General features: G+C 33.1%; 1 protein-coding gene across 1 annotated transcript; it reads right to left on the minus strand.

The window, feature by feature from the left end:
• Nucleotides 1-24,692: 24,692 nt before the first annotated feature.
• On the minus strand, nucleotides 24,693-26,377 carry LOC140694210 (heat shock transcription factor, Y-linked-like). The gene is made up of 2 exons (XM_072957585.1): nucleotides 25,975-26,377; nucleotides 24,693-25,501 (listed from the first exon to the last, which is right to left on the minus strand). The coding sequence occupies exons 1-2, from the start codon at nucleotides 26,095-26,097 to the stop codon at nucleotides 24,809-24,811; spliced, it is 816 nt and encodes a 271-aa protein (XP_072813686.1). The 5' UTR covers nucleotides 26,098-26,377; the 3' UTR covers nucleotides 24,693-24,808.
• Nucleotides 26,378-72,089: the final 45,712 nt, after the last annotated feature.

Consider the following 72,089-nt stretch of genomic DNA (forward strand, 5'->3'; position numbering starts at 1 on the left):
TAATGCAACATCTTTTTAAGGTACTCCCAACAAATTAAATTAACCCTGTCAGTGGCACGATATCATAAACACACAAACACTGTGTGGAGAGAAGCGAAGCAGTTCACAGTTTCTTGATTCTTACAAAAAAGATATATATATGATATTCTCAATACCTCACATATCATCTAAGTTATAACAATGTTAATAATCTTAAACTATTTATGTCCCCATGCTCCTACAGTAAGCACAGGATGTTAAATGATCAAGGATTGTTTTAAAGTTCATCACGGAACTTCATTAAGTAGCCCATCTCTTATCCAGCAGGCTATGCCTGTCTTAGTTTGCCCTCCTCTGAGGATCTTACCCAGCATATGATATCCAGCCATCCATACTGGATATATTGAGTAGACAATTTGTTATCCAGCCTTTATATGTGACATTCCTCACAGCTTGTTTATCAGTTCAGTCCATGGGCTTATTCTCTAGAGCCTTCAGACAGGGGCCAACAAACCCAACATCCCTTAACAGAAAAATGGATGAAGAAAATTTGATGTATATATGCAATGTAATCAATACTTTGCTTTCCTATCAACAGTGTCCAAGGTGATCCTTTTTCTCCACAAACTCACCAACATCTATTTCTTTTCTTTTTGATGAGAGCCTTCTGACGACTGTGAGGTCTTGTCTCATTTTTGGTTTATGAGTTTCCTAATAAATTATAACTCTGAACATATTTTCATGTGTCATTTATTCAACTGTATGTTTGCTACAAAAAATTGATTCAGATATATATATTCAGGTCCTATGGACTTTTTTAAATTGGATTGTTTGGTCATTTTTGTTGTGGTGCTGGTGTATGAGTTTGCCATATAGTTGCATGTTAACACTTGATTGGAAAATATCACTTGCAAATATATTCTCCCATTGTGTTGGTTGACTTTTCATTTTATTGATCATTTCCTCTGCAGCGTAAATCTGTTTAGAGTGATACCATCATATTTTGTTAGTTTTGCTTCTGCTTCCCTTGCCAGAGGAGACATATGTAGAATCAAATTAAGTCCAATGTCAGAGTATGCTTCTTATATTTTACCCTAGGATTCTTTGTTTTCAGGTTTTATGTTTTCTATGCCCAGGAGTGGGATTGCTGTGTCATTTGATAGGTCTATTTTTAGTAATTAAAGGAACTTCCATACTATTTCCAAAGTGGTTGCACCAATTTTCATTGCCACCAACAGCGTTGGAGAGTCCCTTTTTCTCCACAACCTCCCGAGTATTTATTATTTGTAGATATTTGGATGACAGCCCTTCTCAGTAGTGTGAGGTAAAACATTATATTTTTGTCTTGCCTTTGTATAATGATTTGTTACGTGAGCATGTTTTTATGTTCCTGTTTGTCACCTGTGTGTCTTCTTGAGAGAATTCTCTTCTGCTCATTTTCTGTCTGTGTTGTTGTAGATTTTTGAAATGGAGTTGTATGAACGATGTGTGTATTTTAGAAATTAGCCCTTTTTTGATTGCATTGTTTCCAAATGTTTTCCCCCATTCGGAAGTTCATCTTTTCATTCTGGGTTATTTTGCTGTATAGAAGTTTGAAGTTTAATTTGGATCTATTTGATTATTTTGCTTTTGTTGTTTTCAGCTTGGGAGTGTGACATAAGAAAATTTCGCTAAAATTTGTCTTGTTTTGCCTATGTTAGATTCCAGGAATTTTATTGTGTCATGTAATAGATTCAGATATTTAAAGCATTTTGAATTTATATTTGTACAGTGTGAGGGAGTGTTCTAATTTCATTGAGTTACATGTAGCTATCTAGCTTTCTCAACATCACTTGCTGAAGACTGTCTTTAGGCATTGTATATTTTTGTTTCCTTTGTAGTAGTTCAGTTGACCATAGGTGTAATGTTTTATTTCTACCTCTGTGTTCTGTTCCAGTGATATAGATGTTTGTTCATTTTCCAGCATTGTGCTGTTTTGATTACTGTTTGGCAATATAGTCTGAGATCTGAGAGGGATATGGCTTATGCCTCCAACTTTGTTCTTTTTCCTCATTGTTTCTTATGCAGTTCTGGTTCTTTTGCTCTTCCATACAAATCTTAGGACTGTTTTAAGTTCTGTGGAAAATATCATGTAGTTCGATCTGAATCACTTTATATGTGTAGACATATTTTGTAGTATGTATATTTTTGTAATATTAATTCCTCTAAACTAAGACCTTGAGATTTCTTTCCATTTCTTTGCATAATCATCAAATTTATTTATCAGTGTTCTATTGATTTTATTATCTTTGATTTTTCATAGATTCTTCATTTTTGATGTGATTTCATATGGATTTTCTAAAATTATGTAATATTTCATTGTTAGTGTAAAGAAATGTGACAGTTTTTGTATATTAATCATGAATCATCCTACTTTGCTAAATGTCTTTATTAGTTTTTGTTGTTTTGGTGTGGAGAATATTTATGGTTCTCTCTATAGTTTATCATGTCATATAAAATAATGACAGTTTTACTTCATTCAATCTAACTTGAATAACTTTTTTCTTGTCCAATTGCTGTTGCTAGATCTTCCCATACTGTGTTTAAGAGAAATGACGAGAGTGGGCATCCTTGTTTTATTCCTTAATTTGGCTTTCAATTATTTACTTTTGCATATTATGCTGTCTGTGGGTCTGTAATTAATGAATTTAGTGAGGTTGAGATATATTTCCTTAATCCTAACTTGGAAAGAGTTTTCTGTTTTTGTTGATTCTGTTTTTCTTGTTGTTGTTGTTGCTGCTGTTTTAATGAATAAAAGTTGAAGTTTGTGAAATGCTTTTTATCAATTTATTGGGATGACCACTTCATTTTCCCTTTTTCTTTTGTTTATGTGGTGTATCAAACTGATTGATTTCATGTAATTTCAACCTCTCTTATGACTGTGAAATGAATTAAAGTTGATCATGTTGTTTCATTCACTTTAGGTATTGCTGGATTTAGTTTGCTAATAATTTTTTTGAATTTTTCATCTATATCAATCAAAGTTATTGGCTTGAAATTCTCTTTGATTGTACTTTGTTTGTTGGCTTTGCTATCAGGGTAATGATAGCTTCATAGAATTATTTTGGGAGTTTCTCACGTGTTCACTATTTTTGAATAGTTTGAAGAGTATAAGTTCTGCTTAATATTTTTGTACATTTCTCCATGGGAGCTGTTTAACTCTGTCCTAATATTTCACGATGTTTTTAAATGCTGATTCTATCTTCTAGTAATCAGTTTGTTCAAATTATTTGTTTCTCCTTATAACTGTCTATTTCTAGACATTTGTCTACTTCTTCTAAGTTGTCCAGTTTGTTTGCATGTAAGAGTTGACAAAATGTTTCCTTTTTTGTATATCTGAGGGAACAATTGTTATTTCTACAATTTTATTTCTGAATTTATTTCTTTGGAGCACCTCTCTTTTCTTCATGATGCACCTGGATAGAGGTTTTTGGATTTTGCTTTTCTAAAAAAGAAAACAAAAAACAAAATCTTTGGTTTTACTACTCTTTTGCATGGTTGTTTTTACTCTCTAATTTATATTTACACCTGTAATATTTAGGATCATGTATTTTTTTATTACCTTTTTTTAATTGATTTTTAATCATTTTACATAGTTGTCTCAAATTCCATTGTAGAGCACAATTTTTTAGTTACAAAGAACATTTGTACATTTGTTGTCCCATTTTTTCCATTGTGGTCTGCCGTATATTTCCCTGTGCTATACGGTACAATCCTGTTTATCTATTCTACAATTTTGACCTCCTAGTCTGTCTCTACCCAACCCCACACTTGGCAACCAAAACTTTGTATTCTCTGCCTGCGAGTATATTTCTGTTTTGTATTTATGCATTTCTTGTTTGGTTTAGTTTTGTTTTTAGATTCCACTCATGAGCCATCTCATATGGTATTTTTCCTTCTCTTTCTGGCTTACTTCACTTAGACTGATTTCCTCATGGATCATCCATGTTGCTGAAAATGGCATTATGTTGTCAGTTTATAAGAATGACTCCTGTTCCATTATATAAATATAACACCACTTCTTTATCCAGTCAAATTTTGATGGGCATTTAGGCTGTTTCCATGTCTTGGCTATTGTAAATATTGCTGGCTATGAATATTGAGGTGCAGGTGTCTTCCTGAAGTAGGGTTCCTTCTGGATTAATGCCCAGGAGTGGGATTCTTGGGTTACATGGTAAGTCTATTCCTAGGCTTTTGAGGAATCTCCATCCTGTTTTCCACTCTGGCTGCACCAATCTTCATTGCCACCAGCAGTGAGGGACCGTTCCCTTTATTCCACAGCCCCTCCAGCATTTGTCCTTTGTGGATTTTTGAATGATGGTCATTCTGACTGTTGTGAGGTGAAACCTCATTGCAGTTTTGATTTGCATTTCTCTGATAATCAGTGATTGAGCCTTTTCTGATGTGCCTTTTTATCATTTGTATGTCTTCCTTAGAGAATTGTTTGTTTAGGTATTCTGACCGATTTTGGATTAGGCTGTTTATTTTTTCTTATTCAGTTAGATAAGCTGCTTATATAGTCTGGAGATCAAGCCTTTGACGGTTTCATATGCAAATTTTTTCCCATTCCGTAGGTTTTCTTTATGTTTTACTTCCGGTTTCTTTACTATGCAGAAGCTTGTAAGTTTCATTAGGTCTCATTTGTTTATTCTTGCTTTTATTTCTTCTATGAGAAAACTTTCCAGACGTATGTCAGATAAAGTTTTGCCTATGTTTTCCTCTTGTAGGTTTATTGTATCTTGTCTTATTTTTAAGTGTTTTATCTCTTTTAGTTTATTTTTATTGTATCTTGTTCTAGCTTCATTGGGAGTGTTCTAACTTCATTGAATTACATGCTGCTCTCCAGTTTTCCCAACACCAGTTGCTGAAGTTTCTATCTCGATACCATTGTAATTTCTTTTCTCCTTTGTCTAAGATTAATTGACCAAACGTTTGTGGGTTAATTGCTGGGCTCTCTATTGTGTTCCATTGACCTATATGTATGTTTTTCTACCAATACAGTGCTGTCATGTTGACTATAGCTCTATAGTATTATCTGAATCATAAGCGTAAAGAAATGCCACTGATATTTGGATCTTAATTTGTAACCAGCTTCCTTGCTGAATTATTTGATCAGCTGTAGTAAATTTTGTCTGGATCTTGTAGGGTTTCCTATATATAGTAAGATATTTTCTGCATATACTGAGACTTTTACCTCTTCCTTTCCAATTTGCATCCCTTTTACTTCTCTCTCTTGTTTGATTGCCGTGGCTAGGACTTCCAAGATTATATTGAGCTGGAGTGGTGATTGTGTGAATCCTTGTCTTGTCCCAGATTTTAGTGGGAAGAATTTGACTTTCTCACCGTTGAGTACTATCCTTGCTGTAGGTTTTTTATCTATTACTTTCATGATGTTGAGGTTTATTCCCTCTATGGCCACTTTGTGAGAGTTTTTATCATACGTGGGTGTTGAATTTTAACAAATGCTTTTCCTGTACCTATTGAGAAGATCATGCGGTTTTGGTTCTTTCTCTTGTTGATGTGCTGTATTACATTGATTTATTTGCATATGTTGAACCACCCCTGTGTCACTGGCATGATCCCCACTTGGTCATGTTATATAATCCTTTTTCTGTGTTGTTGGACTCTATTTGGTACTATTTTGGTGAGGATTTTGGCGTCTGGGTTCACAGTGATATTGGCCTATAATCCTCTTTTTGGTAGTGTCTTTGCCTGGTTATTGTATCAGGGTGATTGTGGATTCATAGAATGACTTTGGGAGTATTCCTTCCTTTTCAATCATCTGGGGGATTTTGAGAAGTAGTGGTATGAGTTCTTTATGTTTGGTTGAATTCCTCAGTGAATCTGTCTGGTCCTGGACTGCTACTTGTAGGGAGGTTTTATATTGCTACTTTAATTTCATTTCTAGTGCTCTGCTTTTTCCAGGTGTCAGTTATGTCTTGATTCAGTCTTGGTGAACAGTACGTTTCCGGAAACTTGTCCATCTCTTCTAGGGTATACAGTTTGATTCAATATACTTTTCATCATATTCTTGTAAGATATTTTTTATTTCTTAATTTTTGTGATAATTTCTACATTCTCCATTCTAATTTTGGTAATTTGTGCTCTCTCTCTTTTCTTCTTTTTGATTTTGGCCAGAGGTTTGTCGATTTTACTTACTTTTTGGAAAAACCAGCTTTTGAATTGGTTAATTTTTTCCTATGGTTTTTTTAATCTCTATTTTATTTATTTCCTCCCCAATATTGATGATTTGTTTCCTTCCCCTGCCTTTTGGGACTTTTTGGTTCTTCTTTTTCTAGTTCACTCTGCTGGTGGGTTAAATTGTTTATTTTTGGTTGTTCTTCTTTTTTGAGGTAGGCCTGTATGACTATAAACTCCCCTCTCAGCACTGCTTTTGTTGTGTCCCATAAATTTTGTGGGGTTTTCCTTTCATTTTCTTTTGTCTCAAGGTACTTTTTTATTTCAGATTTGATTTCTTCATTGATCCATTTGTATTTTAATAACATATTTTTTAATCCCCATGTTTTCCTTTTGTTGTCCTTTGTTTTCCTGTTGTTGATTTCTAGCTTCATGGCATTGTGTTCAGTAAACATGCTTGAGTTAATTTCTGTCTTTTTAAAATTGCTGAGGTTTCTTTTATGCTGAAGTACATCATGAATCCTGGAAAATGTTCCACGTGCACTTGAAAAGAATTTATATCCTATTCTGTGGGGGGTGCATTGCTCTGAAAATATCCACCAAGTCTAATATTTCTATTGTTTTATTTAACTTCTCTGTTGCCTAATTTATTTTCTGTCTCGATGATCTCTCTAGTGATGTTAATGCAGTGTTGAAATCTCCAAATATGTATCCTCCTTTATATCTGTTAGTAATTAATTTATGCACTTATGTGCTTCTGTGTATGGTGCATATGTATTAACGAGTGTGCTATCCTCATATTGTATCACTCCTTAAATCATTATAAAATGTCCTTCTATATCTTTCTTTATGGCCTTTGTTTTAAAGACTATTTTGTCCGAAATCAGTTCTGGAACACCTGCTTTTTGGCTTTCAAATTATTTGGAATACCCTTTTCCATCCTCTCACTCTCAATCTATATGTGTCCTTCTCTCTGAAGTGGGTCTCTTGTATGCAGCATATTGAAGGTTCTTGCTTTATTATCCAGCCTGCCACTCTATGATTTTCGACTGGAGCATTTAGTCCATTAACATTTACAATAATTGATGATAGTCTTGTGTTTATTGCCAATTTGACCTATTTTTGCAATTGATTTGGTAATTCCTCTTTGTTTTTTTCATCTTCCTTTTATGGTTTGGTAATTTTCCTTTGTATTATCATGAATTTTATTTAGTTAAGTGACCTCCTGATAAGTTTTTTCTTCTTGTTACCCTTTTTTATAAGTCCATTAGACCATTATTATAACTGCTTTTATTAAATGGATAGTAACATGATCTCCAACCCATTCTACTGAGAACAAAAATTTTAAATAGAAAGACCAAAAATATAAATTCTCTATTTTCCTGTCTCCCTCTCCCACTCTCAAAGATTTGTATGTCTTGTTTTAAAATTTTGTGTTTATTTTTTTTGTAATTCATGAGTTATCACCTTTAAAGATGTGAGTTTCTCATTTCTATAGCATCCTGCTGCTTTCTTTTTAGAGAAGACATTTCAATAATTCTTTTAGCATGGGTCTAGTTTTGCTGAACTTTTGAAGATTTTTCTTGTCTGTAAAATACTTATGTCTCCTTCTACCAAACATGATAGCCTTGATGTTTAAAGTATCCTAGGTTATAACATTTTTATCATTCAGCACTTTGAATATATCTTGTCACTCCCTTCTGGCCTGTTGTATTTGTGTAGTGAAATCAGCTGGGAGCCTTATGGGGATTCCCTTGTAACTCATTCTTTGCTATTCTCTTGCTGTCTTTAGGATCATTTCTTTATCCTTTCCTATGGCCTTCTTAATTCTATGTCTTGGTATGGGTGTATTTGTGTTCTTTCTTTATGGGACACTCTGAGCTTCCTGTATTGGATATCTGATTCCTTCTTTAATTTTCAGAAGTTCTCAGCCATGCTATCTACAAAAACCTTTGCAATCCCCTTTGATCTTTCTTCCCCTTCTGGGACTTTTATCATGCCAAGTTTGGCATGCTTTCTATTATACCATAGGTCCCTTAGGCTTTTTTCATTTTTTTCTCATTGTTTCTCTTGTCACTCTACTGATTGGATGTTTTCTATTGTCCTGTCTTCTAAGTCACAAATTCGTTTCTCTGCATTATCTAGTCAGCATTGAGACCCCTTAAGATTATTCCTCATCTCAGTCAACGGGTTTACCTATTCTACTCAGCTCTTCTTTATAGCTTCCATTTCACTTTTGACATATTTTATATCTCTAAACACTATCTCTTTTATTTCCTTCAGTATTTAAATCACTCCATTTTTGAAATCTTCATCTAGTAGGATATCGATGTCTATGTCACTGATAATCCTTGCAGGATATTTCTCTTGTTCTTTTAATTGTGAATGTTTTCTCTGCTTCTTCATATTTCTACTACATCACTGGCACTGTGTTTTATGGAGTATCAGTTATCTACCCTGGTCCCAAATGAGTATATCTACCTAATGCCTATGTAGTAATACAACTTAGAAAATAGGAGAAAGGAGAGAGAGGTAAAAAATTTTAAAAAAGGGAGAGATAAAGCTTTGAAAACATTTTATAATGAATAATATTAATGCAAGTTGAAGCAGAGATTTGAAAAATAATAATAATAATATTTTAAAAAATTTCAAAAAGATTGAAATGGGAGTATATATAATTGCATAAGAAGTAAAAATTAAGAGGATAATAGAAAATGGAACAGATAAAACAGATTAAAACTAGGGGGTGTTTGTGTCCTGCTGGAGACAGTGTACTTTTAATGTGAATTCTTTCTGTATTCATTCTGTTTTGGAAGCTCAGCTTGCTGTTTCCAGAGGCCCTCCATTGGAGCACTCATCTGTGCTGCTCCCAGGGCATATCATCAAGCAGATCGCTCCTACACCCAACACTGGTTTAGGTGCAGCTCACTTTATTCTGGGCTGGCTTGTCATTGCCCTGCTAGATGCTGCAGTCAGTTGTTGCAGACTGACCAGGCAGGATTGTGCATCATGCCCTCTCCCAGCACCATGGTCAGGGGCTGATTTACAGCTCAAAAGCTGAGGGGCCACCCGCCCCCTCAGGTTGCAAATCACTCTGCTGCTCTGTGCCACTCTACGCTCTGCCTCGGGTTTGCAAACCGGGAGTGGGCTCAGGAGAGACTGAGGAACAGCCCTGTCCCTGGTCTGGGCTATAATCCAGCTCCTTGTTCATCTTGGCAGACAAGTTCTTTGAGGAACCAGGACAGTAGGATCATATTTGCCTCATGCTTCCGACAAGTCTCAGTCTGGCCGTTGATGCTGCTAAGTCCTAAGCTGTAGATGCAGGTTTTACCCCCACTGCCGCCTGGGTACAAAGCACCAGAGGCTATGGTGGCTGTTTCTGAGCCCCAGCTCTCATCACCTGGAAACATTTGTGGAAATTCAGAGATGGAGATTGCACCCTTCCCCCCACAGGGTACATCTGCCCTGTTGTTTAATGGAGGGCCCAGGTTGTTCTGCCCTGTGCACCCACAGCCATGGTTCAAAGCCCACTCCATTCCCCTGGGCCACCACAGTGCTGCCATCCTCATCTACCACCCAACTCAGGCAGCATGGCCCTGCCCCCAGCTTTGGGGATGCATTTTTGGCTGGGTGTCAAAGGGATTCTCTGTGCCTGTTTGACTTAGTTCTGTCAGGCAACTTATACTTTGTACAGGTCCAAGACTTGGAGGCTCCCCCTCCGTCCTGCTGACCACTCAGTTGGAGAGGGGAGACACAGTGAATGAGCACCAGTCCTTCTTTGATGCTCCCTCCCCATGAGAACTGTCCCACTGTTTTGCCTTTTCTTCTTTCTTTCTTCCATTTCTCCTACCAGATTTTTTGCATCTTTATCTATTGAAGAAGACAATGTTATGTCAGAGTTCTGCAGGTTTTCTGTTTAGCTGAGTGGGTCTGTGGATGTGAGTCTTGGTGCATTTTTGGGAAAGGGAGAGCTACAAACATCTTTCTACTCCACCATTTTTGCCTCCACCCCAGAAAGTCTCACTTTATGGTGGAAGATAAAAATAGTTTGGAAAAAATGGAAAATGTATTCCATGGAAATGACAAGAAAGTGCAGATTTCAATGCTCAACTCATACAAAATATGTTTTAAATTAAGAGCCAGAATGAAAAAATATATGAGATTATATAAGCAAAAATAGATCAATAAAAATAGGGTATTACACTCATTAAATTATATATGGACCCAACACCTTAGATCCAAAGTATAAAAAGAAATTTTAGTAGACATGAAAGAATTAATTCATTATGAAACAATAATAGTAGGTGAGTTTAACACCTCACTTTTCTGATAGCCAGATCATCCAGAAAGAATATCTGTAAGGAAACAGAGGTCTTAATAGCATATTAGATCATTTGAAAGTAAGTGAGCAATTGGATAATGCATCACAAAATCAGAACATATAAACTTTTCAAATGTGCACAGGTTATCTAAGGAATTAACCACATATTATTTCATAAAATGAGCCTCAGGGACTTTAAGCCAATATAGATTACAGCAAGTATTTTTCCATACACAAAAGAATGATACTGTGCTTCAACTGTAGAAAGAAGAATAGTAAAAGCACAAACATGAATTCAAACAACATCCTTTAAAAACATAAAAAAATCAATGATGAAATCAAGATGTGATGAAATTTAAGAGGTAATAAAATCATACCTGGAGACAAATTACAATGAAAACACAGCTTCATAAAATGTATGCGATGCAGCAAAGACAAATCTAGATGGAAGATGAGAACAAATAAAGACTTCTACAAAGAAAAAGAAAAACCTCATAGAAAGGACCAAGCATACCACACAAAATAACAAGAAATAAGAACAAACAAAACCCAAAGGCAGTAGAATGAGAAATCTTTAATGATTATGTTGAAAATAAACAAAATAAAAGTTGAAAAATAAATTACATATCATAAAATGAACAGCTTTAATTTTTCTTAAAAATATTAACAAACCGGAAAGCATTTAGCCAGGCTTATCAAGAAATACAGAGACTGGACCCAAACAAAATGAGAAATGAAACAGTAGAAATAATATCTGATATTACAGAAATACAAAAAATGATTATGGAAGCACTATGAGCTGTTACATGACAACCAACTGGACAACTTAATAGAAATGGACAAATTTCTAGAAACGTACAGCCTGCCAACACTGAATAAAAAGAAAACTGAGAACTTGAAAAGAGCAATCAGTATAAGTTAAATAAAATCAATAATTTTCAAAACACCCCTTGAACAAAATGCCTGGATGCCTTAAATAAAACCTCTTTCCCCCCAACTGTTTAAAAAAATGAAGAAGGAAGGAAAATTCCCAAAGTTATTCTATGAGGCCTCCATTACCCTGATAACAAAACCGGTCAAAAACACTTAAAAAAATGAAAATGAAAATCCAATATCCTTGATGAATATACATTCAAAAATCCTTGAAAAACTTCAATAGATGAATCCAGCAATACATAGAAAGGATTTTACACGATGATCAGTTGGATTCCTTTCCAGAGTCACAAGGATAGTTCAACATACACAAGTCAAACAACGTGACACATATCTAATAAAGGAAGGACAAAATTCACAAGACAATTTCAATACACAAAGAAAAAGCATTTGACAAAATTCAACATACATTCATCATCATAACTCTCATGAAAGTGAGTACAGTGGGAACATCTCTCAACATACTAAAGGCCATTTATAACAATTTATAATACACAGAAGAAAGGCTGAAAGCCTTCTGGTTAAATTCGGGAACAAGACATGGATTCCTACTCTCAGGACTTGTGTTTAATAGTAATAGAAGAAAGGAAAAGGAAAAAAAAAGAAATAAAAGAAATGCAAAATGGAAAGAAAGAGTCAAAATTCACACCAGTACTGATGGCATAACAATCTACATAAAGAGTCCTAAGGGCTCCACACTGACTATTATGAACAACAAATAATTTCATCAAGGGAGCAGGGTACAAGATTAATGTAAAGAAGTCTCTTGCACTTCTACACGTTAATCATGAGATACCATAAAATGGATGTTGAAAGCAATAATATTTAAAACCCCATAGCCCTGAATATCTTGGGATAAATGTAACCACATATATGAAAGATCTAAACACTGAAAATAATAAAACATTGACAAAGAAATTAAAAATGATTCAAAGAAATGGAAAGATGTCTTGTGCTCTTGGATTGAAAGAGTTAATATTGTCAACATGGCCATAATACACAAAGAAACCTACAGATTTATTGCAATTCCTGTTACAAAGCGGTAGTATTCTCCACAGAACAAGAAAATAAATAACTCTAAGTTTATATGAAACCATAAAAATTGTCAAAATGATCTTGAGGAAAAACAACAAATCTAGAGGTATAACCCTCCCAGATAACTTACTATACTACAAATCTAAAGTAATAAAAACAGCATGGCATTGGCCGAGATATAATCAATAAAAACAGATAGAGAGCCTAGAAAAATTCCACACACCTATGAGAAATGAATCTATGATAAAAGAGGCAAGAGTACACAATGGATAAAAGACAGTCTCGTCAATGGATGGTGTTTTGGAAGCTGAATATCTACATGTAAAACAGTGAAATGATAGCATTCTTTGACATCATATACATAAATAAACTCCAAGTATATTAAGGACTTAAATGTAAGACCTGATACTATAAAACAGCTAGAAGGAAATATTGGTGATACTCTATTGGATATTTATCAAAGGAATATTTTCTTATTTCAGTTTCCTAAGGCAAAAGAAACAAAAGCATAAATCAGCAAGTGGGACCTAAACAAACTTGAAAATTTCTGCACAGCTTAGGACACTATAAGTGAAATAAAAACACTGCCTGTGTAATTGGAGAACATATTTGCAAACAATGCAATTGACCAGGGGTTAATAGATGTAGGTTAATAGATGTAACATGGATTTAGTTTACACAACGTAAGGTAAAAAACAAAAACCCAATAAAAAACAAGAGAAGAGTACCTGAGTTAATATTTTTCCAATGGAAACTTACAGATGAGTAACAGGCAAGGGATAAAATTGCCCAACATTACTAATTATTAGATAATTGCAAATCAAAACCACAATGAGATATCACTTAAAACTGGTCAAATGGCTATTATCAAAAAGTCTACAAATAGAAAATGTTGGAAAAGATGTGGAGGTAACAAATCTCTTGTATTCTCTTGGTAGGAATGTAAATTTTTGGAACTTGTATGGAAAACAGTATTCAGATTTGTTTAAAAACTAAAAAGTTAAATATCATAAGACCCAGTAATATCTCTCCTTGAAGAAATCTGGGGAAAAAACCTAAATTGAGAAGAAACAATGTTTACAACAGCACTGTTTATAATATGCAAATAAGGGAAGCAATCCAAGAGTCCAGAGCAGACTATGGACTTAAGAATATATGATGTTTCTATAAATATGCAATGGAATAATACTCAGCCATGAAAAAGTATAACACATTGCTATTTCAGCATCATGAATGGACCTACTAAATATTGTGCTTAGTAAAGTAACTTAGACAAAGACAAAAGTATATAATATAATTTATATGTGGAATCTAAATTATAACAAATATCTGTGTACATCTATCTATAGCTATCTATTGATAGGTGACAGGTAAATAGATAGATAGGAGGATAATACTTGATAGATTGCTAGATAGATAGATAGATAGATAGATAGATAGATAGATAGATAGAGACATGATGGAGATGTAAAGAGTTTAGATAGACAAGACTTAACAGACTCAAAGATATGGGAAAAAATTTATGTTTACCAAAGAGAAGGGAAAGAGATTTTAATGGTAGAATATTGGCAGATAGAAAATAGTATACAGAAAGGAGTTTGGCAACATTGATAATCTGTATAGATCATGGAATTATACACAATAGCTTAAAATAATTGTGTGTTACAATCATTGTAATAATTCATAATGCATTATACTATACAAAGTGGTTATAATAACTATGCTATACATCTGAAACTACACAATATAGTACATCTACTCTACTTCAAATAAAAATAAACATCTCAGGTATAATTTAGTCCTTTTTCCGCTGATAGCAGCTTCCTTTAATAATGTTTTATTTTACTCTTTACCTTTGATGGTTACTGACTGAAATTATTTCTTTTACTGTTGTAAACACGTTACCAGTTTGAGGTATCTATATTTATTGTCCCTGATTTCCTATTTTTCCCCTTTTAAACCAAATAGTTTAGTAGCATTAAAAAACACACCCAAAGAAACTGTTGAAAGTTTCTCGGGGTATCTCCTTAAATTTTGGGGCAATGTTTTGCATATATTTGCCATTTTATATTTCTTTGAAGATTTCCTTTCTACACCTCTTATTAGGTGTATCGGTTTTGTTTTTTTATCATATTCAGGTTATGTTTGTCTGGTAAATTTTTTATTTTCACTTTATAAATAAGTGATAACTGTTTAAGTACTATTGAGTGAGTTAGTTCTTATTTCAGTTGTTTGAAAATGTAATTTTATTTACCCTTGGCCTATGATTTCTGCTCAGAAATCTTCTCATAGCTTAATGGGGGATACTTTGTAGATTTTCAAAACTTTTTTTGGCTGCCTTTACAATATTTTCTCTGTCATTGACTTGCCATTTTGCATATGATGTATCTTGAAGGAGGTCCCTTTGTCTTAATGTTATTCGTGTTTTGTTGTCTCACGGACTTGAATATCAGTTCCTTACACAGGTTCAGGAAGTTATCAACTATTACTTCTTTATATACACCATCAGCTGCCTTCTAATTTTCTTCTCCCTCCAGGATTCCATTCTAATGTGCACTTCCTGAGGAAGTCTGATGGCTACTTTTGAATACCCTCACTTTTTAATATCTTGTATCTCTGCACTCTCATATCATTTCTAGTTTTGTATTGGTGGGATTGCTAATCTCTCTTCCACAAAGACAGTCTACTTCCAATGCTTTCTGTTGCATTCTTCACCTCATTTATTAAGATCTCCTGGCCCTCAAACAATGTTTGGCTATTTTATAGTTTCATTCTCTTTGGTAATGTATTCCTTATCAACATTTCATTTATTCCTGAGCTCACTAAACTACATTTTTAGTATTGTTCTTTGTATTGAGTTTCTGAATGACACCTATTTGGATTCTCTATTAGCTATATGGCAATATACCATGACTTAAGTTTGCTGCATGGTTCACATTGTGTGTGTGTGTCTGTGCGCAGGTGCATGTGCATGTGTGTCTGTGTCTGTGTGGGTGTATGTGTCTGTGTATCTGTGTGTGTGTGTGCCCTATAATGTAACTGTGATTGGTAATGATCTTGTAAATGATTTCTCTGATGACACTTAATAACAGATTGGGAGTTAGAGTCCTTGCTTTTGTTTTCTGGTAGTTTGCAATATTGCACAATTTTTGGTTTTACTTACCTGAGCTACCTCTGATAATATTTTAAAATGGCACTTTCCAGTCGCTACTGTCTGGATAAAAGATGTGCTTTCACTGTCACTTCTTAGACTTCTTTGGTAGTTAATGCCACTGTTGTCACTGGGACAGCAAACCCTTCCTATTACATGATATCCCTTGAGACTCAATGTACACATTGGGGAAAGGTATAAAGACAGGTGGGTATTTGGAATCACGCAAGTGCCTTTGCTATGTCCAGTGTTGCAAGGTATCTTGTCTCCACCACTGTGAAAGGGGAGTAGGGACATTGTCATGAATGTCTGAGTGTCTGAAGGATGGAATTTCTGTCTCCATTGTTGCTCCCTCCTAGTTACATGTGACCATGAGTATTAGTGCATTGGGGGCTGAAGCTGTGTCAACCACTGAGACCCTGTTTCTACTGGGTTCTCTGAACTTGTGGACTCAGATATCCTATTCAGGGGGCCTTGGTTGCAGACACCAAATCTGCTCTTCCCTCACTTCTGCCACCTTTGTGTGTTTTATTCCACCAAACTTCACCTGTTCACTTGAGTTCTGAAGTATTGTTTTGTGTTGTAGTTATTTTTGTTGAGATGTGAACGTCTTACTGACTGTAGATATAAGGGGAGAGACAAAAACAGTTTAAACTTATGTCACTTTTAAAAGTATATACTTTTTCAATTAAAAGCTTAAATTCTACATATGACATTATGAAAACTGTAAAGAAAGTGAACAAATCATCTCCCCTAAAATCATAGTACTACAAAATATTTTGATTTTGCTGGGTTCTTTTCTTCAATGTTTTTCCCACATACATGCATATTTTACTATAATATATCCTTATAATCTCTTTAAAATTAATTAAATTATTAAAATATTTCTCTGTGCTGTAAATATAGCCCTGTTGGTTCTCTAATTTATTACTAGTAGCTTTCACATTTTTGCCTTCTCCATCCTTCTTCCCTGTCCGCACAGGAAAACACTACTTGGTACAGTACACATATATATGTGATTTTGTTCCTTTTTTTATGATTATTTCTCTTATATCTTTATTTTCCTCATTTAAGTGACAACATAGAGTGTTTTTCTCTGTATGATTTATTTTATTGTGTGCAGCACTCTCTGGGTCCAGTCACATTGTTCCAAATAGCAGAAATTTATTTTTTATTATGACAATGACTAAGTACTTATTCTTTTATCTATATCTCACATCTACTTCAGCCATACTTCTGCTGATGAGCAGTTGAATTGTGCATCTATCCTTGGCTATTATAAATGTTAATGTTTAAAACTTTGGGGGTAATATATCCTTTAATCTGAATGTTTTCATTTTTTTGAGATTTATAACAATAACTGGAATTGCTGTAACATATACTGCTTGTATTTCTAGTTTTCTGAGCACTGACAACACTCTTATAATAGTGGATGCATCAATTTATATTTCCACAAACAGTGAACCTGGGTTCCCTTTTATCGACATTCTTATTAATGTTTGTCATTTGTAGACTTTTTTAATAGCCATTTTGGTTGCTGTGAGATTATATTTCAATCTGGTTTTGATTTATGATTTCCTAATGAATAGCAAAGTTATCTTTCTTTTTACGTGCAAGAAAATCATTCACTTTTTTTTTTGAAAAGTTTCAATGAAGATCTTCCAACTCTTTTTAAGTTGGGGTCTTTGTTTTTTAACTATTGAGTCTAATATGCTATATATATATATATTATGTAGATTAATACCTTGTTGGTTTCATTGTCTGAAACTCTTCCTTCTATTCTGTGTGTTGTCATAATTCTTGCTGAAGGTTTCCTTTGCTATGCAAAAGGTTTTACACTTCACACTTATACAAGAAGTGGAAACCCTGTATCACATAATACATCTATTATTTCCTCAGTAAAATTAAAAACTGTTATTGTTTGTTTTCCTTATTTTTTTCACTAAGGAGATAGATCAAAAGTAAATATTGATATGATTTTTCTCAAAGGCAGTTCTGCTCCTGTTGGTCAGAAATTGTATAGTTTCAGGTTTTACATGTAGGAAATTAATCCATTTTTATCTTATTTTGTATAATATGGAAGGAAGTGCTCTTACATCTTCCTTTTACTTGTACTGTCCAGTGTTCCCAGAACTGCTTGTTGAAGAGACTGCCTTTTTCCATTGTATACTCTTGCCCCCTTTGTTGTAGACTAACTGACCATAAGAGTGTGGGTTTATTTTTGGACTCTTTATTTTGTTCCATTAATCTATGTGACTCTTTTAGTGATATATTTTGATGTTTTGGTTACTGTAACTTTGAAGTATATTCTTAAGTCAGGGAGGATAATACCCACAGCTTTGTTCATTTATTGAAGATAATTTTAGAAAATTTGGTTCTTTCACAATTTTGTATAAATTTTATTATATTTCTCCTGTTTTGTGAAGAAACACATGGATTCTGTGAGAATACAAATTTTCTAAAAGGAAAAACCTGAGAAAAATTTTAAAGTGTGGTGGATAAATCATACAATATTAAACAACCAATGGATGGATGCATAAATCAAAGTAAAAATACATAAAGAATTATGACAACAAAAATAAAGTCCATGGGGTATAGCAAAAGCAGTATTAATAGGGATGCTTATAGCAAAATAATCCCACTTATACAAATAAGAAACATCTCTCTCTTATAACTTAATCTTACATACAAAAGAAGTAGAAAAATAATAAACAAACTTGATAGTAGGTGGAAAGACAGCTGAAAGATCAGAACATAAATAAATAAAATAAAGATTAATAATAGAAACATCTAGTCAAACTACATAATGGCTTTTGAAAGATAAATATAACTGATAAACTTTAATGAGACTCATGAGCAAAAAAGTGAGTACAGATAAAAAAGCTCCAAAATAATTGAGAAGTTACAGCTTATAAAATATAACACAAAGCATCATAAAATGATACAACAAATTATATGCCATTAAAAATGATATCCCTAGAAGAAATGGACAATTTCTTAGAAAGACCTAATCTCCAGGATGGAATGAGTAATAGAAAATATTAACAGATTATCACTAATGAAATTGAATAAGTAATTAAACAAAATCTCTCAAGAAACAAAATTCCAGGCCTAGACAGCATCACAGGTGATTTCTGCCAAACATTTAGAGAAGAGCTATCACCTATACTTCTCAGAGAATTCCAAAAATTTGCAGAGGAAGGAAGGCTTCCTACCCCACATTTCTATATCACACTACTATTAAAACTGGAACAAATATCTCATAAAATTACAGGTTAAATACTACTGATAAGCATAGATGCAAAAATCATCAATAAATTGTTAAAAAAGAAAACAAAATATTAAAAGGATTATACAGTATGATTAAGTCCCTTTTATGCAAGGGATGCAAAATTGATTCATTACCCAGAAATTAATCAATATGATACACCAAACTAACAAATTGAAAAATAAAAATTGTATGGTCACCTCAAAAGAGTCATAAAATGTTTTGACAAATTCATTATCTATTTATGATTAAATTTCTCCTCAAATTGGGCATAAGGAAACATACCTCAACACAGTTAAGGTCATATATGACAAGAACTCAGCTAACATGACACTCACTGATTAATAGCTGAAAGCATCTCCTGTAAGAGAAGGAAGAAGAAAAGAATGCTCACTCTTACCACTGTTATTCAGTATAGTATTGGAAATTCTAGCCATAGCTATCCATAATAAAAGTAAATAAAATATAGCTATTTCAAAAAAAGGAGTAAAAGTATCTGTTTGCAGATGAAATATGTTAAACAGAAATAGTAAAAAAGACACCACAAGACTACTAGGGATTATGAATGCATCTGGAACAATTTCAGAATGTAAAATTAACATACAGAAATCTTGCATTTCTACACACTAACAACAAAATAACAGATAGAGGAACTGAGGTAACTGTCTCACTTACAGTTGCATTAAAAAAAAATCAAGAAATGTATCCATCCAAGAAGTTAAATATCCTGTAATAAGAAAACTATCAATATTTGTAACAGAAATTGAAGATAATGCAAACAGATGAATGGATATAGTGTGTTCATATATTAGGAAAAATTATTGTTTAAATGACAGTACTAGCCAAGAAAATACACAAATTAAATTCAGTGCCTATCAAAATACAAAGTGCATTTTCAGACACTTACAAAAATTAATTCTTAAATTTTCATGTAAACACAAAAGAGTTGAAATCACTAAAAAAGAAAAGAAAAGAAAAGAAAACAAACAAACTAAAAACACAAACAACTTTGACAAAAACAAATAGTATCACTGTGCCTGATTTTAATCTATAATACAAAACTACAGTAATGAATATAGTAGTGGCACAGAACAAACAGAATAATGGAACACAACATAATGAATAAAAATGAAATCAGACAGTTATGCTCATTTAGCCCATTACAAATAAATTAATATACAGTGGTGGAAAGATAATCAACAGGCACATGAAATTAGTCAACATCACTAACCATCAGAAAAATGCAAGTCCAAAACTCAATAAGATTTTATGTCAGTCCTACCAGAATGAATACTGTCAAAAAGATTACAAATATAAATGTAGGTGAGGATGTAAGAAAAAGAACCCTGATGCACTGATTGAATGAATGTAAATTTGTGCTACCACTTTGGAAAACAGTATGGAGTTTTATCTAAAAATTTAAAATGAAATATGAACCAACATTTCTATATCTGGATACTTATTCCAAGAAAATAAAAACTCTAAGCAGAAAAGATAAATTCAACCCTATACTCACTGCGGCATTATTTACAATAGCCAGGATATAGAAGCAAATTAATTGCTCATCAATATATGATGGACAAAGAAAATGTCTGTTTATAGTATATATATCTAACCATCTATTAACTGAAGATTTATCTATATTTGAATATATATATGCATACACACTATATATATATTATGCACACTATATATATATGTATGCACACACACACATAAAATTTCAATGGGTTATTACTCAGCTCTAAAAAGTATAAGTTCTTGTCATTTGCAAAAAATGGGTAGACCAAGATGGTAATATGCTAAGTGGAATTACTCACACAGATAATGCAAATGCTAAATTATTTTACTCATATTTTGATTTTAAAACAAATCAACATAACAAAACAGGAAAGGAGTTATTGATATAGAAAGATACAGGTTGTTTACAAGAAGGAGGGAAATGTGGTGAAGAAAAAGAAATAGTTCAGGAAAATTAAGAGAGAATATTTTCCAGTTGCAAATTAAATGAGTCAGGAACAAGAAATGTACTGTATGGGGAATAGTCAATAACAATGAAATATCTTTAAATAGCAACATATCATAAATAAATTTATTCTTGTGATCAGTTTGAAATGTATTAAAATTTGCAAACATTATGTTATGTAAGAGAATCTAACAGTGTTATACATTAAAGTACACTTCAAAAACAAACAAATATACTTATAGAAAAAAACAGATTTGTAGTTAACAGAGGCAGGGGTTGGGAAAGGAGAATTAGATTAATACACCCGAAAGATTCCAGCCATTAAAAAAACGTCTTCTAGGGATTTTACATATTAACATGATAAATAAAATTAATACTGCTTTATGTTACATATGAATGTTGTTAAGAGAGTAGACGCTAAGATTTCTCAGCACAACTAAAAACAAATTGCATTTCTTTAATATTATATCTAAATGAGATAATGAATTCTCCATAAAATTGCTATAATATTTACTTCATGATACATGTGACTCAAATATCTACCCTTTGCACCTAAACTTACACCATGTCTTATGTCAATTATATCTCAATAAAAGCAGAAGGAAAAATGGAAAGACAATGATCATTGTTTCCCATGTCATTTCTCATTACTGTTTTTGAAGGAAGTAATCGTGAGTCATAATAGAGTTATCCTAGATAAAGATGCAAATATATAAGTGATTCTAATAAATTATACATAAAGATACTAATATAATTTGTGTTTTACCATGCCTTAAACTTTCTTCATGGTAACAGACAACTGATTTTGTAGGCATTAAAATTTCACTCTGTGAATTCATCTGAGATTAGGGAATGGATAAAAAATATAACCATGGCTGCTTTTCTTTGAGTGATAATATTCACTGTCTCATACCAAAGGTCTCATCTCCCCAACAGCATCAGTAAGTAAGGAACATGTTAGGTTGCTAAAAATCTCAGCATGATAAAACCTCAGAACTCCTACATTTCTTAACTGTTTTGCAATTGGAATGCAAAAATGACAAAGATGTAATTTTGGAAAACAATATGGTGTTTTCCCATGGTTGCATTTGGGGATGTGAGGATAATCCCTGAGATCCACAGGAATTATCCTCGCTCAAGTGCTGGCAAAGAACTATAAAGTTTCTGCATTATTAGGACTGAGGACTGCTTTCAAAATAATGACTATGTTCACTGTATTCCAGGTAGTCCAACGAAATAAAGGTTATTGCTATTTGTAGTTGAACGGGAATACATCAGCTGTTCAGTCTCTATAAATTAGTCAATGGGTGTTCAAAGCCAAAATATGTTGTGTCAACAATGAGAATTAAAAGAGAAATAAACTTGGACATAAGCTTAAATTAAAAAGGAGACACAATCCTGTGCTGGGCTCTGGGGATTGGAGACTGTATATGTCTCAGTCCAATTCAAGGGTTCAGTGGCTTGGCCCTAGCATCAGCTCGGGATTCAATGAAAAGGTAACAATTAGCATACTGGGAGAAATATAATCTACCTCTCACTGATCAGAAGAAAATCTGGTGGCTCAATGAAACTCTTAATTCACAGAGATTCTGCCAGATGCAGAAGAAAAATTCACTGATGACTCAACTAAGACAAACTTTGTTACTGCTTAAAAATGCATCTTCACACACACACACACACACACACAGTGGAAGACAGATTTGTTGTATTTAGTGGGAAGAATTCAGTAGGCAGAGCTCAGAGAATAGTTTTCAAAGCACCAGGCAACTTTTGTTCATTTGCCAATATTCTAGTTTTCCCAGGTAGAAAACTAGAGATGGAAAAACAAACAATAGAATATTTAGGATTTCTAATTTTGAAATTAAAGTGTAGCTTTTGCCTTATCACTATAGAATCTTGTTATGATGATTATGGTAAGACCCACTGTCTGATAAGGGAGCTGGAAACTAGCTGCTGAACCAGCCCTTCTGAACCCCAGACTGATAATGTAAGCTACAACATAGCCACCATCAGAGTTGAGCTGACAAACTTGAAAACTTGATGTTTCTGTTATAGGAACACTCACTGCTGTCCAGACATAGATCTCCTGCTGCAAGTGGGCTCTTTCCTTCTCTTGGTAAAAGTCATATTGGTGGGAAGTTGCTAGAGCTTACCCTGGCCCATTTGCCCATTCTCCAGATTATCAAAGGCTTTCTTCACAACTGGTGACACATTTTCTGGACTCAATTTTGCCTTTCCTGTCTTATCAGATGACACTGGCTGCATCATTGTGAGCAGAAGCCTTAGGCTCCCTGAACTTGCCTACAATTTTTCCAGAATTTCAGCTCATTTCACATTTTGAAATTGCTTCACCATTTATTTTAAATTAATCGGAAATAGTCAAAGTCTTCCATGAATATTATATATTTCCTAATATCTGCAGAAATTTGGTATTCTTGCAGTTGGACAAATATTAAATTCTACCACCCTCACCTCTTTTTAGTCTACACAGTTCAGATTGCAATTTAGTTACTGAATACGACCACCCCAACCAAGGTTCTAGTACCTCTTAGATACTTCCTGTGTGAAGGTTAGCAAGGGCACAATTTATGTGGGGTGTATAAACCTACACTAAATGTTTGCAATGGCACTGTCAATTCTGGATAAAGCTCTGATTCTAAGAAGTCAATTAATTAGAAATAAGTATAGTTATTGGTATGGGGAAGAGAATCAGCTATTTTGGGGTGGGTGGGTGATGAAGAGACATGAAAAAATCCAGCAAATGAGAATGGAATGCTTTAGGTCTCTGGAGGCGTGAATTAAGAAGAAAATAATACTTTGTCTCCTGTACCTACCTCCAATTACAGTCCTGAGTGACTAGCCTTGGGCTACGAAAAGAGCTAGTTTGTGGTGAAGATTAAAGACCATAATGAAACTGTTTGTAAACCATGAAAGTTTTGTTGTTTCAGGAAAGTAGATTTTGTGTAAAGTCAACATGTAGTTTTCATTCACTAAATACTAAAATGCATCCTGTGGCGTGAGCTGTGCTTACTGTGCTGGTATCCAAGTTAGACAAGGAAAGGGGGATAGACAGAAAATATCTGGAGGAGGTGATTTCTGTGCTGAAACTGGGGAAATCTAAATAGGTAAAAGGAGGACATTCTAAGTCCAAGGATAAGCTGGAGCAATAGTTGTGAGTTTGGATTTAATATGGTTGATAAGCATTTGCCTGGATGTATCTCCAGAAACAGTGAAACATAAAGATATGCCAAATTAGTCAGATGTCAGCTCTATAATGGAATGGCTAAACTATGTTGAGTTTGTGGGCTTAGATTTGGAAAAGCATTAAGTACTACCCTGAAGGTGTAAGCTTGTGTTTGGCTGGAACATGATAGTAACTTAAAATATTCACTCTAAAAATATATTGCATACTCTTGAGTGGAGGAAAATAAAGCAACAATTGGAATGCTTAGAAAACAGCACAAGGAAGACCAGAGATAAAATTCCTTTTTAAATTTTACCACATGCTGAATATACCATCTGAGGCTACATCATGTGACTTTTATGATACCAGAGATGACATAATAAAGACCATGATCCCTGGGCCGGTTCCTGCATTTTCATCCTGTTCCAACATATCCTAACTTAACACATTTAATACTTTACACTGTGAACCAGAAACCACTTAGTAATTTTCCCTCTCTCCATGTTTTAGACTTTTTCCAAATTCTTCCATTTTCTCTTCTTCCTCACAGAAATTATTTAAACTTACACCCATATTGTTCCATCAAATGATCATATCAAACAAATATCTCTTTTTTTCTTTAAATGGTTACTTAGTCTCCCTTTTAACTCTTATCTCTATTTAAAAAAATAAGGATAATAAAGTACACTTCTATGTTTATTGTTCAAATAAGAAAGTTGCAGATATTTGTCAATATTTGCAAACATCAATTTTAATCTTTGTTATCATGCATAACCTGGTAGTCCTCTGGTAGTTCAGTTGTAATTAGGATGACGTTCATAAACTGAAGATGTCTGATGAGTTGGCCTTGAAAGAGAAGTAGCTGATGTATCAGCTATCACTGGCACTGGAAACCGTTGGTTGCTCACAGGTTGAAGTTTACAAAAACGACCTTCATTGGCAGATATGTTGTGATATCTAATTAGAAAATTAGAAGGCTCCACCATCAGTCCAAAATAATTGCTCTGTAAGGGGGACAAGTTGCTGTATTGAGAAGTAGAAGTTGTAGTTGTAATGAAGTTCACAACACGGCCATTTGCTTCAGTGTAGCTGCTTTGAGAGTGCCCGTGGACAGTGGTCAACTGATTTAAAATAGCTAGTTGTTCCAATGCAATATTTTCTGGTGGTCTAACTGACGTTGATGATGGAGGAGAAAAATCACCTCTGATCGGGGTAATTTTATCACAAATTATGTGGCCAATAGAGGGCTTTCTTATTAGAGGCATGTTTAAATTTGCAGAAGGTAAAAATGCACTTTCTCCACTGGTGTCAGCCACAAAATCAGAATTATTTTTAGCAACATTACCCCCTCCTTTAAAGTGCTTCTTGTTGAAGTCTCGAGCCAATGAAGACACCAGAGAGGCATTTTTAATCCCAAATCTTCTTTTTATTCTCACTAAAAGCTTGGGAAAGCCTCGTTTAAAATTTGGATTATGGTAGAACTGCAGCTACAACCAAAGGAGAAAGATTTTAGTAATAATTTAAACCAAAATACATAACTGCAATAAGCCTTAACTTAAAAACCTCAGATTTCATGTTTAGTATGCAAAGTTAAAATCATCAAAATATGAACATTGCTGACGATATTTTGAAGTTCCTTATTTGGAAAATACACATTTAAATAGTATAGTCATCAAATTAAAGAATTTAGTGTTTGCAGTAACGGTGAATGCCACTTTTGAAAAGCAGCTTTCATACCTTTATTTAGATTTCTGATAAGATTCATACTTGCTAGCAAACTTTCTCATAATCTTGAAGAGTTAAGTCACTGTCCTCATTTTTAGAACAAATAAAGAATTTTAGCACTTGTAGTTTTATACTATTTTCAAAATCAAGCTTTACATTTATATTACCATAGATTGATGTACAGAATAAAATTTTATACATAAGTTATCAAGTCGTAACTAAAATTTGTGTATACCTTGCTTAAAACAGAGGCTTCATTTTCTTCTGCCAGAAAGTCAACTAGACAAGCAGATCTTTGAAATTTCTGCCGCACTTTACTAAACCCATAAAGGTTAAGCTGTCTAACTAAACTTTTCATACTTCCAGTTTCAAATATTCTGAAAGGGGCCTTTCTTTCCAAAACTTCCTTCTTAAAGACATCTTCATCAATCACTATGGAAGTTCCATTATCATCCCACCAGATGGATTTAAATTAGTCACTCCCAGCCATTTTCCAGAGATTTCTTGGAAATGTCAGAGAACGAAAATCATTATCTTCATCTGGTTCCAAGATACAATGTGTGTAACATGGTCTTTTTATCAAGGATTCTTCAGACAAAGTCTGGAAAGCATTTTCTTCAATCATACACCTCAAATCCAAGTCCCCAGAGAATGTTTGATCACACGATAGAGATCTACCAGGGTTTCCTGAATCAGTTGGTCCATCTTTAGGAGACACATCTTGAATTTCTGAAGAAATATGTGCCATCTCAAATAACTTTTCCTACAGCTACTTTTCTAATCTGCATGATTTTGAGCACTGCAGCTTCAAATGCTGCTTAAGCAGGCCTGCACATTTAAACTGATAGGCCATCCACATGGTTCTCAACCTGAGTGGCTGTGACATCACAAAAAGACTGGTCTCTTAGCAACCCAAGTGTAAAAATCAGCCTGTGTTTCCTTCTCATTAATCCAGTTAAAATGAAATATATAGGATATTTATTTTTATACTGTGATGTGCAAATATTTTCCAGAGAATATCTTTTTAAACAATTTAACTTTGTGGTGTATGAGATAAAAACAATCTCATTCCTTTTGTACCCAAATTTATACAACATTGGTGAACAGAGTATAAATATGCACAAAATAAGTAAAATAATTTTAAAGTATTGGAATTTAAAGTGAAATTCGTGTAAAATTTTTACAGAAAAATTATAACAATTTCATTATCATTTGTAATTAAAGTGAAACCAAATTTGATTTTTAAACGGAAGTAGTTATTTCTCTGTGTACTTTACAATAAGTAGCTCTGTATACAAAACATCAGCAGAATAAATATTAGTTTATTTGTTATGTTTATAAATAAATGTTAAATATTTATGAATTAAAATTAAATTAAAATAATCAATCAAATATAAGAAATTCCAAAGGGGGGAATTTTTGTATTAAAATTTATTTCAGTGCTATAAATAAAAAAATGTAATTTAATATTCTACTTTACAATTACACAAGAGAAAAATCTGATTGTACACTTACAAATGTTTATTTTTGCCATTCTTTCACTCAGAAGTTTTTAAGTCCCTAGAAGGAATAATTTTTCTTGTCATCATTTAATCCATACTCTTGTGGCTTCTGTTAAGTGTTCCAAAATAATGTTGATAAATACAGTTATGCACAAGGTCCTGGGTTCTATAAGCAGTGACTCCATTAAGGGGCAAACAAACAATCAAAAAAACAAAAAAATAACATTATATGTGGGTTAGTGTGGAAAAGACAAGGTAATGCATTTTAGGAAGCCATATGTTTTCCAGTCCTGAAACAGTTGGCATTGTTAGTATAATACGGCATTTTAAGGCAAGTGATTTTTCACTAATTGCAAATAGTAGCTATGCTCTGTATCAGTAAACTGTAGTAAATCCAGTTCTACCAAAACTTATATTATTTATTTAGAAATAAATTCCATTAAACATAAGCCAAATTCAAAATGAGTGATAAAATTTTTAAATAAATAAATGTACACTCAAGCTACAATGTAAATTTTTCCTTCAGTATGTGTATATTCCATTCTAAATAAATATTATCAACCTGAATTCATTGCATATTATAAGAATTATAAACTATAGTTAAGTATGATTTAGCCCTGATCCATAAATATTATTTAACATACACAAATCAATAAATGTGATACCATCCCTTAAAAAACAGAGAATTCAAATGTAACAATCTCAAAAAATGTAGGAAAATTATTGACAGAAGTGATCTTAACTTTTGTATACATAAAATTCTTAACAAATTCTCTCTAGATAGAATATAACTAAATATAAAATTAGCCATATATGAAAAACCCATGACTTTCATCAAGTTCAATATTAACATAAAGGAAAGTTTTCCTTTGGTACAGTAATACGAAAAAGTAGCTCATCCTCACAAGTCCTAAATTACACTACAAGAAGCCCTAGCCAGAAAAACTAGTCAAGAAACATTAAAAAAAGACATCCAACTTGTAAACAAGCAGTACAATTTTTACAGATGACATAATTACACATAGATGGAAAACTCCATAGACTCCTCCAGTGACTGTTAGAAATTGTCAACAAACTTAATAAACTTGCATAATACAAAATCAATATACAAATATCTGTTGCATTTTTATATACTAACAACAAATTATCAGAAATAGTAATTAGGAAAACTATTGTGTGTAAACTTATACCAAAAATAATAAAATAGGAATAAAATAGATAAGTGAAATAAAAGATCTAAACATAGGTCTATAAATTAAAGATGCAAGAAATATAAGTAAATCAAATAAATAAAAGATATTCTGTGCTCATAGATTGTATACAATGTGAGGAAATACTCTAATCTATCTTTCACATGTTCAATCTCCGCAGCACTACTTATTGAGGAGAATGTCTTTTCTTCATTTTATACTCTTGCTTCCTTTTTCATGGGTTAATTGATCATAGGTGTGAGGGATTATATCTGGTTGCACTATTCTCTTCTATTGATTGGTGTCAGTTTTTGATCCAGTATCATGTTTTTTAAATTACTAAATCTTTAAAGACTCTTTAACATCTGATTATTTAACACTATTAGATTTAATACTACTTTTCAAGATTATTTTGGCAAGTCGTGATATTTATGGTTACATATAAATTTTGAAATTATTTGTTCTATTTAATGGAAAAATCTCATGGGTATTTTGACATGAATCACACTAAATGTAGATTGCCTTATGTAGTATGTTTGTTTCAACCATAGTTTCACATCATTAACATAAGAGATCTTCTCATTTCTTGGGAACAGATTTAATTACATTCATCAATGTTTTCTATTTTTTAATGTATAGGTATTCATCTTATTTGTTACCTTGATTTAGGTATTCTTTACATATGTAAATAATTATATATATTACATTTGTAAACTGGTTCCCTACACAAATATAACAGGTAGAAGGCAGTGGCAAGATATATTCAAAGTCTTGAATGAAAGAAAGCTGTAATCTAAGATAATTTATCAGGCAAGTCTATTTTTTAGAATAGAAGGAGAGATAAATAACATCCATAAAAGCGAATACTTAAAGAATTAAGCAACAGAAATGAAATAATGAAGATCTAGTCTAAAGAAATAAAACAGAAATCTATAGAAAGTAGAAAGACATAATTAGAAATGCAATAGCTGCCATGACATAAAATAGAATATACATGATGTTGTAAAACAGGACATCATAATTTTTAAGGGTCAGTGAGTGAAACAGGACAATACAGAGTATTTTCTTCTTGTTTCTCTTCTCTGTAGGAGGGGTTAGAGTTTGTATTCCTATCAGTCAAAATAAACAGATATATTAACGGGTCAATACACATACAAAAGAGGGTAACCAGAAGTCAAAAGCTTACAATGAATTAACAAAGCCAAAAAGAAACCAAGATAATAAAGAAAACTTATAAAATCACAAAAAGAAAAAGAAATGAACAAAAAGGAAATAGAAAATCAACTGGGAAATGAAGTTCAATATGGAAATAAACAACAATCTATCAATAATTATCAAAACAGTTAATAGACTAAGTGCTTCAATCAAAAATATTTATTGTCAGATGGGATATTATAACAAGACCCTACATTATGAAGCATACAAGGGACCCACTTTAGTAAGAGGAAAACACATCAATTGAAAGTCAGAAGATGGAAAAATGTATTCCATGCAAATGGACATGACAAGAAAGCAGGACTATGAGTACTGACTTCACACAAAATAGACTTTACATGAAAGGCCATAGAGAAAGATAAACAAAGACATGATATAATGACTAAAGGAGCAATACCAAATGAGGGTATTATACTCATTAAGATATATGCACTCAATATATGATCACCTAAATATGTAAAGCAAATACTAATAGATAAAAAGGGAGAAATCGGAGGTAACACAATCACAGTAGGAGACTCTAACTCCCCATTACCATGACTAGACAAGCTTTCAGACAGAATATAAATAATAGAACAAAGATACTAAAATATACGATGAAATAACTGGAGTTGGTTGATATTTTCAAAACACTACTTCTCCACAAATCAGAATATACATTCTTTTCTAGTGCACATGGAACATTTTCGAGGAGAGATTATGTACTCAGGTACAGAAGAGGCCTCAACAAACTTAAGAAGATAAAAATTTTTTCAAGCAACTTTTCTCAGTATACCATGAAAGTAGAAATCAATCACAGAAAAACAGGGAGAAAAAATTACAGCATGTAGATTAAACAACATGGTACTAAAACAAGTAGGGGAGGTGAAGAAGTAAAATAGGAAATAAAAAATATATCGAGAAATATGACAAAACCCTATGCAAAGTTTATGTAATACAAATAAAGCAGGCTTTAGAGGGAAGTTCATAGTGACAAGGCCCTCCTCAAAGAAGAGCAATTTCAAATAAATAATCTAACGTTCTATAAACACTAATCATGAATGAAAAGCAAACAAAACCAAAAGTCAGCATAAAGAGGGAAATATTTAAGGTCATGTAAGAAAGAATTGAATTAGAGTTTAAAAAATAGAAAAAATCAAACTATTTTTTGAAATAGTAAACAAAATTGACAAAACTCTGGACAGATCATCAACAAGAATAGAGAGAGTACACAAATATCATAAGAAATGACAATGGAGAAAATACAAAGAGTACAACAAATTTGCAAAATATCATAAGGGACTATCATGAGCAACTATATGGAAACAAACTGGAAAAAAAGGAAGAAATTCAGAAGTTTCTGGAAACATTCAGCCCACCATTTTTTCATTAAGAAAATATTAACCATTTGAACAGAGAGATCACCAGAAATGGAATACAATTATCAATAAAATAAAAAATCGCTGCAAACAAAATTCAGACCCTAATATCTTCACTGGGGAATTTGACCAATCATTCAAAGAAAATTCCATGCCACTCCTCCTCAAACTTTTCCAAAAACTTGATATAGAGAGAGTAGTCCCAATCTCACACCATAGGGCCAACATCAAACTGATACCAAAACCAGAAAAAGACACTACACCAAAGACAATAGGCCAATAACATTGATAAACTTAGATGTAAAATTCTTTAAGAATTTATTAACAGAAAGAATCCAACAGCATGTAAAAAAGATTACACACCATGGTCAAGTTAGGTTCATACCAGGAACACAAGGATGGTTGAACATATGCAAATCAATCAATCAATTGTGATACACCATATTAACAAAGGCAGGAAAAAAACCACATGATCATCTCAGTAGATACAAAAAAGCATTTCATAATATTTAAAACCTATTTGCAATAAAAGTTCTTATCACAGTGGGCATAGAGGGACCATATCTCAACATTATGAAAGCTATTTATGACCAACATATAGCCAGCAAAAATCTCAAAGGTGAAAAACTGAAACACTTCCCAAAAATCCTGAGACAAGTCAAGGCTGCCCATTCTCACTATTTCAATTCAATATAGTCTCAGAAGTCCTAGCAACAAAGATCAGGCAAGAAAAAGAGAGAAAAGAATTCAGACTGGAAAAGAAGAGGTAAAATTGCCATGATACGCAGACATGACACTATATAGAGGAAACTGTAAAAGCTTCACTAATAAGTACTTAGGCTAAAAAAGGAACAGGGCAAGGTACCCAGAGTAATGTACAGAAACCAATAGCATTTCTTTACACTACCATTCAATCAACAGGAAAACAAAGTATAGAAACAACTGCTTTTATAACTGCACCCAAAACTACTAAATGCTTAAGAATAAATCTGACCAAGGAGGTGAATATCTTATGGAGGGACAACTAGAAAACATTGATTTAGGAAATCAAAAAAATTTGAAAAATTGAAAAAATACCCAATGAACATGTAACGGAAGAAACAAAATTGTTAAAATGGCCATACTGCCCAAGGCAATCAACAGACTTAATGTGATTTCCTATCGAATTATGAAAACATTTCTTTTTAGGACTGAACCAAATGATCCTAAGATTTACACAGAGTCCTAAAAAATCCATAATTTCCAATGAATATTCAAAATAAAGTAAGAGGATGGAGGAATAAACCACCAGGTCTCCATACACTTTTGCAGAGATACAATAATCAAAATGACAAGGTACTGGTACAGAAAGAGGCATATGGAAAAATGGAACAGAATACAGGGCCTAGGAATAAATCTACAGGCCTATGTTGTATGAATCATTGACAGAGTAGCCAAGAATATTACAGACAAAAGACCATCTCTTCACCAAATGCTGTTGGGAAAACTGGATAGCAGCATACAGAGCAATGGAGTTAGAACACTCCTTCATTGCATACACAAGAATAAACTCAAAATGGCTTGAAGACTGAAATTTAAGGGAAGACACAGTAAATCTCCTAGAAGAAAACAAAGGCAAAACACTCTGAGATAAATCTCAGCAATGATCTCCTAGAACAGCATACTCAGGTAATGGATGTAAGAGCAAAATTAATAAATGGAACCTAATTAAACATAAGTTTTTGGACAGCAAAGGAGATCATAAACAAAGCAAAATGACAACCTACAGGATTAAAGAAGACATTTAGAATTGATGCAACTGACAAAGTCTTAATTTCCAAAATATAAATACTTCATACAACCAAATAATAATAATAAAAAACAAGAAACCCAATCTGAAAATGGGCAGAAGCCCTAAACAAGCAATTCTCAAATAGAGACATACAAATGCCACACAGATATATGAAAAAAAAATTCTCATTATCATTATTATAGAAGGGCAATTTAAAAATATGATGAAGTATCACCTCACAATAGTCACAATGGCCATCATTCAAAAATCCACAAACAATAAATGCTGGGGTAGCTGTGAAGAAAGTGAACCGTCCTACACTGATAAAAGGATTGTAGTTTGGTGCAGTCATTGAGGAATACAGGATGGGGATTCCTCAAAAGAATAAAAATAGACTTAACATATGATTCAGCAATCCCACTTCTGGGTATATATCAAAGAGAACTCTAATTCAAAAGACACCTGCACCTCAATGTTCTTAGCAGTGCTATATACAACAGCCATGACATGGAAGCAACCTAATGGTCCAACAACTGATGACAGTATTCAGAAATTATGCCGTATTTACACAATGGAGTAATATTCTGCAATAGAAAATGATAAAACAATGACATTTGCAGCAAAATGGATGTCCCCATAAAGTGACATTCTAATTGAAGTAAACCAGAAGGAGAAAGAAAAATAATACATGACATGACATATGTGTAATATTAAAAAAAATTTGGATGAGGACACAATGATTTCATCTACAAAATTTAAGCACACTTGCAGACCTAATAAAATATTTTATGATTAATGCGGAAAGGGGCTGTGAGAGGATATATATGGGAACTTTCATTTATAAAAAGTTATCTGCTATATATAAAAATAGATTTTTTCAAAATTTCTTTCGTATGACACAGGGCAGTAAGTTAAATATCATGAAGTAAACTTTAATAGTTACACAAATGTATGCATGTACGGGAACACTGTGATCTAAACAACAGATTTACACATTGTAAATGTCAGTACTTCAATGATAAATAAATGAATAAATATGTAAATAAGTAAATAAATAAATATATATAAATTAATAAGTAAATAAATAAATAAATAATATCTAAATAAAAAATTTAGTAATAAATGAAATACAAAGATTCACACTACTTAACTTTTCACCTCAAATTCTAGGGGAAAACTGAAAGAAAAAAGAAGATAATTGAATGAATGATAGTAAGGCAAATAAGAGAAACAATTGAAAATATAAAAAAAAAAACCTTAGTCTTTTTCTTTCAAACATAAAGTGGACAAAAGTTTAGGTTGGTAAAGAAAATAAAGACTCAATTAAAATTAGAAATAAAAGAATATATCACCACTGATATTGTAGAGATGCAAAGCATCATAAAAAATTACCACTAGACAACGATTTGAATGACTTACAACAAAAGACAAATTCCCAGTAACATATGTCTTCCAATACTGAATCAAGAAGAAATAAGAATGTTAAATAGAGCAAAAGTGTGTAGGAGTAAATCAATAATCCAAACTTCCCAAACAAGAAAAAATTTGCAAGACGACTTTACTGGTGAATTCTGTCATTCATTCGAAGAAAATTTTTCACCAATTCTTCCCCAAATCTTCCAAGAATTTGAAGGGTGTGAAAGATTCCAAACAAGTTTTATGATGCCAGCTTTATATGCATAACAATGATAGAAAGGACATTATATGCAAAATATAGAATATTATCCCTGATGAACATATGTGGCAAAATTCTCAACAAAACACAAGCAAAATGAATTCAACAACACATTTAAAATATAATACACATACATGAGTAAAGGGATTTATCCCTGGGTTTAAGGATACTTCAAAATATTGAAATCAATAAAGGTGACATCCCACACTAATAGAATGAGAAATAAAACTCACATACTCATCTCAATACGTGCGGAAAGTGCATTGTATATGATGCAACATACTTTTAAGATACTCCCATCAAATTAAATTAACCCTGTCAGTGGCATGATATCATTTACACACAAACACAGTGTGGAGAGAAACGAAGCAGTTCTCTGTTTTTGATTCTAAGAAGAAGGCTTTATATAGGACATGCACAATGCCTCACATATCATCTAAGTTATAACAATAATAATAATCTTAAGCTATTTATGTCCCCATTCTACTGCAGTAAGCACAGGATGTTAAATGATCAAGGACTGTTTTAAAGTTCATCACGGAACTTCATTAAGTAGGCCATCTCTTATCCAGCTGGCTGTGCCTTTCTTAGGTTGTCCTCCTCTGAGTATCTTACCCAGAATAAGATATCCATCCATTCATACTGGATACATTGAGTAGGCCATTTCTTATCCAGCCTGGATATGTGACATTCTTCACAGCTTGTTTATCAGTTCAGCACATGGGCTTAATCCCTAGAGCCTTCAGACAGGGGCCTAAAAACCCAACATCCCTTGACCGAAAAATGGATGAAGAAAATTTGATGTATATATGCAATTAAATCAATATTTTGCATACCTATCAACAGTTTGCTTGGTGTTCCTTTTTCTCCAGAATCTCACCAATATCTATTTGTTTTCTTTTTGATGAGAGCATTCTGACAAGTGTGAAGTCTTGTCTCATTTTTGGTTTATGACTTTCCTAATAATTTATAACTCTGAACATATTTTAATGTGTCATTTAGCCAACTGTATGTTTTCTACAGAAATTTGATTCATGTATATCTATTCAGTTCCTATGGACATTTTTTTAATTGGATTGTTTGCTCTCTTTTGTTGCTGTTGTGGGGAAAGAGTTTGCCATATATTTTGGATATTAACACCACATTGGAAAATATAACTTGCAAATATAGTCTCCCATTCTGTTTGTTCAGTTTTCATTTTATTGATCATTTCTTCTGCAGTGTAAATCTCTTTAGAGTGATACAATCGTATTTTGTTAGGTTTGCTTCTGCTTCCCATGCCAGAGGAGACATATGTAGAATCATATTAAGTCCAATGTCAGAGTGTACTTCTTATGTTTTACTCTAGGATTCTTTGTTTTCAGGATTTATGTTTTATATACCCAGGAGTGGGATTGCTGGGTCATATGAAATGTCTAATTTTACTATGTAAAGGAAATTCCATACTGTTTCCAAAGTGGTTGCATCAATTTTCATTCCCACCAACAGTGTTGGAGAGTCCCATTTTCTCCACAACCACCCAATTCTTTACAGTTTGTAGACATTTGAATGACAGCCCTTCTCAATAGTGTGAGGTAAAACATTATTTTAAATTTGTCTTACATTTTTATAATGATTAGCAATGTGAGCATGTTTTTTTTCCTCTTTGTCATCTGTGTGTATTCTTTAGAGAATTGTCTTCTGCTCATTTTCTGGCTGAGTTGTTTGTAGACTTCTGAAATGGAGTTGTATGAACAATGTGTGTATTTTAGAAATTAGCCTTTTTTGATTGCATTGTTTCCTAATATTTTCCCTCATTCGGAAATTCATCTTTTCATTTTGTTTATTTTGCTGTGTAGAAGCATTTAAATTTAATTAGGACTTTTTGTTTATTTTGTTTTTATTATTTTCAGCTTGGGAGAATGACATAAGAAAATTTTGCTACAATTTATGTCTTGTTTTGTTTATGTTAGTTTCCAGGATTTTTATTGTGTCATGTATTATATTCACATATTTAAAGCATTTTGAGTTTATTTTTGTACAGTGTGAGGGAGTGTTCTAATTTCATAGATTTACATGTAGCTATCTAGCTTTCTCAACATCACTTGCTGAAGACTGTATTTTAGACATTGTATATTTTTGTTTCCTTTATCATAGTTTAGTTAACCATAGGTGTGATGTTTTATTTCTGCCTCTGTGTTACATTCCAGTGATATAGAGGTTTGGTTGTTTTCCAGCATTGTGCGGTTTTGATTTCGGTATTTTTGTACTATAGTCTGAAATCTGGGATGGTTATAGGCTTTGCCTCCAACTTTGTTCTTTTTCCTCAGTGTTTCTTTTGCAGTTCTGGTTCTTTTGCAATTCCATACAAACCATAGGAGTGTTTTTAGTTCTGTGGAAAATATCATGTAGTTTGATCTGAATCAATTTATATCTGTAGACATCCTTTGTAGTATGTATATTTTAAAATTATTATTTCCTCTAAACTTAGACCTTGAGATTTTTTTCCATTTCTGGGCATTATATTCAAATTTCTTTATCAGTGTCCTGTTCATTTTATTATGTTGGTTTTTTCATAGGTTTTTCATTTTTTGATCTGATTTCTTATGGATCTTTTAAAATTATGGATTATTTCATTGTTTGTGTAAAAAATGTGACAGTTTTTGTATATTATTCATGAATCATGCTGCTTTGCTAAATGTCTTTATTAGATTTAATTGTTTTGGCTTGAAGAATCTTTAGAGATCACTATATAGATTATCATGTCATCTAAAATAATAACAGTTTTACTTCATTCAATCCAACTTGAATAACATTTTTTCTTGTCCGATTACTGTTGCTAAAACTTCCCATACTGTGTTTAATAAAACTGCTGAAAGTGGGCATCCTTGTCTTATTCCTTAATTTGGCTTTCAGTTATTCACTTTTGCATATTATGTTGTCTGTGGTCCTGTAATTAATGACTTTAAATATGTTGAAGTATATTTCCTGAATCCTACTTTGCTAAGAGGTTTCTGCCGTTGTTGCTTTTGTTGTTGTGGTTGTTGTTGTTGCTGTTGTTGCAGTCTTAATGAATAAATGTTGAATTTTATGAAATGCTTTTAATGGATTTATTGGGATGACTATGTCATTTTCTCTTTTCCTTTTGTTAATGTGGTGTATCAAACTGATTGATTTGTGTATGTTGAACCTCTGTTGTGACTCTGCAATTAATCCAAGTTGATCATGGTGTATGATATATTTTAGGTATTGCTGGATTTAGTTTGCTAATAATATTTTGTAGAATTTTTGCTTGTAAATCTATCAAATATAATGGCTTGAAATTCCCTTTGCCCGTACTTTTTTTTGTTGGTTTTGCTATCAGGGTGATGAAAGCCTCATAAAATTAATTTGGGAGTTTCCCATATCTTCACTATATTTGAATAGTTTGAAGAGTATAAGTTCTGCTTTGTGTAATTTTACAGTTCGCCACGGGAGCTGTTAATATCTGCAGTTTTATTCAACAGTTTTTTTAAATGCAGATTCTATCTTTCTTCTTGTAAACAGTTTGTTCAAATAATTTGTTTCTCCTTACCTCTGTCTCTTTCAAGACATTTGTCTATTTCTTCTAATCTGTCCAGTTTATTGGCATGTAAGTGTTGACAAAATGATGCTTTTGTATATCTGAGGTAACAATAGCAATTTCTCTTCTTTTCTTTCTTAATTTATTTCTTTGGAGCATCTACCTTTTCTTCATGATGCACCTGGCTAGAGGTTTATTGAATTACTTATCTCAAAAAGAAAACATAAAACAAAATCTTTGGTTTTATTACTCTTTAGCATAGATTTTTTTCTCTATAATTTATATTTAAACCTCTAATATTTAGGATAATGTTTTTTCTGTTTTTCAATTTTTTTAATTGATTTACAGTCATTTTAAAAATTTGTCTCCAATTCCAGTGTAGAGCACAATTTTTCAGTTACAATGAACATATATACATTTTTTGTCCCATTTTTTCGCCTTTGAGCTGCCATAAGATCTTTTATAAAATTCCCTATGCTATACAGTAGAATCCTGTTTATCTATTCTACAATTATGGCCTCCCAGTCTATCTCTTCCAACCCCCCACCCCATGGCAACCAAAACTTTGTATTCTACGACTGCGGGTCTATTTCTCTTTTGTATTTGTGCTCTTTTTGTTTTGTTTTATTTTGTTTTTAGATTCTACTGATGAGCCATCTCTTATGGTATTTTTCTTTCTCTTTCTGGCTTACTTAACTTAGACTGATTTTCTCCAGGAGCATCCATGTTGCTGAAAATCACTTTATGTTGTCAGTTTATATGGCTGACTAGTATTCCATTGTATAAATATACCACCTTTTCTTTATCCAGTCAACTGTTGAAGGACATTTAGGCTGTTTCCATGTCTTGGCTATTGTAATAGTGCTGGCTATGAACATTGTTTTGCAGGTGTCATCCTGAATTAGGGTTCGTTCTGGATATATGCCCAGGAATGGGATTCCTGGGTCATGTGTTAAGTCTATTCCTAGGCTTTTGAGGAATCTCCATCTTGTCTTCAACAGTGGCTACAACAAATTGCATTGCCACCACCAGTGAAGGACAGTTCCCTTTTCTTCACAGCCACTCCAACATTTTTCATTTGTGGATTTTTGAATGATGGCCATTCTGACTGGTGTAAGGTGATACCTCACTGTAGTTTTGATTTGCATTTCTCTGATTATAAGTGATATTGAGCATTTTGTGATGTGCCTTTTGATCATTTGTATGTCTTCCTAGGAGAATCGCTTGTTTAGATTTTCTCCCCATTTTTGGATTGCGTTGTTCATTTTCTCTTATTCAGTTGGATGAGCTGCTTATATACTCTGAAGATCAAGCCTTTGTCGGTTTCATATGCAAATTATTTTCCCATTCCGTATGTTGACTTTTTGTTTTACTTCCGGTTTCTTTACTGTGCAGAAGCTTGTACGTTTCATTAGATCTCATTTGTTTTTTCTTGCTTTTATTTCTTCTGTGAGAAAATTTTCGAGAATTGTCAGATAATATTTTGCCTATATTTTCCTCAAGGAGTTTTATTGTATCTTGTCTTATGTTTAAGTCTTTGATCCATTCTGATTATATTTTTGTGTGTGGTGTTCTAGCTTTATTGGGAGTGCTCTAGCTTCATTGATTTACATGCTGCTTTCCAGTTTTCACAACACCAGTTGCTGAAGTGTCTGTCTCAAATCCATCGTATTTTCTTGCCACCTTTGTCGAAGATTAATTGACCAAAAGTTTGTGGGTTTATTTCTGGGCTCTCTATTCTGTTCCACTGGCCTATATGTATCTTTTTCTACCGATTCAGTGCTGTCATGTTGACTGTAGCTCTATATTATTATCTGAACCATTAGCATAAAGAAATGTCACTGATTTTTGAATCTTAATCTTGTAACCTGCTACCTTGCTGAATACTTTGATCAGCTTTAGTAGTTTTTGTCCAGATCTTGCAAGGTTTTCTATATATGGTAACATATTACCTGCATATAGTAAGACTTTTACCTCTTCCTTTCCAATTTGCATCCCTTTTACTTCTCTCTCTTGTTTGATGGCTGTTGCTAGGTATTCCAAGTCTATCTTGAGTTGGAGTGGAGATAGTGTGCATCCTTGTCTTGTCCCAGATTTTAGTGTGAAGATTTAAATTTCCTCACCATTGATTACTATGCTAGCTGTAGGTTAGTTTTCTATAGCTTTCATGATGCTTAGTTATGTTCCCTCTCTGCCCACTTTGATGACGATTTTATCATAAGTGGGTGTTGAATTTTATCAAATGCTTTTCCTGCATCTATTGAGATGATCATGTTGTTTTGGTCCTTTCTCTTGTTGATATGCTGTATTACATTGTTTGACTTGTATATGTTGAACCACCCCTATGTCCCAGGCATGATCTCTACTTAGTCATGAAGTATAATCTTTTTTCTGTGTTTGGATTCTATTTGCTACTATTTTGGTGAGGATTTTGACTTCTGTGTTCATCAGTGCTATTAGCCTATGATTATCTTGTTTGGTAGTGTCTTTACCTGGTTGTGGTTTCAGGGTGATTGTGGCTTCATAGAATGACTTTGGGAGTATTCCTTCCTTTCCAATCTTCTGGAAGAGTTTGAGAAGCACTAGTATCAGTTCTTCTTTGTATGTTTTGTAGAATTCCTCATTGCATCCGTCCGGTTCTGGACTGTTATTTGTAGGGAGGTTTTATATTGCTTTTTTTATTTAATTTCTGGTGCTCTGCTTGTTCAAGGGGTAAGTTTCTTCTTGATTCATCCTTGGTGGACAGTATGTGTCCAGAAATTTGTCCGTTTCCTCTAGGTTATCGAGTTTGTTTCCATAAACTTTTCATAATATTCTCATATGATATTCTTTATTTTTATTTTATTTGTTGTAATTTCTCCTATCTTATTTTGCTAATTTTTGCTCTCTCTCTTTTCTTCTTTTTGAGTTTGGACAGAGGATGTTCGATTTTCCTTACTTTTATAAAAAAACAGCTTTTGGATTGGTGATATTTTTCCTATGGTTTCGTCAATCTCTATTATGTTTATTTCCTCTCCAATATTTATGATTTCCTTCCTTCTGCTGTCTTTTGTTGTTTTTTGTTCTTCTTTTTCTAGTTCATTCTGCTGGTGGGTTCAATTGTTTATTTGTGATTGTTCTTCTTTTATGAGGAAAGCTTTTATCACTATAAACTCCCCTCTCAGCACTTCTCTGCATGTGTCCCATAAATTTTCTTTGGTTTTGCTTTCATGTTCTTTTGTCTCAAGGAACTTTTCCATTTCAGCTTTGATTTCTTCCTTGATGCATTTGTTTTTCAATAACATATTGTTTAATCTCCATGTTTTACTTTTGTTTCTCTGTTGTTGATTTCTAGCTTCATGGTAATGTGGTCAGTAAAGATGCTTGAGGTAATTTCTATCTTCTTAAAATTGCTGAGGTTTCTTTTGTTCCCACCTATAACATGAAACCTGGTAAATGTCCCATGTGCACTTGGAAAGAATGTATATCCTATATTTTTGGGGGTGCAATGCTCTGAAAATATCCACCAAGTGTAATATTTCTATTGTATTATTTAACTTCTCTTTTGCCTCATTTATTTTCTGTCTGGATGATCTGTCTAGTTATGTTAATGCTGCGATGAAATCTCCAACTATATTTAGATTCCCATCACTATCCCCATTCATATCTGTTAGTAATTACTTTATGTACTTAGGTGCTCCTCTATTTGCTGCATATGTACTAACAAGTGTTCTATCCTCATCTTGTATCACTCCTTCAATCATTAAAAATGTTCTTTATCTTTCTTTATGGTCTTTGTTTTAAAGAATGTTTTGTCAGAAATCAGTACTGTGACACCTGCCTTTTTGGCTTTTCCATTTGTATGGAATACCTTTTCCATGCTTTCTCTCTGAATGTATATGTGTCCTTCTCCCTGAAGTGGATCTCTTGTATGCAGCATATTGAACGTTCTTGTTTTATTATCCAGCCTGCCACTCTATGACTTTGACTGGAGCATTTAGTCCATTAACATTTATAATAATCGATGATATGTTTATGTTTATTGCCAATTTGACCTTATCTTTGTGGTTGACTTGGTATTTCCTCTATGTTCATTTCATCTTCATTTTATGGTTTGGTCATTTTCCTTTGAAATATCATGGAATTTATTTAGTTTTAGTGACACCCTGATAAGTTTTTGTCTTGTTGTTACCCTTTTATGTAAGTCTTTTAGACCATTATTATAACTGCTTTTATTAAACTGATAGTAACATGATCGCAAATCCATCCTACCGATAACAAAAAATTTTAAAAAGAAAGACCAAAAAAAAAAATTCTATATTTTCCTGCCTCCTTCTCCCTCTCTCAATGATTTGTATGTCTTTTTTTAAAATTTTGTGTTTTCTTTATTTATAATTCATGAGTTATCACCTTTCCAGCTGTGAGATTCTCATTTCTGTATCATCCTGCTACTTTTCTTTTTAGAGTAGACATTTAAATATTTCTTTTAGCATGGGTACAGTGTTACTAAACCCTTGTATCATTTTATTGTCTGTGAAATCCTTTATGTCTCTTTCTACCATAAAGTATAGCCTTTCTGGTTAAATTATCCTAGGGTATATCATTTTTTTTCATTCAATACTCTGAATATATCTTACCACTTCCTTATGTCCTGTAGTATTTGTGTAGTGAAATCAGCTGGGAGCCTTATGGGGATTCCCTTGTAACTCACTCTTTGCTTTTCCCTTTCTTCCTTCAGGATCGTTTCTTTATCCTTGACTCTGGCCATTTAATTATATGTCTCGGTGTGGATGTACTTGAGTTCTCCCTGTTTGGGACACTTTGAGCTTCCTGTACATCAATATTTGATTCCTTATATATGTTTGGGAAGTTCTCAGTCATGATTTCTTCAAACACCTTTGTAATCCCCTTTGAACATTCCTCCCCTTCGGGAACTTCTATCATGCCAAGTTTGGCATGCTTTATATTATCACATAGGTCCCTTATGCTTTTTTCACTTGTTTCTCGTTATTTCTCTTGTAGCTCTTCTCAATGGGTGCTTTCTTTTGTACTGTCTTCTAAGTCACTAATTCATTCCTCTGCATTTTCTAGTCAACTTTGCGACGCATTTAGATTTTTCCTTATCTCAGTCAACGAGTTTACCTATTCTACTCGGCTCTTCTTTATAGATTTCATTTCATTTTTGACATATTTTATATCTCTAAACACTATCTTTTATTTCCTTCAGTAATTTGATCACTCCTTTTTTAAAATCTTGATCAAGTAGGCTATCAATGTCTATTTCACTGATCATTTTTTCAGGGGATTTCTCTTGTTCTTTTAATTGTGAATGGTTTCTCTGCTTCTTCATCTTGCTCCTACCTCTCTGGCACTGTGGTTTATGGAGTAAGAGATATCTAATGTGGTCCTAAGGGAGTTCCTCTACCTAGTGTCTATGTAGTAATACAACTTAGAAAAGAGAAAAAAGAGAGAGAGAGACAAGGAATTTTAAAGAAGGGGAAATAAATTTTTGAAGACACTGTATAATGCATAATAGAAGAGCAAGTTGAAGCAGGGTGTTGAAAAATAATAGTAATAAAAATATTTTTTAAATATTTCAAAGGGTGAATATAGGAGCATGTATAATTGCCAAAGAAGTGAAAATTTTAGGGTAACAGAAAATGGAACAGGTAAAAACAGATTAAAACAACGAGGTGGTCTGTGTCCTCCTGGAGACTGTGTTCATTTAATGTGAAGTCTTTCTGTATTCATCCTGTTTTGGAAGTTCATCTTCCTGTTTTCAGAGGCCCTCCACTGGAGCCCTCAACTGTGCCACTCCCAGTGCCTGTCGGCAAGCAGATCGCTCCTACCCCAAACACTGCGTCTGGAGCAGATCTCTTTATTTTGGGCTGGCTTGTCACTGCCCTGCCTGATACTGCAGTGAGATGTTGCAGGCTGACCAGGCAGGAGTGGGCATCATGCCCTCTCCTAGCACCATGTTCAGGGGCTACATTGCAGCAGAAAAGCTTGGGGGCCACACGCCCCGTCACGTTACCAGTCACTCTGCTACTCTGTGTGAGTCTATGGTCCGCCTCGTGTTTGCACACCAGAAGTGGGATCAGGGAAGACTGAGGAACATCCCTGTCCCTGGCCTGGCCCAAAATCCAGCTCCTTGTTTGCCTTGGTGAAGCAAGTTCTCTGAGGAACCAGGACAGAAGGATCCTAACTGTCTCAGGCTGTAGAGAAGTCTCCGTCAGGACGTTAAGGCTGCTAAGTACTTAATAATGAATGCAGACATTGCCCCTGCTGCTGCCTGGGTGCAAAGCACCAGAGGGTATGGTGGCTGTGTCTGAGCCCCAGCTCTCTTCACCTAGAAACTTTTGTGCATATTCAGACATGGTTATGCACCCTTCCACCCACAGGGCACATCTGACCTGTTGTTTTATAGAGGGCCCAGGTTGTTCTGCCCTATACACCTACAGCAATGACACACAGTCCCCTCCATTCTCCTGGACTGTCTCAGTGCAGCCATTCCCAACTTCCACCCAGCTCGTGCAGCATGGACCTGCCCCCAGCTTCCAGGCTGGATCTTGGCCTGGGTGTCTGTGCCTGTTTAACTTAGTTGTGTCAATCAACTAATAATCTGTACAGATCCAAGCCTTGGAGGCTCCCCCTCCATCCTGCCGAAAACTCAGTTGGAGAGGGGTGACCCAGTGAATGAGCGCCAGTCATCTTTGCATCTCCCTACCTGTGGGACCTGTTCCACTCTGTTTCACCTTTTCTTCTTTCTTTCTTCCTTTTCTCCTACCAGATTTTATGCATCTTTACCTATTCAAGGGGACAATTTTCTGCAAGATTTCTACAGGTTCTCTGGTTAGCTGAGTGGGTCTATGGATGTGAGTCTTGGCGCATTTGTGGGAAAGGGTGAATATCGAGCATCCTTCTCCTCCACCATCTTGGCCAACACCCCCAGAATGTCTCACTTTATGGTGGAAGATAAACACAGCCTTGAAATAGATGGAAGAAGTATTTCATGGAAATGATAAGATAGTGCAAATTACAATGCTCCACTCATACAAAATATGTTGCAAATTAAAGGCCACAATGAAAGATATATATGAGATTATATAATGAAAAAGGGATCAATACTAAAATAGAGTATTACACTCATTAATTTATATATAGACCCAACACCATAGATATTAAGTATATAAAGAAATATTAGTAGACATGAAGGAATCATTTGATTATAAAACAATAATAGTAGATGAATTTAACACCTCACTATTCTGATAGCCAGATTATCCAGAAAGAATATCTGTAAGGAAATAGAGTCTTAATATTATATTAGATCATTTGAACCTAACTGGGTTATTGGACACTGTATCAGAAAAGCAGAACACATAAACTTTTCAAGTGTGCACAGGATGTTATCTAAGGAATTAACCACAAATTATGTCATGAAAAGTGCCTCAGTTACTTTAAGCAAATATATATTACAGCAAGTAATTTTCCATACACATAATCATGAAACAATGCATTAACTCTAGAAAGAAGAACAGGAAATGCACAAACATTTGATTAAACCACATGCTTTAAAATAATAAAATAAAACAAGGTCAATGAAGAAATTAAAGAGGTAATAATATCATACCTATAGACAAATTACAATGAAAACACAGCTTCATAAAATGTATGGGATAGAGCAGAGACAAAACTATGAGGGAAGCTTAGAACAATTAAGGCCTCTACAAAGAAGAAAAATCTCACACAATGGGCCAAACATACCACCCAAAACAGCTAGAAATAAGAGCAAACAAATCCCAAAGTCATTAGAATGAGAAATCTTTAATTAGTAGGTTGAAAATAAATGAAATATAAATCAAAAAATTAGTTGAAATTCCTATAAACATGAGCTATTTTTTTCTTAAAAATATTAACACACTGGTAAGCATTTAGCCAGGCTTTTCAAGAAATAAACAGAGTGGACCGAAACAAAATAAGAAATGAAACAGTAGAAATAATTTTATTTCTTTTATATATTTTATTACAGAAATGAAAAAAAAAGATTATGAAACACTATGAGCAGTTATGTGTCAACCAATTAGATGACCTAAAATTAATGGACACATTTCTAGATACGTGCAGCCTACCAACACTGAATAAAGAGAAAACAGAAAACTTGAAAAGAGCAATCAGTATTAGTTAAATAAAATGTATAATTTTAAAAACACCCCAGGGACAAAATGCCTGGATGCCTTCACTAAAACCTCTTTCCCCCCAACTAGTTTAAAAAATGAAGGTGAAAGGACAATTTCCAATGTTATTCTATGAGGCCACCATTACCCTGATAACAAATCCAAAGACACAACAAAGAAAAAATGAAAATGAAAAGCCAATATCTTTGATGAATATACATTGAAAAATCCTCAAAAAACATCAGCAAATTAATCCAGCAATACATAGAAAGGATTATACACGATGATCAGTTGGATTCCCTTCAGAGTCACAAGGATGGTTCAACATACACAACTCCATCAGCGTGACACTTATCTAATAAAGGAAGAAAAAAATCCACAGGACCTTGTCAATACACAGAGAAAAAGTATTTGACACAATTCAACATACATTCATGACCAGAACTCTCATGAAAGTGAGTATAATGGGAACATCTCTCAGCATAGTAAAGGCCATTTATAGCAAATTATAGTACTCAGGGGTATAAGCTGAAAACCTCCTGGGTAAATTCGGGAACAAGACAAGGACTCCTACTCTCACCACTTCTGTTCCATAGTAATACAATAAAGGAAAAGGAAAAGAAAAAGAAGTAATGGAAACACAAAATGGAAAGAAAGAAGCAAAATTATCACCAGTAATGATGGCATAACAATCTACACAGAGAGTCCTAAGGGCTCCACACTGACTGTTATGAATAATAAATAATTTCAGCAAGGGAGCAGGGTACAAGATTAATATAAAGAAGTCTCTTGCATTTCTACACATTATACTTGAGATACCCTAAAAAGGACGTTGAAAGAAATACTGTATAAAATCCCATTCCCTGGAATATCTTAGAATAAATGTAACCACATATGTGAAAAATCTACACACTAAAAATTATAAAAAATTAACAAAGTATTTAAAAATGATTCAAAGAAATGGAAAGATGTCTTCTCCTCTTGGATTGAAAGAGTTCATATTGTTAGCATGACCGTAATACACAAAGAAACCTACAGATTAAGTGCAAAAAATGTTATGAAGTTGTAGAATTTTCCAAAGAAGCAGAAAAAATAACTCTAAGTTTTACATGAAATCATTAAAAATTGCCAAAATGCTCTTAAAAAAACAACAAATCTGGAGATAAAACCCTCCCAGGTACCTTACTGTACTACAAACCTACAGTAATAAAAACAGCATGGCATTGGCACAAAGATATAATCAATAAAAACAGAGAGCCTAGAAACAATTCCACACACCTATGAGCAATGAATCTATGATAAAAAAGGCAAAAGTATACAATGGAGGAAAGACAGTCTCATCAATGGGTGGTGTTGGGAAAGCTGGACATTTACATGCAAAGCAGTGAAATGAGAGCATTCCCTGACATCATATACAAAAATAAACTGCAAGTGTATTAACTACTTAAATGTAAGACCTGATAGTATAAAACTGCTAGAAGTGAATATAGGTGATACCCTTTTGGATATATATCATAGGATTATTTTCTTTTATCAGTCTCCTAGGCAAAAGAAACAAAAGCAAGAATAAGCAAGTGAGACCTAAACAAACTTGAAAACTTCTGCACAGCTAAGGACACAATGAATTAAATGAAAACACTGCTTGTGTAATTGGAGAACATTTTGGCAAACAATGCAAGTGACCAGGGTTTAATAGATGTAGGTTAATAGATGTAACATGGATTTAGGTTACACAACTCAATTTGAAAAGCAAAATCCCAATCAAAAATAAGAGCATAATAACTGAGTTAATAATTTTCCAAAGAAAACTTACAGATGAGTAATGGTCAGGTGATAAAAATGCTCAACATTGCTAATTATTAGGTAATTGCAAATCAAAACCACAATGAGGTATCACTTCACACTGGTCAAACGGCTATTATCAAAAAGTCTACAAATGGAAAGTGTTGGAGACAATGTGGAGGTAAGAAATCTCTTGTATACACTTTGTAGGAATGTAAATTGATAAAGCTTCTATGGAAAACAGTATTCAGATTTCTTTAAAACCTAAAACAGAACTACCATATGAAACACTAATTCCTCTCCTAGAAAAAATCTGGGGAAAGATCCCTAAATTGAGAAGAACCAATGTTCACAACAGCACTGTTTTTATCATGCAAGACTGGGAAGGAATCCAAGGGTCCACAGTGCAGTATGGACTTAAGAAGATATGATGATTCTATAAATATGCAATGGAATATTAGTCAGCCATGAGAAAGTATAACACATTGCTATTTCAGCATCCTGAATGGACTTAGTAAATATTGTGCTTAGTGAAGAAACTTAGACAAAGACAAAAGTATATAATATAATTTATATGTGGAATTTTAAGAATAACAAATATCTATGTACATCTATCTATAGATATCTATTGATAGATGACAGATAAATAGAAGGATAGATACACAGACACATGGTAGATAGATAGATAGATAAATAGATAGATAGATTGATTGATTGATAGAGACATGGTAGATAAATAGACAGATTAGATAGGAAAAACTGAAACAGAATGAAAGATATGGGAAAAAATTTATGTTTACCAAAGTGGAAGGGAAGGACAATTTTAAGGTACAATATTGAGAGATATAATGTAGTATACATAAAGGAGAGAAGCAACAAGTATAATCTGTATAGATCAGGGAATTATTCAAAATAACTTATAATAATTGAATGTTAAAACTATTGTAATAATTTATAATGCAATATAATCCACAAAGTGGTTGGAATCTCTATGCTGTCCATCTGAAACTACACAATATAGCACATCTAATCTACTTCAAATAAAAATAAAACATCTCATGTATAGTTTAGTCCTTTTTCCACTGATAGCAGTTTCCTTTCATATTGATTTATTTTTACCCATTATCTTTTATGATTACTCTCTCAAATAATTTCTTTTACTCTTGTGAACATGTTACCAGTTTGATGTATATATATTTATTGCCCCTGATTTCCAATTTTTCTCTCTTTAATCCATAAAGTATAGTAGCATTTAAGAATATACCCAAAGAAACAGTTGTAAATTTCTCGTGGTGTCTGCTTAGCATTTTGTCCAATGTTTTGCATATTTTGGCCATTTTAAATTTATTAGAAGAGCTCTTTTTTGAACCCCGTGTAAGTTGTCTCAGTTTTATTTTTTTCATCTCATTCAGGATTTGTTTGTCTGGTAAAGTCTTTATTTTCACTTTGTATCTAAGTGATAACTGTGCAAGGTAGAGTATTCTTGGGTGAGAGATTTCTTCTATCAGTAGTTTGAAAATGCCATTTAATTTACCATTGGCCGATGTTTTCTTCTGAGAAATCTGCTGAAAGTCTAATGGGGTTCCTTTGTAGCTTATCATAACATTTTTGGCTGCCTTTAAAATTTTACTCTGTCATTGACTAGCCAATTTGCATATGACGTATCTTGAAGGAGTTCTCTTTACCTTAAAGTTATTGGTGTTTTGTTGGCTCACGGACTTGTATATCAGTTCCTTACACAGGTTCAGGGAGTTATCAACTATTACTTCTTTAAATAAACCATCAGCTAACTTCCAATTTTCTTCTTCCTCCAGGGTTTCACTCTAAAGTGCATTTCCTGAAGAAGTCTGATGGCTAATGTAGAATTTCCTCACTTTTTAATATCTTGTAACTCTGCGCTCCTCTATCATTTTTAGTTTTGTAATGGTGAGTTTGCTAAACTCACTTCCACAAAGGCAGTCTGCTCCCAATGCTGCCTGTTGCTTTCTTCATCTCAGATATTAACTTCATCTGGTCCTCCAATAACGTTTGGATATTTTTTAGTTCCAGTCTCTTTGGTAATGTATTACTTTTCAGCATTTAATTTATTGATAAACTCACTAAACTGCTATCTGAGTTTTGTTTTTGTATTGAGTTACTATATGACACCTATTTGGATTCTCTATTAATTATATGGCAATATACCATGAGTATAAGTTTGTTTGATGCCGGGTTGACATTGTGTGTGTGTGCGTGTGTGTATTCGTGTGTGTCTTTGCCTGTTTCGGTGTCTATCCCTGTGTATCTATGTGTGTGCGTGCACTATGTTACTGTGATTGGTCATGATCTTGGTAAATAATTGCTCTGATGACACTAAATAACACTTCTGGAGTTGGAGCCCTTGCTTTTGTTTTCTGGTAGTTTGCAATATTGCACAATTTTGGGTTTTAATTACCTGAGCTACCTCTGATAATATTTCAAAATGGCACTTTCCTGTCACTACAGTCTGCATAAAAGATGTGCTTTCATTGTCACTTCTTAGACTTCTCTGGTAGTTAATGCCACTGCAGTCACTGGTATGGTGAACCATTCCTTTTATCTGATATCCCTTGAGACTCAGTTAACACATTGAGGAAAGGTGTAAAGACAGGTGGGTATTTGGAATCAGGCAAGTGCCTTTCCCATATCCAGTTTTGCAAGATAACTTGTCTCCACCAATCTGAAGGAGGGGTTAGGACAGTGTCATGAATGTCTGAGTGTCTGAAGGATGGAATTTCTGTCTCCATTGTGGCTCCCTCCAAGTTACCTGTGACCATGAGTGCTGGTGCAGTTGGATGCCGAAGCTGTGTGAACCACTGAGACTCTGTTTCTCCTGGGTTCTCTAAGCCTGTGGGCTCAGACACCCTAGTCAGTGGGCCTTGGATGCAGGCACCTAAACTGCTCTTCCCTCAGTTGAGCCTCCTTTATGTGTTTTAGCCCACCAAACTTCAGCTGTACATATGCTTTCTGGAGTATTGTTTTATGTTGTAGTTATTTTTGTTGAGATGTGAACTTTTTACTGACTGTAGATTTAAAGGGAGAGACAAAAATAGTTTAAATTTATGTCACTTTTGTCAAAGTATATATTTTTCATTTAAAAACTTAAATTCTGATTAGGACATTATAAGAACAGTAAAGAAAGTGAACAAATCACCTCCCTTAATGTCATATTACTACAAAATATTTTGATTTTCCTGGGTTATTTTGTTCATTGTTTTTCCCACATGCATGCACATTTTACTAAAATATATGCCTATAATCTCTTTAAAATCATTTAAATTATTAAAATATTTCTCTGTGCTGAAAATATAGCCCTGTTACTTCTCTAATTTACAACTGGTAGCTTGCATATTTCTGTCTTCAACATCCTTCTTCTCTGTCCCCAAAGGAAATCACTACTTGGTACACTGCACATATATAAGTGATTCTGTTCCTGTTTCTTTATGATTATTTCTCTTATATCTTTAGTTTCCTCATATAAGTGATAACTTACAGTGTTTCTCTCCGTATGACTTATTTTCATATGTACAACACTCTTTGGGTCCAGTCACATTTTTTCAAATGGAAGAAATTTATTTTTTGATATGACAATGACTAAGTATTTATTATGTTATCTATATCTCACATCTACTTCAGCCAATCATCTGTTGATGGGCAGTTGAGTTGTGCATCTATCCTTGGCTATTTTAAATGAAGATGTTAAGAACAATGGGGGTAATATATCCTTTAAAGTTAATGTTTTCATGTTTTTACAGATTTATGTCAAAAACTGGAATTGCTGCAACATATATTGCTTTTATTTATAGTTTTCTGTGCACTGTTTACACTTTTATAATAGTGGATGCATCAATTTATGTTTCCACCAACTGTGTACCTGGGTTCCCTTTTATCGACATTCTTATTAATGTTTGTCATTTGAAGTCTTTTTAAATAGCCATTTTGGTTGCTGTGGATTATATTTCATTCTGGTTATGATTTAGATCTCCTAATGAATAGCAACGTTATGTTTCTTTTTATGTGAATGTAAATCACCCTCATATCTAATTTTGAAAATTTTCCATGAAAATCCTTAAAATATTGAGGCCTGTGTTTTAAAATATTGGGACTAATATGCTACATATATACTATGGATATTAACACCTTTTTGTTCTCATTGACTGAAATTATTCCTTCTATTCTGTGTGTTGTCATATGTCTTGTAGAAGGTTTCCTTTACACTGCAAAAGCTTTTGCACTTCATACATATACAAGAAGTAGAATCCCTGTATCACGTAGTACATCTAATTTCTCCTACATAAACTTAAAACTATTGTTGATAATTTTCCTTTCCTTTACTTTTTTTTTTACTTAGGAGACAGATCACCAATAAATATTGGTATGATTTATCTCAAAGTCAATTCTTCTCATGTTTTTGGTCAGAAATTGTATAGTTTCAGGTTTTACAATTAGGAAATTGATCCATTTTTATCTTATTTTGTATTCTATGGAAAGAAGTGCTCATATATCTTCCTTTTACTTGTACTGTCCAGTTTTCCCAGAATTACTTGTTGAAGAGACTGCTTTTTTTCCATTGTATACTCTTGCCACCTTTATTGTAGACTAATTGACCATATGTGTGTGGGTTCATTTTCGTACTCTTTATTTTGTTCCAGTGATTTATGTGTCTCTTTTAGTGATATATTTTGATGTTTTGATTACTGTAGCTTTGTAGTACATTATAAACACAGGGAGGATAATACCTACAGTGTTGTACGTTTTTCAATGATAATTTTAGAAAATTTGGTTCTTTCCTATTTTTGTATAAATTTTATTATTTTTCTCCTTGTTTTTAGAAGAAACGTATGGATTCTGTGAGGATAGAAATTTATTAAATGTAAAAACCTAACAAAAATAGTAAAATGTGGAGGACAAATCATACAATATTAAACAACCAATGGATTGCAGTAAAAATCAAAGGAAATATATATATAGAAAAATGACAACAAAAACAAAGTCCATGGGGTATAGCAAAAACAGTATTAATAGGGATGCTTATAGCAAAATAATCCCACTTAAACAAATAAGAAACATCTCTCTCTTATAACATAATCTTACAAACAAATGATGTAGCAAAATAAGAATAAAATTGTTAGTAGAAGGAAAGACAGCTGAAAGGTCAGAACATAAATAAATAAAATAATGATTAAAAATAGAAACATTCAATCAAACTAAGTAATGGCTTTTGAAAGCTAAATAAAATTGATAAACTTTAACCACACTCATGAGAAAAAAAGAGTACAGGTTAATAAGCTCAGAAATAAATGAGAAGTTACAGCTTATATCAAAGAAATACAAATCATCATAGGAAGATACAAGAAATTATATGTAAATAAAATGGAAACCCTAGAAGAAATATACAATTTCTGAGAAAGACATAATCTCCAGGATTGAATGAGAAATAGAAAATATGAACAGATTTCCACTAATGAAATTGAATAAATAATTAAACAAAATCTCCCAAGAAACAAAATTCCAGGCCTAGACAACTTCACAGGTGAATTCTGCCAAACATTTAGAGAAGAGCTATCACCTATCCTTCTCTTAGAATTTCAAAAATTTGCAGACGAAGGAAGGCTTCCTACCCCAACTTTCTGTATCACACTACTACTAAAACTGGAACAAATACCTCAAAAAATTACTGGTTAAATACTACCGATAAGCATTGATGTAAAAGCATCACTGAAATGTTAGCAAAGCAAAAAATACATTAACAGAATTATATATTATGATAAAGTCAATTTTAATCCAGGGATGCAAAATTGATTCATTACCTATAAATTAATCAGTATGATACACCACACTACAAATTAAAGTATAAAAATTATATAGTCGCATCAATAGAGTCATAAAACTTTTTGACAATTCATTAACTATTTAAGATTATATTTCTCCTCAAATTGGCCATGAGGAAACATACCTGAACACAGTTAAGGTCATATATGTCAAGAACTCAGCTAACATGACCCTCACTGATTAAAAGCTGAAATCATCTTCTGTAAGAGCAGTAAGAAGACAACAATGCTCACTCTTACCACTTTTATTCAGTATACTATTGGAAATTCTAGCCATAGCTATCCAAAATAAATGGAAATATTATATAGCTAAATTAGAATAGGAGTAAAAGTATCTGTATGCAGATGACATACTTTAAACAGAAATCCTTTAGATTGCACCTCAAAACTACTAGGGCTTATCAATGCATTTGGTAAAATTTCAGAATGTAAAATTAACATAAAGAAATCTTGCATTTCTACACACTAACAACAAGCTAACAGATAGAGAAAGTGAGGGAACTGTCTCATTTACAGTTGCATTACAAAAAGCAAAATCTAGAAATATATCCATCCAAGGAGGTAAAAGTCCTGTACACAGAAAACTATAAAATATTTATAACAGAAATTGAATACAATACAAACACATGAAAGGTTATACTGTGTTCATTGATGAAGAAAATATATTGTTTAAATGACAGTACTAGCCAAGAAAATACATTAATTAAATTCAGTGCCTATCAAAATACCAAGGGCATTTTCTGAATTTACAATAAATAATTCTAAAATTTACATGTAAACACAAAAGTGTTGAAATCACAAAAGAAAAGAAAAGAAAAGAAGAGGAAAAACAATAAACAGAATCATATTTGACAAAGAAGAAAGAGGATGTATCATTTTCCCTTATTTAAAACTATAATACAAAGCTACAATCATAAAAAGAATATGGTAGTGCACACAAAAAAGAAAATAATTTAACACAAAAATGCCTGAAAATGAAATCAGACAGTTATGGTCATTTAGCCCATTACATAGAATGAATATACAGTGGGGAAAGTTAGCCAACAGGCATAAGAAACTGGTAAACATCAATAACCATCAGAAAAATGCAAGTCCAAAACACAAAAAGATTTTATGTCATTCCTGTCAGAATGAATATTATCAAAAAAGATACCAAAGTTAAGTGTTGGTGAGGATGTAAGGAAATAAAACCCTGATGCACTGCTGAAGTGAATGTAAATTTGTGCTGCCACTGTGGAAAACAGTATGCAGTTTTATATGAAAATAAAGAATGAAATATAATCCAACATTCCCATATCTGGATACTTATTTCAAGAAAATAAAAACAATAACTAGAAAAGATAAATTCAAACATATATTCACTGCAGCATTATTTACAATAGAGAGGATATAGAAGCAAATTTATTGTTCATCAATAGATGATGGATAAAGAAAATTTGTGTTTATAGTATATATATCTACAAACCTATATTTTTTATTTTTATATATTATAGACTTATCTATCTATCTATCTATATCTATATCTATATATATATATGCACACCCACAGATAAAAATACAATGGGTTATTACTCAGCTATAAAAAGAATAACTTCTTCATTTGCAACAAATGGGTAGACCAAGATGGTATTATGCTAAGTGAAATAATTCAGAAACCGAATGAAAAATGCTGTATGATTTTACTCATATTTGGAATTTAAAAGAAATGTACATACCACAACAGAAAAGGAGATATAGATATACAAAGAAATAGGTTGTTCACAAGATGGAGGGAAATGGTGTGAGGAAAAAGAAATATTTGACGAAAATTAAGAGAGAAATTTTTTAGTTGCAAATTTAATGAGTCAGGGGCAAGAAATGTGCTGTATGGGGAATAGAATATAACTATGAAATATCTTTAAAGAGCAACATATCATAACAAGATATATTCCAGTGATCAGTTTGAAATGTACTACAAATAGAAAAAAGCACGTTGTTTAAGAGGAACTAAAACAGTTTATAGATTAAAGTACACTTCAAAAACAAACATAGTTTTAGAAAAAAATTTGATTTGTAGCTAACAGAGGCAGGGGTTTGGAAAGGAGGATTTGATTAATGCACTCAAAAGCTACCAATCGCCACTCGTAAAATATATGTGTCCTAGGGATGCCCCATAGTAACATGAAAATTACAATTAATACTGCTTTATGTTACATATCAATGTTGTTAAGGGAGTAGACCCTAAGTTTTCTCATCACAACCAAAAGGCAAATTGTATCTCTTTAATATTGTATCTAAATGATATAATGAATTCTCCCTAAAGTTGCTATGATATTTATTTCATGACACTTGTAAACCAAATCACTATCCTGTGCACCTAAACTTACACAATATTCTACACCAATTATATCTCAATAGAAGCAGAAGGAAAAATGGAAATTCAATATTCACATATTCCCATGAAATTTCTCATGATTGCTTCTGCAGCAAGTAAACTTGAGTCATGATATAATTATCCTAGGTAAAGATACTCATAAATAAGTGATTCTAATAAATTATACATAAAGATACTAATAAAGTGAGTATTTTACAATGCCTTTAAATTTCTTCATGTTAACAGCCCACTGCTTCTGTAGGCATCAAAATTTCACACTGTGTATTCATCTGAGATTAGGGAATGGATACAAATGTAAAACTGGCTGCTCTTGCTGTGAGTGGTAAAGTTCACTGTCTCTGACCGATGGTCTCATCTCCCCGACAGCATCTGTAAGAAATGAACATGCGAGGTTGCTAAAATTCTCAGCATGGTAAAATCTCAGAACTCCTAAAATTCTTAACTGTTTTGCAATGGGAATGCAATACTGACAAAGACTTGATTTTGGAAAACAATGTGGTGTTTTCTCATGGTTGCATTAGGGGATGTGAGGATAATCCCTGAAATCCACAACAAAAATTCTTGCTCATGTGCTGGGCAAAGAAGTGTAAAAGTTCTGCATTATTAGGACTGAGGATGGCTTTCAAAATGATGTCTATGCTCACTCTATTCCAGGTAGTACAAGGAAAGTAGGTAATTGCAATTTCTAGGTGAACGGGAGTAAGTCAGTGGTTCAGTCTCTTTAAATTAGTCAAGGGGTGATCAAAGCCAAAATAAGATGTAACAACAATGAGAAATAGAAGAAAATAGAAATTAGACATAAGCTTAAATTAAAAAGGAGACACAGTGCTGTGCTGGGCTCTGGGGACTGGAGAATGTATATGCCTCAGTCAAATTCAGGTGTTCAGTGGCTAGGCCCAAGCATCAGCTCGGGATTCAATGAACAAGTAACAGTTAGTATACTGGGAGAAATATAATATTCCTCTCCCTGATCGGAAGAAAATCAGGTGGCTCAATGAAACTCTTAATTCACAGAGATTCTGCCAGATGCAGAATAATAATTCACTGATGACTCTACTAAGACATAATTAGTTACTGCTTATAATCCATCATCACACACATACACAGTGGTAGACAGATTTGTAGTATTTAGTGGGAAGAGTTCTGTGGGCAGAGCTCAGAGAATAATTTTCAAATATCAGCCAACTTTTGTACTTTTGCCTATAGTCAAGCTTTTCCCAGGTAGAAAACTACAGTTGGGCAAACAATATTCTTGTTTAGGAATTCTAATTTTGAAAGCATACTGTAGCTTTGACTTATCAGTATAGAACCTTGTTCAGAAGATCATGGTAAGACCCACTGTCTGATAAGGGAGCTGGAAACTAGCTGCTGAACCAGCCCATCTGAACCCCAGACTGCTAATGTAAGCAACAACATAGCCACCATCAGAGTTGAGCTGACAAACTTAAAAGCTTGATATTTCTGTTGTAGGAACAACCACTGTTGTCCAGGCACAGATCTCCTGCTGCAAGTGATCTCTTTTCTTCACTTGGTAAAGGACATATTGGTGGGATGTTGCAAGAGCATTCCCTGACCCATTTGCCCTTTCTGCAGATTATCAAAAGCTTTCTTCACAACTGGTGACATATTTTCAAGAGTCAATGTTGCCATTCCAGTCTTATCAGCTGACAATTTCTGCATGATTATGAGCAGAAGCGTTAGACACCCTGACGTTGCCTACAATTTTTCCAGCATTTCAGGGCATTTCACATTCTGAAAATGATTCACCTTTTATTTTAAATTAATGGGAAATAGTCAAAGTCTGCAATGAATATTATATATTTCCTAATATCTGCAGAAATTTGGTAGTCATGCATTTGGACAAATTTATAATTCCACCACCCTCACCTCTTTCTAGTCCACACATTTTAGATTGCAATTTGATTACTGAATATGACCACCCCAACCAAGGATCTAGTACCTCTTAGATACTTCCTGTGTTATGGTTAGAAGGGGCACAAGTTATGTGGAATGCATAAACCTTCATTAAATGTTTGCAATAGCACTGTCTCTTCTGGACCAAGCTCTGATTCTAAGAAGTAACTTAATTAGAAGGCATTATGGTTATTAGTATGGGGAAGAGAATCAGCTATTTTGGGTTGGGTGGTTGATGAAGAGACAGGAAAAAATCCACCAAATATGAATGGAATGATTTAACCCTCTGGAGGCATGTATTAAGAAGAAAATAATACTTTGTCTCCTGTACCTACCTCCACATACTGTCTTGAGTGACTAGTCCTTGGGCTAAGAAAAGAGCTAGATTGTGGTGAAGAGTAAAGACCATAACGAAATAGTGTGAAAACCATGAGAGATATGTTGTATCAGGAAAGTAGATTTTGCTTAAATTCAACATGTATTTTTCATTCACTTTTCTTAAATGCATCATGTGGCATGTGCTGTGCTTACTGTGCTGGTATCCAAGTTAGACATGTAAAGGCGGATAGACAGAAAATATCTGAAGGAGGTAGTTTCTGTACTGAGGCTGGCAAAGTCTAAGTAGGTAAAAGGAGGACACCAAAAGGCCAAGGGTGAGTTGGATCTAAAGTGTTGAGGTAGCAGCTAACATAGTTGACAAGCATTTGCCTGGATGTATCTCAAGATACAGTGAAACATAAAGATATACCAAGGAAGGCAGATGCCAGATGTAGAAAGAAATGACTAAACAAAGTTGATTTTGTGGGCTTAGAGTTGGAAAGGCATTAAGAGCCACCAAGATGACGTAAGCTTGCCTTTGGCTGGAAAATAAATGCAAAATAAAGTATCGACTAGAAAATATAGTGTAGATTCTTGAGGGCAAAAATTAAAGCACCAATTGGAATGCTTTGAGAACAACACAAAGAAGACCATAGATAAAATTACTTCTTAAATTCTATCACATGCTGAATGTGCCATCTGAGACTACATCATGTGACCTTTATGATTCCAGGCATGACATAATAGAGACCATGAACCCAGGGCTGGTTCCTGCATTTATCTTCTGTTCCAACCCATCCTAACTTAGCACTTTTAATACTTTCCAGGATGAACCAGAAACCACTTTGTACTTTTCCCTCTCTCCATGTTTTAGTCTTTTTCCAAATTCTTCCATTTTCTCTACTTCCTTACAAGAAGTTATCTAAATTAACTCCCATATTGTTCCATCAAATGATCATGTTAATCAAATATCTCTTTTTTCTTTAAATAGTAACTAAGTCTCCCATTTAACTCTTAAAACTGTTTAAAAAAAAGGTTAATACAGGTACACATCTATGTTTATTGTTCAAATAAGAAAATTGCAGATAGTTGTCGACATTTGCCAACATCAATTTTAATCTTTGTTTTCTTGCATAATCTTGTAGTCCTTTGGTAAATCAGTTGTAATTAGGATGTCGTTCATAAACTGCAGATGGCTGATGAGTTGGCCTTGAAATAGAGGTAGCTGATGTATCAGATATCACTGTTACTGGAAACCTTGGGTTGCTCACAGGTTGAAGTTTAGGGAAACGAATTTCATTGGCAGATATGTTGTGATATCTTTTTGGAAAAGAATAAGGCTCCACCATCAGTCCAAAATAATTCCTCTGTTTGGGAGAGACGATTCGGTTCTGAGAAGTACAAATTGTAGTTGTAATGGAGTTAAACACACGACCATTTGTTTCATTGTAGCTGCCTTGAATGTGCCCGTGGATAATGGTAAACTGATTTAAACTAGCTCGTTGATCCACTGCAAATTTTTCTGGTGGTCTAACTGAAATTGATGTTGGAGGAGAAAAATCACCTCTGATAGGGGTAGTTGTATCACCAATTATGTGGCTAGTAGAGGGCTTTCTTATTAGAGGCATGTTTAAATTTGCAGACAGTAAAAATGCACTTTCTCCACTAGTGTCATACACAAAACATGAAATATGATTATCCACATTACACCCTGCTTTAAAGTGCTTCTTGTTGAAATCTTTAGCCAATGAAGACAGCAGAGAGGAATTTTTAATCCCAACTCTTCTTTTTATTCTCACTAAAAGCTGGGGACAGCCTCGTTTAAAATTTGAATTATGATAGAAATGCAGCTACAACCAAAGGAGAAACATTTTAGTATTATTTTAAACCAAAATACAAGTCTAAAATAAGCCTAACCTATAAAAGCTCAGATACCACGTTTTCTATGCAAAGATAATATCATCAAAATATGAACATTGCTGACGATTTTTTGAAGTTCCTTATTTGGAAACTACACATTTAAATAGTATACTTATCAAATTTAAGAAGTTAGCAATTGCAGTAATGGTGAATGTCACTTTTTAAAAGCAGCTTTAATACCTTTATTAAGATTTCTGGAAAGATTCAAAGTTGCAAGCAAAGTTTCTCATAATATTGACTACTTAATGTACTGTCCTCATTTTTTAGAAAAAATAAAGGATTTTAGCCTTAGTAGTTTTATAAAGTTTTCAAAATCTAGCTCTACATTTATATTACCATTGATTGATAAACAAAATGACATTTTATATATAAGTTACCAAGTTGTAACTAAAATTTCTGTATTCTTTGCTTAAAACAGAGACTCCTTTTTCTTCAGCCAGAAAGTCAGCTTGACAAGCAGAAGTTTGAAAATTCTGCCGCACTGTCCTAAACCCATAATGGTAAAGCTGTCTAAGTAAACTTTTCATACTTTCATACTTCCAGTTTCAAATATTCTGAATGCCTTTCTTTCCAAAACTTCCTTCTTAAAGACATCTTCATCAATCACTATGAAAGATCCATTATCATCCAACCAGATGGATTTAAATTGGTCACTCCCAGGCATTTTCCAGAGTGTTTTTGGAAATGTCAGAGAACGAAAATGATTATCTTAATCTGGTTCACAGACACAATGTGTGTAACATGGTGTTTTAAACAAGGATTCTACAGACAAAGTCTGAAAAACATTTTCTTCAAACATAGACCTCACGTCCAAGTCCCCAGAGAATGTTTGATCACACAATAGAGATCTACCAGAGTTTCCTGAACCAGTTGTTCCATCTTTACAAGACACATCTTGAATTTCTGAAGAAATATGTGCCATCTCAAATAACTTTTTCTACAGCTACTTTTCTAATCTGCATGATTTTGAGAAATGCAGCTTCAAATGCTGCTTTGGCAGGCCTGCACAGATAAACTGCTGGACCTTCACAATGTTTCTCAACTTGAGTAGCTGTGACATCATAAAACGATTGGTCTCCCAGCAACTCAAGTGTAACGTTCAGCCAGTGTTTATTTCTTATTTATCCAGTTAAAATGAAACATATTGGATACTTATTTTTATAGTGTGATCTGCAAATATTTTCCCCATAAAATCTTTTTAAACAATTAAATATTTGGGTCTATGAAATAAAACCAATCTCCATCCATTTGTCCACAAATTTATAACAGATTTGAGAACAGAGTATAAATAATGCAGAAAATATATAAAATATTTTTTAAGTTTTGTAATTTACAGTGAAATTTGTGTAAAAGCTGTACAGAAATGTATAACTATTTCATCATCATTTGTAATTAAAGTGAAATATAATTTGATTTGGAAATGGAAGTAGGTATTTATATGTGTACTTTAGAATAAGTAGCTCTATATGCAAAACATGAGAAGAATAAATATCAGTTTATTTGGTATGTTTATATACAAATGGTTAATATGTATGAAATAAAATTAGATTAAAATAATCAATCAGATTGAAGATATCCCAAAGGGCGGAATTTTTTTTAATTTGTAGTTCAATTCTATAAGTGAAACAAATGTAATTTAATATTCTACATTAAAATTTCAAAAGTGACAATCTTATTGTATATTTACAAATGTTTATTTTTGCCATTCTATCACTCAGAGGTTTATCATTCCCTAGAAGTAATAAATTTTCTTGACATCTTTATAATCCATACTCTTGGGGTTTCTGTTAAGAGTTCCAAAATGATGTTGATATATAAACTTATGCACAAGATCCTGGGTTCAGTAAGCATTGCCTCCATTAAGGGACAAAGAAACAAACAATCAAAAACAAAGATATAACAGTATATGTAGGTTGGGGTGGAAAAGACCAGGTAAATTATTTTAGGAAACAATACTTTTCTCAGTCCTGAAACAGTTGACATTATTAGTATAGTACGGCATTTTAAGGCAAGTGTCTTGTGCACTAATTGTAAATAATAGCTATGTCCTGTATCAGTAAACTGTAGTTAATCCAGTTCTACCAAATATTATATTCTTTATTAAGAAATAAATTCCTTTAAACATAAGCCAAATTCAAAATCATTGATAAAATTTTTAAATAAATAAATGTACCCTCAAACTACAATGTAAATTTTTCTTTCACTATGTGTAAATTCCCTTCTAAATAAATATTAGCAACCTGAATTCATTGCATATTATAAGTGTTATAAACTATAGTTAAGTTGGATTAAGTCCTGATACATAAATATTATTTAATGTACACAAATGAATATATGTGATATCATCCCTTTAAAAAACAAAGAATTCAAAAATAACAGTCTCAAAATATGTAGGAAAATTATAGACAGGTCTGATCTTAACATCTTTATAATAATATCCTTAAATTTGCTCTAGATAGAATGTAACTAAGCATAATAAAAGCCATATATGAAAAACCCAAGATTTATTTCAATTTCAATGTTAACTTACAGGAAGGTTTTCTTCTGGTCCAGTAATAAGAAAAAGAAGCTCATTTTCACAAGTACTAAATTACACTACTAGAAGTCCTAGCCAGATTATCTAGTAAAGAAAAAATATAAAATTCATCCAACTTGTAATAAAGAAGTGAAGTTTTTAGATGACATAATTATGCATACATAGAAATCTCCATAGACTCCTCCAGTGACTGAAATAATGAACAAGCTTAGTAAACTTGCAGAATACAAAATCAATCTACAAATATCCTTTGCATTTTTGTATAGTAAAAACACATTATCAGAAAGAGAAATTAGGAAAACAATTGTGTGTAAATTGATACCAAAAAGAATAAAATAGGAATAAATTTGATAAGTGAAACAAAAGTTCTAAACATAGATCTATATATTACAGGTACAAGAAATATAAATAAACAAAATAAAGAGAAAGATATTCTGTGCTGATGGATTGTATAAAATATGAAGAAATATTCTAATCTATCTTTCACATGTTCAATCTCCCCAGCAGTAATTATTGAGGAGAATGTCTTTTCTTAATTTTATACTCATGCATCCTTTTCCATGCGTTAATTGATCATAGGTGTGAGGGATTATATCTTGTTTTTCTATTCTCTTCTATTAATTGGTGTCTGCTATTGAGACAGTATCATGTTGTTTTAATGATTAAAATTTTGTAGGACTGTTTAACATCAGAGAATTTTAACCATTAGATTTAATACTCTTTTTCAGGATTATTTTGGCAGCTAAAGATCTTTGTTGTTTTAAAATTATTTGTTCTATTTATTGGAAATATCTCATGGTTATTTTCACATGAATCACACTAAATATAGATTGCATTGGGTAATATGTTTGTTTCAAGCACATTGTTTCACATCATTAACATAAGAGATCATTTCATTTCTTTCGATAAGTTTTAATTTCGTTTATCAATGTTTTCTGTTTTTTAACATATAGGTTTTCACCATGTTTGTTAACTTCATTTCTAGGTGTTCTTTACATATATATACAATTATATACATGTCTGTAAACTCGTTTCGTACACAAGTACAGCAGGCAGAAGGCAGTGGCAAGACATATTCAAAGTTCTAAATGAAAGAAAGCTATAATCTAAGATGCTTTATCAAGCAAGGCTAACTTTTAGAATAGAAGGAGAGATAAATAACTTCCACACAAGCAAATACTTAAAGAATTTAGTAAGAGAAAGAGAAATACAGAAAGATCTACTCTAAATAAAAAAGAAGCAGGATGCTATAGAAAAGAGAAAGGCATAATTAGAAAGGCAATATCTGCAATGACTTATAACAGAATAAATATGATGTTGTAAAAAAGGACATCAAAATTTTTAAAAGTCACAGAGTGAAACAGGAAAATACAGAGTGTTTTCTTCTTGTTTCTGTTCTCTGTAGGATGGGTTTGAGTTTGTATTCTTATCAGTTAAAATAAACATATTTAGTACTGGTCAATATAAATACAAAACAAGATACCATAAGTCAAAAGCTTACAATGAAGTCACAAAGACTAAAAGAAACCAAGGTAATAAAAGAAAACTTATCAAGCCATAAAAACAAAAAGAAATGAACAAAAAGAAAATACCAAATCAACTGGAGAAAGAAGTTCAATATGGGAATAAACACCAGTCTATCAATAATTACCACAAATGTTAATGGACTTAGTGCTTCAATCAAAAGGTATATACTGTCATATGTGATAACATAACAAGACCCTACATTATGAAGCACAGAAGAGACCCACTTTAGTAAGAAGAACACACATCCATTGAAAGTCAGAAGAATATTGAACAGTGTGGAGATTCCTCAAAAGACTAGGAATAGACTTACCATATGACCCAGGAATCCCACTCCTGGGCTTGTACCCAGAAGGAAATCTACTTCAGGATGACACCTGCACCCCAATGCTCATAGCAGCACTATTTACAATAGCCAAAATATGGAAACAACATAAATGTCCATCAACAGGTGACTGGATAAAGAAGATGTGGTATATTTATACAGTGGAATACTACTCAGACATAAAAACTGACAACATAATGCCATTTGCAGCAACATGGATGCTCCTAGAGAATGTCATTCTAAGAGAACTAAGCCAGAAAGAGAAAGAAAAATACCATATGAGATCGCTCATATGTGGAATCTAAAAAACAAAAACACAAACAAACAAAAACAAAGCATAAATACAGGACAGAAATAGATTCATGTACAGAGAATACAGACTTTTGGTTACCGGGGGGGCGGGGTAGAGAGTGGGAAGGGATAGACTGGGGTTTCAAAATTGTAGAATAGATAAACAAGATTACACTGTATAGCACAGGGAAATATACACAAAATGTTATGATAAATCACAGAGAAAAAAATGTGACAATGAGTGTGTATATGTCCATGAATGACTGAAAAATTGTGCTGAACACTGGAATTTGACACAACACTGTAAAATGATTATGAATCAATAAAAAATGTAAAAAAATAAAAAAGAAAGTCAGAAGGTGGAAAAATTTACTCCATGCAAATACAAATGACAAGAAAGCTGGACTAGCAGTACTGACTTCACAAAAAGAGACTTTACAAAAAAGGCCATAGAGAAAGATAAACAAGGACATGATTTAATGATTAAAGGAGCAAATCAAAATGAGGGTATTACACCTATTAATATATGTGCAGTCAATATAAGAGCACATAAATAAAGAAAGAAAATACTTATAGATAAAAATAGAGAAATCCCTGGGAATACAATCAAAGTAGGAGACTATAACTCTCCATTACAATCACTGGACTGGTCTTTCACAAAGAAAATTAATAAGGGAACATAGATACTAAAATTAATTCTAAAATAATTGGAGATGCTTGTTATTTTCAAAACAGTACTTCTCCCCAAAATAGAATATACATTCTTTTCCTGTGCACAAGGAACATATTCTATGAAAGATTATGTACTCAGGTACTCAAGAAGCCTCCACATGTTAAGAAGATAAAAATTATTTCAAGCATCTTTTCTGAGTATAATACCATGAAACAAGAGATCCACCACAGAAAAACAGGGAGAAAAATTGACAGCATCCTGATTAAGAAACATGGTAATAAAACAAGGGGGGGAGTTGATGAAGTAAAGAAGAAATTAAAAAATACCTTAGGAAATATGACAAAATACTACACAAAGTCTCTGGAATACTGTTAAAGCAGGCTTAAGAGGGAAGTTCATAGTGACAAGGCCCTCTTCAAACAAGAGGTACAATTTCAAATATATAATCAATCATTCTATGTAAAGTAATCAAGAAAAGGAGAGCAAACAAAACCAAAAGTCAAAAGGAAGACTGAAAATATAAAGATCAAGAAGAAATTTTTGAAATAGAGTTTAAAAAATAGAAAAAAATCAATCAGTTTATTTTTTGAAAGGGTAAACAAAATTGACAAACCTCTGGACAGGCTCACCAACAAGAAAAGAGAGAGAACACAAATAATATTAGAAATGAAAATGGATAAACTTCAAAGAGTACAACAAATTTACCAAATATCATAAGGGAATACCATGAGCAACTGTATGGAAACAAAATGGATAACCAGGAAGAAATGGAGAAGATTTTAGAAACATTCAGCCCACCAATATTGAATCAAGGAGAAGTTAGCCATTTGAACAAACAGATCACCAGAAATGGAATAGAATTATCAATAAAATAAAAAATCTCTGCAAACAAAATTCAAACCCAAATAGCTTCACTGGGGAGTTTGACCAAACATACTAAGAAAAATCCATACCAGTCCTCCTCAATCTCTTCCAAAAGACTGATATGGAGAGAGTACTCCCAAACTCACACCATAAGGCCAACATCAACCTGATACTAAAACCAGACAAAGACACTACCCCAAAAAGAAAACTATAGGCCAATATCATTGATAAACTTAGAAGTAAAAGTCCTTGAGAAATTATTAACAAACAGAATCCAAAAGCATGTAAAAATAAGATCATGAATCATGGACAAGTTAGATTCATCCCAGGAACACAAGGATAGTTTAACATATGCAAATCAATCAATCAATTGTGATACACCATATCAACAGAAGAGAAGATAAAAAAGATATGATCATCTCAGTAGATGCATAAAAAGCAATTGTTTACATTTAACACCTATTTGCAATGAAAGTTCTTATCACAGTGGGCATAGAGGGACCATATCTCAACATAATGAAACCTATTTATGACAAATATATAGCCAACATAATAATGGTGAAAACATGAAACAGTTCCCACAAAAACCTGCGACAAGACAAGGATCCCATTCTCACAATTTCAATTCAATATAGTCTTGGAATCCCTAGCCACAATGATCAGGCAAGAAAAAGAAATAAAAGGATTCAGACTGGAAAAGAAGAGGTAAAAATGTCATGATATGCAGACATGACACTATATATAGAAATTGTAAAAGCTTCACAAAGAATACATAGGCTAAAAAAGGAAATGGGCAAGGTAGCCAGAGTAATGTACAAAAACCAAATACATTTCTTTACAATACCATTGAATCAACAGGAAAACAAAGTATAGTAACAACCCCTTTTATAACTGCACCCAAATTTATAAAATGCTTAAGAATATCTCAGACCAAGGAGGTGAATGAATTGTACATGCAGAACAAGAAAACATTGATTGAGGTAATCAAGAAAGATTTGAAGAATTGAAAAGATACCCAAAGGTCTCATAATGGAAGAAATAGTATTGTTAAAATGGACATACTACCCAAGACAATCCACAGACTTAATATGAGTTCCTATCAAATTATCCAAAACATTACTTTTTAGGACTGAACAAATGATCATAAGAATTATATAGATACAATAAAGATTGATAATTTCCAAAACAATATTGAAGACAAAGAAAGAGGCTGGAGGAATAACCTGCCTGCTCTCCATACACTATTGTAGAGCTACAATAATCAAAATGTCATGATATTGGTACAGAAACAGGCATATGGATCAATGGAACAGAATAGAGAGCCTAGGAATAAATCTACAGGCCTATGTTCAATTAATATTTGACATAGTAGCCAAGAATATGACAGAGAAAAGAACATCTCTTCACCAACTGGTGTTGGGAAAATTGGATTGCAGCATCAAAGCAATGGAGTTAGAATTCTCCTTCACTTCATACACAACAATAAACTCAAAATGACTTGAAGACTTAAATGTAAGGCAAGACACAGTAAATCTCCTAGAAGAAAATATACGCAAAACACTGTAAGATAAATCAGAGCAATGATCTCCTAGAACAGCCTACCCAGGTAATTGATGTAAGATCAAAATTAAGAAATAGGACCTAATTAAGCTTATAAGCTTTCGCACAGCAAAGGGAACCATAAACAAAACATAATGACAACTGACAGGATAAAGAAAATATTTAGAAGTGATGCAACTGACAAAGGCTAAATGTCCAAAATACAAAGAGTTCATGCAACCTAATACTAATACTTAAAAAACACAAGAAACCCAATCTTAAAATGGGCAGAAGCCCTATACAAATAATTCTCCATTAGAAACATAAAAATGACACAGATATATGAAAAAAAATTGCTCACTATCATTATCAGAGAAAGGCAATTCAAAACTCTAATGAAGTATCACCTCACAATAGACACAATGGCCATTATTCAAAAGTCCACAGACAATAAATGCTGGAGAAGCTGTGAAGAAAGGGAACCCTCCTACACTGTTGGTAGGAATGAAGTTTGGTGTAGTCACTGTGGAAAACAGGATGGGATCCTCAAAAGAATAAAAATAGACTTAACATATGATCCAGAAATCTCACTTCTGGGTATATATCAAAGAGTACCCTAATTCAAAATGTCAACTGTACCCCAATGTTCTCAGCAGTGTTATATACAGCAGCCACGACATGGAAGCACCCAAATTGTCCATCAACACATAACAGTATACAGAAATTATGCCATATTTGCACAATGGAATAATATTCTGCCATAAAAAATGATAAAACAATGAATTTTGCAGCAAAATGGATGTCCCAATAATCTGTCATACTAATTTAAGTAAGCCAGAAAGAGAAAGAAAAATAATATATGACATGATATATGTAGAAAATTAAAAAAAATTTGGAAGAGAACACTATGATTTCATCTATAAAACTGAAACATACATGCAGATCTACTATATAATCTTATGGTTACTGCTGAAAGAGATTTTGAGAGGATATATTTGGGAGCTGTAGAATTATAAATGTTATCCACTATATATAAAAACAGATATTTTCAAAATTTCTTTGTATGACACAGGGCAGTATGTTAAATATTGTGAAGTTAAATTTAATTAGCACACAAATATATACATGAAGTGGGACACTGTGCAAACACTACAGATTGACCCATTGTAAATGGCAGTACTTCAATGATAAATAAATGAATACATAAGTAAATAAGTAAGTAAATAAATAAATAAATAAATAGTATTTAATAATAAAAGAAATACAAATATTCACACTACTTAACTTTACACATCAAGAATCTAGGAGAAAACAGAAAGAAGAAGAAAATTGAATGAATGAGAGAAAGGTAAATAACAAGAGAAATAATTGAAAAGAAAAAAAATACCTAAGTCTACTTGTTTTAAACATAAAGTGGACAAACATTTAGGTTGGCAAAGAAAATAAAGACTCAGATAAAATTAGAAATAAAAGAGAAGATATTACAACTGATGTTACAGAGATGCATAGCATCATAAGTAATTACCACTAGCCAACAATTTGAATGACCTTGAACAAAAGACATATTCCTAGAAACAAATGTCTTCCAATACTGAATCAAGAAGAAATTAGAAAGTTAAATAGAGCAAAAGGGTGTATGAGTAAATCAGTAATCAATACCTCCCAAACCACAAAATATATACAAGATGAATTTACTGGTGAATTCTGTAATACATTCGAAGAAAATTTCTCACCAATTCTTCCCCAAACCATCCAAGAATTTGAAGGGGGTGAAAGTATCCGTACTTATTTTATGATGCCAGCTTTATTTGCTTAATAATGCTAGAAAGGACATTATAAGCAAAATATTGAATGTTATCCTTGATGTATGTATGTGCCAAAATTCTCTACAAAACACAAGCAAAATGAATTCAACAACACATTTAACGTATCATACACATACATGAGTAAATGAATTTATCCCTGGGTTTAAGGATTCTTCAAAATATTCAAATCAATAAAGGTGACATGCCTCACTAATAGAATTAGAAATAAAACTCACATAATCATCTCAATAGGTGCGGAAAGAGCATTGTATATAATGCAACACCTTTTGAAGATACTCCCAACAAATTAAATTAACCCTGTCAGTGGTATGATATCATATACACACAAAAACAGTGTGGAAAGAAGAGGAGTAGTTCTCTGCTTATTGATTCTTAGAAAAAGGGTTTATATAGGACATGCACAATGCCTCACATAACATCTAAGTTATAACAATGATAATAATCTTAAGCTATTTATGTCCACATACTCCCGCAGTAAGCAGAGGATGTTAAATGATAAAGGATTGTTTTAAAGTTCATCACCGAACTTCATTTAGTGGGCCATCTCTTATCCAGCTGGCTGTGCCTGACTTAGGTTGTCCTCCTCTGAGTATTTTACCCAGCATAGGCTATACAGCCATCCATACTGGATACATTGAGTAGGCCGTTTCTTATCCAGCCTGGATATATGACATTCCTAACAGCTTATCAGTTCAGTCCATGGGCTTATTCTCTACAGCCTTCAGACAGGGGCCTACAAACCCAACATCCCTTGAAAGAAAACTGGATGAAGAAAATTTGATGTTTATATGCAATGGAATCAATACTTTGCATTCCTATCAACAGTGTCCACGGCGTTCCCTTTTCTCCTCAATCTCACCAACATCTATTTCTTTTCTTTTTGATGAGAACCTTCTGACAAGTGTGACGTCTTGTCTAATTTTTGGTTTATGAATTTCCTAATAATTTATAACTCAACATATTTTCATGTGTCATATAGCCAACTGTATGTTTTCTACAGAGAAATGATTCAGATCAATCTATTCAGTTCCTATGGACTTTTTTTAATTGGATTGTTTGGAATTTTTGTTGTTGTTGTGTATGACTTTGCCATATATTTTAGATATTAACACTTGATTGGAAAATATCACTTGCAAATATATTCTCCCATTGTGTTGGTTGACTTTTCATTTTATTGATCATTTCTTATGCAGTGTAAATCTGTTTAGAATGATACAGTCATATTTTGTTATTTCTGCTTCTGCTTCCCTTGACAGAGGAGACATTTGAAGAATCAAATTAAGTCCAGTGTACTTCTTATGTTTTACCCTAGGATTCTTTGTTTTCAGGTTTTATATTTTATATGCCCAGGAGTGGGTTTGCTGTGTCATATGATATGTCTTTTTTTATTATTTAAAGGAAATTCCATACTGTTTCCAAAGTGGATGCACCAATTTTCATTCCCACCAACAGCGTTGTACTGTCCCTTTTTCTCTACAACCTCCAAAGTCTTTATTATTTGTAGAAATTTGATGAAAACCCTTCTAAATAGTGTGAGGTAAAACATTATTTTATTTTTATCTTGCCTTTATAAAATGATTAGCTATGTGAGCATGTATTTATGTTCCTGTTTGTCATCTGTGTGTCTTTTTTAGAGGCTTGTCTTGTACTCATTTTCTGGCTGAGTTGTTTGTAGATTTTTGAAATGGAATTTTATGAATGATGTGTGTATTTTAGAAATTAGCCTTATGTTGATTGCATTGTTTCCTAAAGTTTTCTCCCATTTGGAAGTTCATCTTTTCATTCTGATAGTTTTGCTGCGTAGAAGCTTTTAAGTTTAATTAGGACCTATTTGATTATTTTGCTTTTATTGTTTTCAGCTTGGGAGAGTGACATAGGAAACTTTTACTACAATTTACCTATAGTTTTGCCTATGTTAGTTTCCAGGAGTTTTATTGTGTCATGTATTAGATTCAAATATTTAAATCATTTTGAGTTTATATATGTACAATGTGCGGGAATGTTCTAATTTCATTGATATACATGTAGATTTCTATCTTTCTCAACATCACTTGCTGAAGACTGTCTTTAGGCATTGTATATTTTTGTTTCCTTTGCCATAGTTTAGTTGACCATAGGTGTGATGTTTTATTTCTGCCTCTGTGTTCTGTTCCAGTGATACAGTTGTTTGTTTGTTTTCCAGTATTCTGCTGTTTTGATTACTGTAA

This window comes from Vicugna pacos, unplaced genomic scaffold, assembly GCF_048564905.1.
Source record: "Vicugna pacos unplaced genomic scaffold, VicPac4 scaffold_20, whole genome shotgun sequence".
NCBI lineage: Eukaryota > Metazoa > Chordata > Mammalia > Artiodactyla > Camelidae > Vicugna > Vicugna pacos.

Coding starts and splice junctions, on each gene's coding strand:
- LOC140694210 (XM_072957585.1), bottom strand. CDS start 26,097: ATGAAAAGTTTAGTTAGACAGCTTAACCTTTATGGGTTTAGTAAAGTG. Junction 25,502..25,974: donor AAGCCTCTGTTTTAAGCAAG/GTATACACAAAT, acceptor CTTTGGTTGTAG/CTGCAGTTCTACCATAATCC.